This window comes from Impatiens glandulifera, chromosome 6 (assembly GCF_907164915.1).
Source record: "Impatiens glandulifera chromosome 6, dImpGla2.1, whole genome shotgun sequence".
NCBI lineage: Eukaryota > Viridiplantae > Streptophyta > Magnoliopsida > Ericales > Balsaminaceae > Impatiens > Impatiens glandulifera.
This window is the reverse complement of record NC_061867.1, coordinates 55,932,634-55,996,268: the sequence shown is the minus strand read 5'-3', so window position 1 is coordinate 55,996,268 and position 63,635 is coordinate 55,932,634. Positions and strand designations below refer to the sequence as shown.

The following is a 63,635-nucleotide window of genomic DNA, read 5'->3' as shown; positions in this document are numbered from 1 at the left end:
AGAAACTAACAAACTTTCAGAAGATTTTTTGTGGGTTTCGTATTTGCTGGAGGACTTGATCCAAGGTAATGTTTGCATGCAAATGCTTAATTATTCATAAAAAATAGGAATTGCACACCATCTTGAAAAATGTTTTGCTGTTTCCATGCAGTGAAATGTTATTTATTGCGGAACACCTAGTCTACACGTGACGCGCGGGGGACATGCTCACAATGGCTAATGAAACCTGGGTAGACAGTATGATTATTGATGTTTGGTCATACATTTGCACAACCTTGTAGGAAAAATGTCAAATCTCGTTACAAGAAGATTTTCTACACAACCGTGCTCACCGTAAGTTGTACTAGCACTGTTATTTATCAATTATGTTATTCTTGTGAGACTAAAGACTGCTGTAAACAGATTTTTCGTGAAGGTGGGATAACTACGCGAGAAAAATTCAATGACAGGTTCTGTCTAGAAGGTCGTGCTTTCCAAATTTCAAAAATGGACCTCTGGGAAGTGGACCTCGTAAGTACATCTTTGGCTGTCATACCTTATAATATCATTTACCACTCAGTTCAAATCTAATCTTTTCTAATTCTATCCACAGTTGTTTTTCCCAATCATTGATGACAGACATTTCTACCTTGTTTGCTATAACTTCATACAAAGGCAATTTCAAGTAATTGATAACCGCGAGTCACCTATGCAATCGCCCTTTGAAAGAAGATATAAGAATGCACAAATCTTGGTATGACACTACAATTAAAATTTAAAACAGTTCAATTTTGGAATTCTAGTAGCACTAAAATACATTACATAATGTTGTTTGTAATGATGTATCAGGATGACTACATTCAACAATATATGAACGACGTAGACCCCGTTCTTGGTAAAAAGTATGGCGGTTTGGAAAAGACATGTCTGAAATTGCCATGGCAGGATTCAAAGAATTACACTGACTGCGGCATTTATTGCATGAGACACATGGAGACGTATGAAGGTGAGGTGAAGGGGTGGAAAACTGGCTTTGGAGTTAAAAGAAATGTAAGGAACCAAATAAGGACATTGAGGATGGAATACTGTTGGCGTGTCATTGGCTCGGAGCTCAACAAGGCAAGGAGCGAGGTCTACAATTCCTGCCGTAAATGGATAAGTCAATGATTTAGGAACTGTATACATATTGTGTAATTAAATTTTACAAAGTATTTTAGTTCACATGAGTACAATAATGTACTCATAGACAGATGGGGTAATTAAACTATTCCTATAATTGTAATGATTTATTGTTACAATAAAGAATATGTTGTGTAATTTCAATTCTAAAAAATTGTTACTTCACATCCTCACACTTAGGAACGTGTTTACATGAAGTGTTTTTTTTATGAAATTTGATTTTCAAATACTTGTTCAATTATGTGTTAAAACTTAAATGAATAAATTAAGTGAAATAAACATGAGCCGCATAAATATTCGCTTCAAACACCTTCTCTTCATAAAATATGTATGTGAAGCCTCTAATTTCATGAAAGAAATATGAAGAGAATAAATATTCGCCTCTAATACATATTTTCGATGAAGCGAATACATATTCGCCTCACGTTACTGATAATGTAAAGCCACCATCTCATCCATGAGAAGCGGGATGACTTGTCATGTCACTGCACTTACCACGACATGTAAATACCAGTTTCAACATAAAGATAAATTTCATCAGACAAAGATGGTTAGGTTCAAGCGAAAACATCTTCGCCTCAGTATTATGTTTCATTTTCTCAATTTGCAACTAAAAGGATACTTAATATTAGTTGACTTGGGGCGAATAAATATTCGATTCATATAGGTGTTTGTAATTTTTTAGAAATGAATTAGTGTGGTCATTCATTTGGTATTTCATAAAACTTCGCATGCATACATTCGACCTTATTCTTTGTTTCAAATCCAACGTACATACAATACTATATACATATCAGATTTCACATGAAACTGGAATTCGATAGTTGAGATGACAAAAGAACAGTGAACGGAGTATTGGCGTCCATGCTGAAACTTTCGTCCCATTGTTGAGGAGTTGAGAACTGAGGAGTTGTCGTTGGCATTGCACTTGATGGCTGGAAAGGAAGATCAAATTTATTTAAAAGTATGTTATTATATGAATATTAATAACACAATTATTAGTAAAGAAGGGTAAGTCAGCAATTTCATACCGGAATATGTGATTCACTAGTTATTCTTGTTGATTTTCGTTTTCTTGAGTTCTTCTCCAGTCCACCTTTCCTTCTCTTACCCGACTTTGTTGGCTTCTTAGTTTTCATTCCTTTTGCTTGCACAGGGGCACCCTCGGCCGAACGTGATAAACCGGTTGGTGGAGTTTGCATATTTATACTCTCCTGCAATTTTTTATCCACAAACGTGCACTGGCTCAGCATGATTTCTTTGACATGATTGTAAGTGTCATCTCTTTCGGCTGCCTTGTTAAATAAATGCATGGACAACCCACACAAATCTCTGTATCTTATGTTATGAAGCTCACTCGGATCAACATTAGTACTGTCCACGGTTGGATCAGTTCCAAATATTCCATCTTTGGCTGTTCTTGTCCACCTCTTCAATATCAACGCCGGAGGAATCTTCAACACGTCAATCGTTGTGAAAATCTTTAGGATGTGAGCACACAAAATCCCTCCAAATTCAAATTTACAGCAGCTACACTCGATATTCTTATCGTCATTCTTATGAACTGTAACTGTATGAGAGCATCTCCTAGTGTGGGGTGTTACCTTGTATTTTCTGTGTGTGTCAACATCCTCTAACATTTCAACACCACAATCATGCGACATAAACCATTGTTGTTCAAAGCACTTAAAGACCTCTGGGGTGTAAACTTTGCAGGCATCCTTTAAGATCAAAACTGGATAGTTAAGACTTGGTTGGCTGGTAATTGATTTGAAATCAGCCTTCAACACATCATATCTTCTTTCATCAAGTAGTCTTTCAAAGTGTTTGAAAAATTCTAAAAACTTGTGTTTGTATGAGCAGTACCTTTTCAACATACTGTTCATACTCTCACTTCTCTGTGTTGTCGTCATATCAGCACAAAACATTTGTCGTCCATACACTAATGCCCACTTTCGCCTGATGCTAAACATGCGTTTCAACCAATCGTTGTTTTCAAGCCCGTAGTTTGTCAACATTTGATTCCAAGCTTCAACAAACTCTATCTCTTCTTCAAAATCATATATACACGAAGAAAAATCCTTAGAAAAATCTCTGAAATTATGGAACACCGAGCTAAGATGTATGGCTGCATTTTGAAATATGTGCCAAATACAGAGACGATGATTTGTTTCGGGCCATTGAGACGCCAAGGCCTTAGCCATGGCCGCGTCTTGATCTGTAAGAATGGTTTTTTGGTTTTTTCCCATGCATAGCTTTGGTGAAAGTCTCAAACAACCAATCAAAAGTCATCGCAGTTTCATCGTATAATAGAGCTGCTCCAAAAAGAATTGATTGTTTGTGATGATTGACACCTACAAAAAGCGCAACTGGACGACCTTCATTATTCTTCTTGTATGTGGTGTCAAAACTGACCACGTCTCCGAAGTATGAATAATCGGACCGCATGTTGGAATCACACCAAAATATATTCGTTATCAAATCGTCCGCATCAAGTTGAAAAGCATTATAAAAACCAGGATCATTGGATTGTTTGTTCTGCAAATACTCTAATACACCCCCTGTTTCCCCAAAATTACACTCTCTGGTTCTTTTCGTGCGCAGGTAATTTTTGTAATCCTCAGGAAGAAAACCTAGATTCTCCCTTCCACCGATTTGTTTAGACATTAGAGCATGTGATGACTTAGGAGGAATTCCCACGTTAGTGGCCATCTCGATATGTAAGCCTGCAACTGCAGAAATATTCCTATGGCATCTATACAGGTGAGTTTTCTTTGGACTTGCAAGAGGATGACTATGATCACTAATAAAATTTACCACTTGGAACTTTCCATTGTCTGCACGCTTTATCCTCAATTTCGCTTCACAACAGAACCGAGTCACAGAACGTCTACGTTTCACATAGACATCACGTTTGTCCTTTCCCCGTTCACCCTGTGCACTACAACAAAAAACTCTATCCAGTATTTTACCCTCCTTGTCTACATGTTTTGAACTGCGCCTTATACCAAATCCTATTAGTTTAGCGTATGCTAAGTAGAATACGTAGCCTTCTTCTTCACTCTCAAATTCTCTACCTAAAAGTGGAATTAAGTTGGATTCGATGTCCTCCAAAGGTTGGCCGTTTCCATCGAAATTCAATTGACGACGACAAGTAGCAGATTCGCTGTTCAGTTTGAACAAGTGGAAAATAGAGGTTTGTAGATTATTGGAAAATGAAAACAATATAAGCGAAGAAAGCTTCACTTCAACAGTATGAAGATTGTAATATTAGGCGAATATAGTTTCGCTTCATAAGATTTGATCTCATAATATAGTAGTGAAGAGATCTTCGCTTACATGTGCACTACAAAAATTGGAGAAGTTAAACAATGTTACCTTAAATCAATAATATCATTCTCGTCCATATCATTCTCGCTGATACGTATTCCTTCCTGATAATCAAAAAGAACAGAACATTTCATGTCGAGTATTCAAAAAACATAGAAAAGGTTGGGAAGAAAAGTAAAGGAGGTATAGATGACATTCAAAAACATACCATTTTATAATTTAGGAAGACGGATTGATATTATAATGAAGTCTCCGGCGAAGGAGAGGTCGATGGTAGACAATGTAGTATAACTCCGGCGAAGAAATGGTCGTACAGTAGAGAGAGAGAAGAGTACGAAGTTGTCTAGCTTAGCAGCATGGCTTGCTGCATGCAGCATTTAATGAAAAGGTGGCAGGTGTTAGGTGGCGGTGAGGTGACTTGTTAAAAAAATTATTTCATTTTAATAATTAAATGACAAAAATTATTATGAAATTAAATTAATAAATCAATCAATCAATCAGTAAGCGAAGATTTCTTCACATTATTGTTTTGACAATTGTTTTACAAATATTATTTTGACAGTAGTTTTAAAAAATATTAATTATTTATCAAATTTATACTTCAAGTTATACAGTATTTGTTAATGTTTCAAGATTTAGTTAAATATAAGGCTGATGTTTAAAAAAAAACAATTCGAAGAACAAAAAACATAATTCTGAAATCAAATATATATGACATTGAATTTTCAAGAATGCAAAATATTCAAATATTAAGTAACAAATTAAACCAACACATGTCTATTACAAAAACAAAGGCTGCAAATCACAAGCAGCAATGGATTCTAGCAAGCTTGTGTGAGGAACACCAAACACATCCAAATATGTCTTCAGAGGATTCTCTGCCTCAAATACCCAAACAAGTTCATTAACATCGTGCCTAGACTTGTCGTATACAACTATAGTTTTGTCGTCCTCGGGCTCGACAAATGGATTCTCCATTTCTTTAGTTGTACCTCCTCCAGCAATTACAAACCCCATAAGATCAAGTTTGTAAGCCGGGATGAATTCCCCTGCAAATATGAAGGTGTAACTGTCGAAGAGTTTGGGCAGCTGAAAGAAAATACAATACATTATTAGTAATGATGGACAATTGAATATCATATGGAGGAGGGAATAAGACAAAACTTACATTGTTCAAATAACGCATTCTGCCAGCTCTTGGACCGCCCACAGTCCCATGATTATCTCGCTGCACCTCGTATGGTTCCTCGTCCACGTAACAGTTAAATCTGATTGATGATTTTATCCCTGTATAAAAGCAATAGGTGTTTTTAGTTTCATATATGTGAAAATGAATATTGAGTTAACAGTAAAGGGTTAAGAATAACAGAGTCTCACAATCAATGGTAAGGACCCAACTCCCGTTCAATATGCCCTTCAATACTTTGATAGTGCGACCGCATCCACCATTAGAATCGGTGGATGCTATGACGTGGGTAACATCGTCTCGCCACCTCATTGACACCGTGGCACCACATGTGTTAGCATATTGTTGCATCAAGTGCTGTTTAAGAACAATCATAAATATTTCAGTTAAACAGGATGAAAACTTAAACAATATGGAAAAAAAAGGGAGAAATGTAACGAAGAGTACTATCTCTTCACTTGTTAATTGATTTGGGCATAAAATCCAATCTTTGCCAAAGTTTTGGACGGATGCTGAGGCAGCCTGCACGTGCATGAAAAAAAAAAACGGTCTTTGTGAGTATGTACTAGGGTTTCAGGGAAATAATATCACAAAACACAACACTAGGTAAGTTTTCCTAAATAACATGGATTTACAGTCAAGGTAACATTTTGAGAGTAGGGTTTCCAAAAGATTAAAGAGACAACAACATCACATAACAGAATCTAGTGTAGTAGTTCCATAATCCTAAATATTAAAAGCTACTAGTCAGGAATACGTACCATTGTGGAGTCGTGAAGATGTGGATTCAGGTTCGGTCGACGGGGAGCCGGTTACGAATCGCCGTGAAAAGGAGGCAGGAAGAGAGAGAGATGAATCGGGCGGAAATGATAATAAAATAATCATATTAGGGGGTATATATATTCATGTAACCGGGGCGAACATGTCTTCTTTCGAAAAGCGACTATTCATTCCATGTAACATGACACAGGGACCAGGGGCGAATAAGTGTTCTCTCGAGAAGCGACTATTCAATCCATTTTACATGGAACATGGTCTAGGCGAACAAATGTTCTTTTCCAGCGAAAAAATTTAAATAAATAAAAAAAAGTAATGAATTAATTGAAGCAAATATACCTTCGCTCATGAAGGTCTCCAGCCAAAAAAAATTAAATAAAAAAAAATAGGAAAAAAAAACTAGCCGGTAATTGAGGCGAAGATTTGTTCGGTTGCTGCATGTCATCTTCAATTAATTGAATTAATATTTAATAAACGGAAATATAAAATCCATGTCATTTTGGTCTTCACATAAACGGGTAAGTGTCTTTACATGGTAGTCAAGCGGTCTTCTCATGGGTGGGTAGGGGGGTTTTACATGGGGTTTTTATTAAAATTAATTGAAGCAAATATATCTTCGCTCCAGAGAGTCTCCAGGCCAAAAAAAAGAAATAAAAAAAAATAGGAAAAAAAAACTAGCCGGTAATTGAGGCGAAGATTTGTTCGGTTGCTGCATGTCATCTTCAATTAATTGAATTAATATTTAATAAACGGAAATATAAAATCCATGTCATTTTGGTCTTTACATAAACGGGTAAGTGTCTTTACATGGTAGTCAAGCGGTCTTTACATGGGTGGGTAGGGGGGTTTTACATGAGGTTTTTATTAAAATTAATTGAAGCAAATATATCTTCGCTCCAGAGAGTCTCCAGGCAAAAAAAAAAAAATAAAAAAAAAATATGAAAAAAAACCTAGCCGGTAATTGAGGCGAAGATTTGTTCGGTTGCTGCATGTCATCTTCAATTAATTGAATTAATATTTAATAAACGGAAATATAAAATCCATGTAATTTTGGTCTTCACATAGACGGGTAAGTGTCTTTACATGGTAGTCAAGCGGTCTTCTCATGGGTGGGTAGGGGGGTTTTACATGAGGTTTTTATTAGAATGAATTGAAGCAAATATATCTTCGCTCCAGAGAGTCTCGAGGCAAAAAAAATTAAATAAAAAAAATAAAAAAAAAATCCAAGAAAATAAAAGATTGAATTACTTGAAGCGAATATTATATCGCTGCCTGTGTTATTTAATAAATTAAATTAATATTTAAAAAACGTAAATATAATATGACTGTCAATTCGGTCTTTACATGGACGTGTAAGTGTATTTTCATGAACGGCAGGCGTTCTTCTCATGGGTGGGTATGCGGGGTTTACATGAGGGTCATGGCAACGGGCGTGTAGATCAGAGCGAAGATATCTTATCTGGGTATCATATGAATATTATATTATTTCCTGCCGTTAACGGGCGCTTCCGTTAACGGCGTCTTGTGTGAACCCGGGCCTAAACCCGGATTCCGGATTCTCCCTCCCTCCGTCTCCTGCCCAGATTTATTTATTATTAAATTAATAATGCTGCAATCTGATTGGTGCGCCACAGGGGAACACGGCAATCGGTAGCAGAAGATCTGAACTGTTTGGAACGTAGGGACAACGTGGCAAGCCACGTTAAATTCGTGGACTTACTTTCACTGAAATTTTCGTTGAGTTTATCATTCTTTTAAATAAATGATATTTTAACCAATAATTAAAAAACATATTAAATTAACTTGTATATTATATTTCAAAATCTCACTAATTATTTAACTTGTAATAATATAAAATTTCTTTAATAAAAATAATATTATCAAATGATAACATTGAGGCTATTATATTAATTGTATAAGATGCCCTTTAATTCTTAAATCAGTTGTATATATTTATAATTGATTAGGAAGAATATACGATGTTGATCTACAGTCAATTTATGAACTAATGTTATATATAAAAAAGATTTATCTCGGAATTTTGTGAAAAAATAAATAAAACAAAAATAATGGTTACATTATTTTCCAATTTAACAACTAATTAAAATAAATAAATAAAGTATTTATATTAATGTATAGTCTAATTAGGATATATATATATATATATATATATATATATATATATATATATATATATATATATTTGTTTTTTAAATATATATAGTAAAAAGATTAATTCATGAATTTAAAAACATTTTTTTTAGGCAACATCATTAATATTTATTTTTAATATAATTTGTATTTTTTTTTACCATTAATGTATAATAAAACTATGAAATATAAGTAATTATTTTATAATCTATAGTAAAAAACTTAATTTATGGATTACAAAAATAAAAATTATAATCAGCTAAAATTTTATATTGTATTACTTATTATATTTTGTTTATTTAAATCAATAAATAGACTTTTCTAATTTAAATAAACATAAACTTTACGAGAACAAACAGAACAAATAAAGGGTCAAAGAATTATCACGGTCAAAATGAAGAATGAGAGCAATCTTAAAGTAACATTCTCCCAACAAATAAGTAAATTTTTCAAAAGATTGAATGAACTTGTGACACTTTGTAGAGCTGATGTTACTTATAGTATTTTCTCCAGCGAATAAAGTGTTCTCCTACAGTCATCATAATATAGATGAAATAGTTGGCCGATTATTGGGTTCATTGGAGACAAGCTTTCTCGTGAAACTCAATAAATGACGAAGACTTAGCTATAATCAAACATTAGGGAATTGAGTGACAAAGTTATGCAGACTTTAGAGTTGATAGATATTGACGTGAAAATTGAAAATGTGGTAAATCAAATCAAGCAAGTTTAGGCGGGATAAAAAATGGTGAGAGAGATCAAATGTGGAGAAGAATTATACAGTTGAATTATTTCAAAATGTTATCGTGAAATTTAATTGTAATTTATGTTATGAATTTTATCATTTTGTTTTTATAGTATTTGTTTGTAACTTTGTTTTAGTATTTATATATTGTTTTTGTTTTAAACTATTATCAATTAAGTTTAACGTGATTTAACGAAAAAAACAAATATTGACAAAATTAAAGGGCAGAAAAATTAATTGGGGGACCATGGTCGGCGGAAGTTGCTCAAATTCCAGCCGCCCATCTGACTCGCATTACTGTTTTTTTTTTTTACTTTTTAGAAAGTCCAATTCTGCTTTTTTATTTTAAGCAAATACTAAAGATGTTAATATATAAGTGTGTTTTTCTAATTTTCTTTTAACTTTTAATATATATATATATATATATATATATATATATTAAGTTACAAATATTTATTGTAAACAAATTATTCATTAACTCAAATGTCAATAATTTTACATTGAGATTAAAATTTTTGAATTCCAAATATTTTAAACTTTAGTATGATAGGAATGTGAGTCTTGTTATTTCTTAAATTAAAAAAAAGTGCTAAATAACTATTATACCTAAAATTGTTTGAAAAAATCAATATTGAATATATATTTATATATTGTACATATACTTATAAGATTTTTTCTTTAAATTTAATTTTAATCAGTAAACCAGATTGATAATTTAATTATCACTCAACCATAAAACGAAACGGTGAATTCAGTTTCTCAATTTTACATAACACAATTTGAGAAAGTTCAAATTTGGTGGATATGGGCGGTGAAAATTTATTTTAAAACAATAATTTGTTTTTTCATGTTTTGTAGTTGTAATTTTTTTTTTTTTTTTATGTTTTGTAGTTGTAAATATTTTATTAGTTAACTTTTGATCATATTCTTATGTTGGCGCTATCATATTTTCCTTTGTGTTTCTCTATAATATGTTTCTAGATATTTTTTATTATCTCTTGCCAAATTTTTTAAACAGTTACTAGAATATCAATTAAGATTTTTTTTTATGAAATTGGAATAATTAATTTTACACTTAAAATATTTTACCTTTCTATCTTTTTTTACTCTTTGTAAACGGTATTTTAAATGTTATATATGAATAATTTATACATTTGAGCCTATGTGGAAGGCTGCCTTTTTTTTTTTTTTTATTAGGTAAGTTTTTCGGTGAGTGCTCTGCATTTCGTATGTAAGAAGAATAGGGCAGTCTCCGAAAGGGAATCGTGAGAGAATTCGGTTCTCTAAATCCATTTGCCGTCCTGGAGAAAGGGCGCGGTGTTGAAATTGTTGAACACCTCCTAGTAAAGAGAATGATGTTTTCCCTTTATTTATTTTTCCACGCTTGAATTTCATGATTCCAAAAGAAGAAACAAATGAATGATGATGGATACAAACAGATTGAACATAAATGCTCAATGTTGGTTTCCATAAACTTATGGTTTTCAAAATCTCATTAATTCTTTAGATTATAATAATATAATTTTTCTATAATAGAATAATATTAATATAAATAAATAAATAATAATAATTAGGATGTTATATAACTTTGTAAACAAATAATATTACTGTTAATTAAGAAAAATGTGAAATAGTTCTCTATAATAAATTTATAAACTAAGGTTATAAGAAAACTATATATTTAACTTAACCAAATTTTGTTGTCGTGTGCGAATTGTCGCATGCGATAATAGATCGAATAAAGAGAACTATTACATTTATCACTTTATCAAATTTCAAACTTAGAGAATAAGTAAACGTAAACGGATAGATGCTCGAACCATCTAGTTGTATCTTTCATGCAAATAATTTGTGTAACTAAGTTCATTATTATAAATTTTAAAATAGTGGTGAAAAATATATGATAAAAGTAAGAAATAAAAATATTTTTTTATAAAATAGTGACAAATGGTGAAGGCTAACTGGTTGAAGATTAGGGAATTGAATACTCAAGTTATGGGTTGAGGAGTTGTTGGATGTTGAGAAGCAACTTGGAAATGTGGTAAATGAGATCAAATGAGGAGATGAATTATTAACCGCTTAACATCTCAAGATGTTCCTGACGAATTTGAATGCTATCATGACTCAAAAGATGCCGTAGTTTTCTGACCCGTAAACTCAAAACTTGTTTACAGAAAAAATATTACCGTGCTTAGTTATTGATGCATTTATCTTGTTATTTTGTTTTATATATTTTCTATTGTTATTATTTTGATTGTAATTTATGTTATGAATTTTGTTTTATTGTATGTGTTTTTGTAACTTTGTTTTTGTATTTAATTTTTTTTTATATAAATTTGATGTGATTTGATGAGAAAAAATAAAGGCAAAATTACTTAGGGGACGTGGTCGGCGAAACTTGCCAAATTTCCAGCCGCCCATTTGACTCATGTTGTTTTCCTTTCCTTTCTAAAAAAATTAAATTCTGCTTTTTTCTTTTCAATTTTCAAGCAAGCACTAAATATGTTAATATATAACTGTTCCTTTTCTTTTTAACTTTTAATATATTAACACAAATATTTATTTTAAACAAATTATTCGATATCTCAAATGTCAACAATTTTACATCGAGATCAATTTTTTTTTTAATTCAATCCAATAATATTTTATGATATGAATGTGAGTCTTTTATTTCCTAAATTAATTTAAAAAAAAAGTTTGCTAAATAGCTATTATACATAATTTTTTTTTTTTAAAGTAAAAACAAATTATATATATTTACTTAGGTCTTGATTGAGGAAAGGGTTTTTTTGGATTTTGTTTGAGTTTTATCAAAAAAATCCTTGTTGGATAAAAAGTAGGAAAAAACTGGTTTTTAAAATTTAAAAACTAATTTGCCTTTTGACTTTAGAAGATATGGTGTAGATGAGAGAATGATAATTTAGAGAGAAGATAAAATTAGAGGATAGTTTTGGTATTTAAATAATAAAATTATTTGATTTGATGGTTGATAAGATGTTTGAGTTTTGGGATAAAAACTGGGTTTTATCCCAAAAACCCTTAATCAAACGAGGCCTTATAAATTGAAGATATAATTTTTAAGATTTTTTCTGTAAATTTAGTTTTTTTTATCAATAAATAGGTTTTGGCAATTTAACTAGTCACTAAATCGAAACAGTAAGTTTTGTTTTTAATTTTACAAAATATTGTCAAATTTAAAAACGGATTAAATTCGGAATTGACTTTAACAAAGAAAAGTAAGTATTTTAATTTTAGTTAAAAATCATTTTGCTTAAATATTTTATTGGGAATTTTGATAAAAAAAAAACTATTCTTAAATATATTTGAATTATGTATATATAATTAAAATGTTAATATAAACATGTGATTAATTTATTAATTTTTGATTGAATTGGATTTAAAGGAATTTTAGATAGACAAATTAATGTTATATTTTGTACTTATTTTTAAAACTGTCATTCTCTCTCTCTCTTCTTTACAGCGTCAAATCCAACTCAGCACCACCGTTAAAGTAGCCCACGCTACATGTACTTATAGCCCTCTCTTCTTCATCAGTCAGTCTCTGCTTTATCTTCATCCATCCATCGCCAGCCAGCTAAACCACTCTCTGCCGGCCGACTTTCCGATCATCCTCCATCTCCGGTCTGTCAAACAGGTAGTAACACTTCATCTGTTGTTTATGCTTTTCGATTTGTCGAAATGGAGAATCATGTATAGTCTTCTTTGCTTTAGATCTGTTTTTTTTTGTTTCTCTAACTTAATTTAGCGATTTTGATTGATCTACTTGCTGCTTCACTCTTCTTATGAGAAGTTTTCTTTGCCAGAACAACGAGGTTGTCATATTCAGTTCACGAGAAACAAAAATCCTCTTATTTGAACGCTTTCAGGTGTATTAACTTGATACTCTAGTGACCTGTAGTTGAAGTAGCATGACTTGTTGCTCATCATAACGTCTTGGTTTAGAATTCACATTCTTATATGCATCAAATTTAAACGGCTAATCTAGAGTTTGGATTTACTTGTACAGATCTGAAAGCTTTTTACCAATTGTTGAACAATTTTGGTTACTGAAATGATAAGTATTAATTATTAGGTTGTTGCTGAGAGTAGATGTGTTGTTTTTGGAGTCTAGACAGGAATTCTTAAATTAAATCTCAAAATGAGCTAGGTCAATCTCAGATGCTTATAATTTTTCATTGCTGGCATGATACTCTAATATATGGCTTTGTGTTTTCTTTGATGAATAAAATTTAGTTTCTTCTGATTGTACTTCATATTCTTATGTTGGCTGTATCATATTTCTGTTTGTGTAAGTAGGCTCTTGTTTCTCTATAATCTTTTTCTTAGCATTTTTTATTAATCTGTGCGGTCAAATTGATTTTCTAGAGTGTCAATTAAGAAATTTCGGCACTAAAAGAAGGCAGTTTGAACACTTTTTATGAGATTGCTAGATTGGGATGATTAATTTTCCACTAAAACCATCTTTCCTTGCAACAGCTTATAGAAAATGGCTGATGGTGAGGATATTCAACCTCTCGTCTGTGACAATGGAACTGGAATGGTCAAGGTTGGTTTTCATATACTTATGGTGTTTTAACGAAACAGAAGGCTGTTATAATAAATTCCATTGCTACTTATTTATTTCCTTCGCAAAAGAATAATGTCAACTGGTTGTCCACAGGCTGGTTTTGCTGGTGATGACGCTCCACGGGCTGTATTTCCAAGCATAGTAGGCAGACCTCGACATACAGGTGTCATGGTTGGCATGGGTCAAAAGGATGCGTATGTTGGTGATGAAGCTCAGTCAAAAAGAGGTATCCTTACCCTAAAATACCCAATTGAGCACGGAATTGTCAGCAATTGGGATGATATGGAAAAAATTTGGCATCACACATTCTACAACGAACTTCGTGTTTCTCCTGAAGAACACCCAGTTCTACTTACAGAAGCACCGCTCAACCCAAAAGCTAACAGGGAGAAGATGACACAAATTATGTTCGAGACTTTCAATGCCCCTGCAATGTATGTTGCTATTCAGGCCGTTCTATCACTGTATGCTAGTGGTCGTACGACAGGTTTGTACTGGCATCTCTTTTCTCCATAGTATGCATTTTTAAGATGTTATAATGATAATGTTTCCTTTCTCAAAAAAAAAAGAAGATTATGTTATTAATGACATAACAAAACATATTTTTTAGACAAGACAAACATGAAGTGTTGGAAATTGATATAGATAATTATATATAATGTTTCAATAGCTAAAATCTATCTATCCATATATCATTTTTCTACATGTAGATTTTTTTTTGAAAGGATATGATCAGCGAAATTCCACTAAATGTTATTTTGTGTTATGATTCTAGTCTAATTTTTTGAATACAAATATATATGGCTGCATATTGTTCTAGGATTAAATGAGAAAATAATACATTTCATAGATTTGAATTTGGATGAGAAGAGAAGACCCTAACTGCCAGGGTTTGAAGTACAATCTTGAAATGACTTGAGAGTTCTATTACTAACGCCCTATCCATAATGGTCTTAACTTGTAACCGCTAGGTGCCCCAACTCCAACACTCTAACCTTTAAATTCTAATATTTACCTTGGTAACAGAGATTTGGTCTTAGTGGATCTAAACAATCTTGTTGTTTTAAACTTTATGTGTCACATGTTTGTCAAATTGAAGTATAATGTATGCTTTTGATTATCAAATTGACATGTTTAAAGGGAATTTTGTTGGTACAGATAATTTTGTATATACATGAGTATGTGTAAATAAGTTGATAATTATCATTCGGGTGACTTTAAATGTGGACAAAAGTGAACTCCTATTTTTGACAGGTATTGTCCTGGATTCTGGAGATGGTGTGAGCCACACAGTACCTATTTACGAGGGGTATGCTCTCCCACATGCAATCCTCCGGCTAGACCTGGCTGGTCGCGATTTAACAGATTCGTTAATGAAGATCCTAACGGAAAGAGGGTACATGTTCACGACAACTGCAGAGCGAGAAATAGTGCGCGACATAAAAGAAAAACTTGCATACGTGGCCCTGGATTATGAGCAAGAGCTGGAGTCAGCCAAAGGCAGCTCTTCAGTGGAGAAAAGCTACGAGCTACCCGACGGACAGGTGATCACAATAGGAGCAGAGAGGTTCAGATGCCCGGAAGTCCTGTTCCAGCCGTCCTTCATCGGGATGGAATCACCTGGAATACACGAAACAACATATAATTCGATCATGAAGTGCGACGTGGATATCAGGAAGGATCTGTATGGAAATATCGTACTCAGTGGAGGTTCCACTATGTTTCCCGGAATTGCAGATAGGATGAGTAAGGAAATAACTGCTCTTGCTCCGAGTAGTATGAAGATAAAAGTGGTGGCTCCTCCGGAAAGGAAGTACAGTGTTTGGATCGGTGGATCAATCCTGGCGTCTCTCAGTACATTCCAACAGGTAACTTTTTTTTTATTTGTTTTACTTAAGGTTTAAAAAACACCAGTAGTAAGAAAAATGAATTATTTGTGCTTTATCGTTGTTTCAGATGTGGATCAGTAAGGGCGAGTATGATGAATCTGGTCCGGCTATTGTTCATAGAAAATGCTTCTAAGTTGATTGAAGTGAAGATAGAAAATCCCTCCCTGTTTGTTTGTTTGTTTTTATATATGAAGAATTGAGAGATTGCATAATTTGTGTAGTAAGGAGTCAAATTAAACTATTTCCCTGTTTTTCCAGCTTCCCATCAACCACTTATTAAGTTATTATTAACAATGGTGAGTTGGGACTGGGGAAGGGTGGGAGTTTTATCTGTCTTATTCAATATTTTATTTGAAATTTGAACTAATCTGTTTGTGTTGAATATTGACAAGTATTATTCAGATAAAAAATGACTTTGTCTAAAATTCAATTGTAGTAAAGGCACCCAACAATTTCATTTTAAGTAGTAGAATTGCAAAAAATTTAATTAAAAATACAAATTTGTTAGCCTTAATACATTAAAACAAACCAACTTGTGAAATAAAAAAAAAGTTCTTAATAAAAGTCAACTAAAGGAAGAAGAAATAATTTAAGAGTAAACATGTTTAATAAAACTCAACAAGTGAATACATACACAATTTATCTATATTCAAATCTTTAACGAGATTATACCGTTTTTTAGTAACTTAAACTAAATTCGACAAATTAAAAGGATTAAATCTGTCTATAAATATATTTCATTTTAAAATGTGACAAATTAGTTAAAGAAACAAAAATAGTACGTTAAAATAAGATTATTAACGTTTTGAAAATGACTAAAATTTTGATAGTTCGAACTTTAAACTCAAAATTGGATGACAAATAACAGATGAGTCATTAAAACATACAAGATATTAGTCTTAAAACATCAAAAACAAACCAACATGGTCAAAATCTAAACAACTAATTTGTGAAATACATCAAAATTTGTTAATAAAAGTCAACTAAAGGAAGAAGAAGAGAAGTTATAAAACAGAAGAAGGGAGGGGAATACTTACACAATTTGGCGTCTGCAGATTTACATTTCTTCCATAAGGTACAAGAAGAAGAAGATCCGGAATTCATCTTTGTATGGATTTTTCTTCTTTATGATTTTTTCTTAATTGTTGAAAGATTATTTCTGTAATAAAAGAAGAAGGCAGTTTTCTTATGATTATATTAATTTTCCAGAAAAAAAACATATCTTTCCTTGCAACAACAGGTCTTATAGAAGATGTCTGATGCTAAGGAAATTCAACCTCTCGTCTTTGACAATGGAACTGGAATTATCAAGGTTGGTTTTCCTATACACATTTTATAAATTATTTCTGTTTATTTGAAAAGGGTTGCAAGCTTTGCCACAGGCTGGTTTTGGTGGAGAAGATGCTCCACGGGCTGTATTTCCAAGCATAGTAGGCAGACCTCGAGATACAGGTGTCATGGTTGGTATGGGTCAAAAAGACGCATATGTTGGTGATGAAGCTCATTCAAAAAGAGGTCTCCTAACCCTTAAACATCCAATGGAGCACGGAGCTGTCATCGATTGGGATGATATGGAAAAGCTTTGGCATCACACATTCTACAACAAACTTCGTGTTTCTCCTGAAGAACACAAAGTTCTACTTACAGAAGCACCGCTCAACCCAAACACCAACAGGGAGAAGATGACACAAATTATGTTCGAGACTTTCCATGTACCCGCAATGTCTGTTGCAATTCAGTCAGTTCTCTCGCTTTATGCATACGGCCGCACAACAGGTTTGTTTGTTGGTTTGTTGTTCCATTGCATGTAGAATCTCAGACTATTTACATGACATGTATTTTTTTTGACAAAGGTATTGCCTTGGATTCGGGCGATGGCGTGAGCCACGCATTACCCATTTACGAAGGCTATCTTCTCCAAGATGCAATCTTCAGGATGAACCTGGCCGGTGATGATTTAACAGGTTCAATGATGAACATGCTTTCGGAAAGATTAGTGTACCCATTCGCCACAAATAATAATAATGCAGAACGAGACATAGCGCGCGACATGAAAGAAAAGCTTGCATACGTGGCCCTGGATTACGAGCAAGAGATGGAGAAGACAGCCGATGTCAGCAGCAGCTCTTACGAGCTTCCCGACGGGCAGGTGATCAAAATAGGAACAGAGAGGTTTGAATGCCCGGAAATTCTCTTCCGTCCGTCCTTGATTGGGATAGAATCACCTGGAATTCATGAAGCAATTTACAATTCAATTATGAAGTGTGATTCGGACATTAGAAAGGATTTGTATGAAAATATCGTTCTTTGTGGCGGCTCGACCATGTTTCCTGGATTTGTGGAAAGGCTGAGTAAGGAATTAACTCTTCTTGTTCCCGGTTGTATAAAGATTAAAGTGGTCGCTTCACCGGAGAGAAAATATAGCGTTTGGCTTGGTGGATCAATCTTGGCCTCTCTCAGTTCATTTCAACAGGTCTTTTTCTTTCAATAAATTAACTGCTAAGAAAATCAGTTATTTACTTTTACTTTGTTGCAGATGTGGATTACTAAGCAGCAGTACGATGAATTCGGTTCTTCTATTGTTCATAGAAGATGCTTTTAAGCTCATTCAAGATTTCAAGTTATGATGGCATCTCCTCTGTCTGTTTGTTTGTATTCTGTACTTGCATTCTTGTGTTATTTTTATACTTCAAGCTTGCTTATTATAAATAATGAGAATTTGAGAGATAACAGTTATTCGGAAATTGATTCATTAGGAGTTTGGTGTTTTGTTAAATATACTTGTGGTACTAAAAAATAGAGATATTTTTGTGTTCGTTGATGTATTTAAATCACCATTTGATGCTCATTCAGACTCTGGTCTTAATTGCTATGTGTAAAAGCATAAATGTACTAATTTACCAAATATATCGTGGTCGTAAAAACGACTCATAGTGATTAAGATATTAAAATCACCTTTTATTAAAACATAGTGAATTCGTAAAATATAATGAGATAATAGTGATGGTTCATCCAGATAGAAAGTACTATAAGCTGGTAGTTTTTCTTACCACTTAAATAGTACTATAAGATAAAAGTGATGGCTCTTCAAGAAACATAGTGGAACCTCCATTGAGTACGATAATTCTATATAGATCCACTATGTGTACTATGTTTTGATCGATGGATGGATCAATCCTAGTCTCTCTCAGTGCATTCCGATAGGTAACTTTATTTTTTTGTTTTACTTTAGCCTTAAAAATCTCCCAAGTGGTAAGTTTGTGCCTTGACTCGTTGTTGCATATGTGGATCTGTAAGGGCAATACGATGAATCTGGAACGGCTATGGTTCATAGAAAATGCTTATAAGCTGATGGAAGTGAAGATAAAAAGGGGTATGCATATTAAATTTTTTTATTTGTTTGTACATTTTATTAGAACGCTAGTTTACTTTTACTCTTTCGGAGTGTGATTAATCTCCGCAAGTTAAAAATATAGTTTGTAAATCCAATAAACCAATGCGTAACGTGCTGCCTAACATGGTAAACCCGCAAACCCATAAACTTCCTATGGAGGCTGTTTGAAAGGCTTCATTTTATACATGAAGAATGGAGAGATTGCATAATTTTGTGTGGTAAGAGTCAAATTAAATTATTTCCATGTTTTTCCAGCTTGCCATAAATAACTAATTTTTTATTATTATTATTATTAGTTGGGACTGGAGAAGGTTTTATTCAAAGTTTTTTATATAAAAATAATTAATATGTTTGTGTTGAATATTAATGATTTTGACGATATTATTGTTCAGATAAAAAATGAATTTGTCTAAAATCCCATTAGAGTAGAGGGCAACAACTTCATTTGAAGTAATAGAATTATTAATAATTTAATTGAAAAATGCAAAAATATTAGCATTAAAACATTAAAACAAACAAAGTTAAAAAAACTACTTATCCTTCAATGCAAGCAAAAGGACTTTCCACTTTCTTACCGGTTCTATTTCTCCAACCAAACCTGTTAAATAAATAAATAAAATGTTAAAAAAAATCAACAAAATAAAAAAGGAGAGAATTTAAGGCTTTGTTCTTCTCAGATTTTTTATTTAAATTTTACAAAAATTAATTTTCCACTCAATCACTTATCATTAATCACATCATTCATTTTATTAACCAAAATGTTAAAAATGTCTTTTATTTTAAATTATTATTTTATATTTTATTTATATATATCAATACCTTTTAGATTTGTTTTTTTTAAAAAAATCATCACCTCATCAAAATTATCAACCATCCTAACTAAGAGTAATCATGCCCTCAAGAATGTCAAATATTCTCAAATCTTTCATTTATGAGATTACACCATTTTAAATTTCAAAAATGTCTTTAAATATTATTTCATTTTAAAATGTGATAAATTAATTAGAAAAATGAAAATAATATATTATAATAAGATTATTGACGTTTTGTCCATTAAAGAAAAGTCTCAAATTACTAAAATTTTGATAGTTTGAAATTTACCATTCAAAATCCGAGCTTCATTTTATAAGGGGGAATTTGAGTAGATGAACTTAAAAATAGGGTGAAATGCAGAAAGTGAGAGTGGATAATTTAAATAGCGTTGGTGACATTTTTTTACTGTTTTTGGACGAAAATGTCCCAGTTGCGTCACGCAACGCAATTTTTTTTTTTTTTTTTTTTTTCAAAAAATTTTAATTATGAATTTTTTTGGACGAAAATGCCCCAATCGCGTCACACAACCCTAGTTGCGTTACGCAATCGCGTCACGCAACCCCAGTCGCGTCACGCAACTCCAGTCGCGTCACGCAACTCCAGTCGCGTCACGCAATCGCGAGACGAAAAAAAAAAATTCCGGTTGCGTCACGCAACTGGAGTTGCGTTACGCAAGGGTACAATTGTCATTAAAAAAAAGGATCACCAGCACTATTTAAATTATCTACACTCACTTTCTGCATTTCACCTATTTTTAGAGTCATTTACTCAAATTTCCCTTGTAAACAAGAGTAACTCAAATTCAAATAACATTGAGTCATTAAAAAATAAAAAATATTAGTCTTAAAACATCACAACAAACTAACATGATGATAAACTAAACAACTAACTTAGGACTAACTTGTGAAATAAATAAAAAAATGTTAATAAAAGTCAACTAAAAAAATTATAACTCAAAAAGGGAGGGAATACATACACCATTTTGGGTCTGCAGATTTTCTTCCATAAAGTACCAGAAGGAGAAGATCCTGAATTCATCTTTGTATGAATTTTTCTTCTTTATGATTTTTTCTCTCAAGTTTTAATTTCTTCCCGTTGACTTAGCTTAAGAAAATTATATGCAGATCCATGTATAAGTTGGGTTATTTGTATGATCTTGTTTTTGTGTTTATGGCCTAATTTTTGAAAGATTATTGATGTAGTAAAAGATGATTATTAATTTTCCTCAAAAACCATCTTTCCTTTCAACAGCTCTTATAGAAGATGGTTGATGCTGAGGAAATTCTACCTCTCGTCTTTGACAATGGAACTGGAATGATCAAGGTTTGCTTTTCCTATACTACATATTGTATAAATTTATTTCAGTCTTTTTTGTAAAGGGTTAGTTCTTTCACCCAACCCAATATTTATAAACTGCATTTCCATTCCATCCACAGGCTGGTTTTGCTGGTGATGACGCTCCACGAGCTGTATTTCCAAGCATAGTAGGCAGACCTCGAGATACAGGTGTCATGGTTGGCGTGGATCAAAAGGACGCATATGTTGGTGACGAAGCTCAGTCAAAAAGAGGTATCCTTACCACAAATTACCCAATGGAGCACGGAGCTGTCATCGATTGGCATGATATGGAAAAGATTTGGCATCACACATTCTACAAAGAACTTCGTGTTTCTCCTAAAGAACAACCAGTTCTACTTACAGAAGCACCGCTCAACCCAACCACCAACAGGGAGAAGATGACACAAATTATGTTCGAGACTTTCCATGTACCCGCAATGTATGTTGCTATTCAGTCACTTCTCGCGCTTTACACAAACGGTCTTACAACAGGTTTGTTTGTACAATGCTGTTCCATTACACTCATACTATTTATATGACATGTATTTTTGTTTTTTTGACAAAGGTATTGTCTTGGATTCGGGCCATGGCGTGACCCACGCAGTACCCATTTACGATAGCAATGTTCTCCAAGATGCAACCTTCAAGATGAACCTGGCCGGTGATGATTTAACAGGTTCATTGATGAACATGCTTTCGGAAAGATTAGTGTACCCATTCACCACAAATAATGCAGGACGTGACATAGTGCGCGACATCAAAGAAAAGCTTGCATACGCGGCCCTGGATTACGAGCAAGAGCTGGAGAAGACAGACGATGTCAGCAGCAGCTCTTACAAGTTGCCCGACGGGCAGGTGATCACAATAGGAACAGAGAGGTTTGAATGCCCGGAAATTCTCTTCAGGCCTGCCTTGATTGGGATAGAATCACCTGGAATTCATGAAGCAGTTTACAATTCAATTATGAAGTGTGATGTGGATGTTAGAAATGATTTGTGTAAAAATATCATTCTTTGTGGCGGCTCGACCATGTTTCCTGGATTTGTGGAAAGGCTGACTAAGGAATTAATTACTCTTCTTGCTCCCGGTTCTATGAAGATTGAAGTGGACGCTACACCGTATAGAGATTATAGCGTTTGGATCGGTGGATCAATCTTGGCCTCTCTCAGTTCATTTCAAGAGGTTTGTTTATTAATTTTCAATATAAGTAAAAAAATCACTTATTTGATTTTACCTTTGTTGTTGCAGACGTGGATTACTAAGCAACAGTACGATGAATCTGGTCCATCTATTGTTCATAGAAACTGCTTTTAACCTCATTCAAGATTTCTAACTTATGATTGCTTTGTCCCTTTGCTTTTAACCTGTATTCTGTACTTGCATTTTTGTGTTATTTTTGCTTGCTTATTATATAGTAAATGAGGACAATTTGAGATATTTCTTCAAATAATTATACTTAAATCAAATTATATGAACATAAACTCTATGGAATCTTTTCAGGAGTCTAACCCTCATCCAGTAGATTACATTGAGAATCGTTAATGAGTGTTGTGATTAGGAAAAAGATGCAGCCCATGGCAAAAATTTGTAAGAAATTTCAACAATAAATCAAATTTATTGTTAGTCTTTTAGGATACTTCAATTGAGGAGTGGTAGAATAGTAACGCATAGATACTCATGATATATATATATATATATATATATATATATATATATATATATATATATATATATATATATATATATATATATATATATATATGAAAGAGTTTATGCTCACTCACTCACAATATAAAAATAAAAATAAATTCATAAGCAATGCATAGTCTGTTTATATAAACTTGTTGTAAAATAACTAACGAGTTAAATCTAAGAATAATAAAAGTAGTATGAGACTGTATGACTAATCTATGAAATAATTAAATGTACTTAAAAAATAAACTACTAAAAGTCTAAATCATCTATAACTGAATTCTTAAATTTCAGCTAGAGACAATTCGTTAATTTCTCAATAGGTTTCTTCGAATAATTACTTTCATTAATTATATCAATCAAATTATAACATAGAGGAGACCAATATCGGTTGAGATGTGTGGTCTGAGAGGCGACAAAATAGACTCATATTAATAATCATTAGTCTTTCATTTCAGTTATCTTAAGGTGAGAAATCATACCATATATGTCAAGATACAAATTATTTACAATGTTATTGTTATAACGATCTCCATTGTCTCGTCGGTTTAAAAAAGTTGTTCAGTCGGTTTGGAGAGCACATCTCATATTTAGAGGATCTACTTGGTATTCTAAAGTTTTTGTTCATTTTTAGTTTTTGTTTTTTTTAACTTTTTGTATTGTTAATTTATTTTTACTAGGAAGATCCCCGTGCGATGCACACGGATAAAAATATATTGTTACAACGTCCCGCGTTAAGGAAATTTGGTGTTGAATTTAAAATATAAAGTGTTATTAGCCTAGTTATTAAAGAGTTGTATTTGTTTTGTTATGTTGCGAGTTCGAAACATACATATATAATTTTTAATTTTTTTTTAACCGTTTTAAATTTATGGGCGAGTCAACCCAGAATCCGACTCAAATATCCATTTACACTCACATATATATATCCAAATTAATCACAGCTCTCGACTCGGCAATTCGGAAACTTTCAAAATTAAACATCATTATATATATGTAGATTAGTTAGTTAAAAATGTCTTGCGTTCATCAAATTTGGTGTTGAATTTAAAATAAAAAGTGTTATTAATTTAGTTGGTTAAAGAGTTGTACTTGTTTTTGTTAGGTTGCGAGTTCGAAACATACACATAGCATTTTTTATTTTTTTTAATCGTTTTAAATTTATGGGTGGGTCAACCCAGAATCTAGCTCAAGTATTCATTTAGTCACACATATATATATCCAAATTAACCATAGCTCTCGACCCGATAATCCGGACAATTTCAAAATTAAGCATCATTATATATAAATATAGATTAGTTAGTTAAAAATGTCCTGCATTCATGAAATTTGGTGTTGAATTTAAAATATAAAGTGTTATTAGTTTAGTTGGTTAAAGAGTTGTACTTATTTTGTTAGGTTGCGAGTTCGAAACATACATATAACATTTTTAATTTCATTTTTAACCATTTTAAATTTATGAGCGGGTCAACCCAGAATCCAACCCAAATATCCATTTATTCTCACATATATATCCAAATTAACCACAGTGCTCGACCCGACAATCCAGACACTTTCAAAATTAAGCATCATTATATATCGTGATAATAACGGATCAACTAACGGGACGTGCTAACCCTGTTAGCTAAGGACGCTGACCGCGAACGGAATGCCTAACGACGCCACAAAACGAAGTCGTTTGGGGGTCGTCTTTTTCACCAAGTCGAATGCTCGCCGAAATCGTGACTAATCGACGTGTTTCTTTTAAAAGCTCTAGCTTCTTCGATAGTCAACCTTATGCCCTAATTTTTCCACCATTATCTTCGTCATATCCTCACCTTCAATATCCCTATACCTAGGTTGGACACCACGCCCTAGAACTAAGCTACCACGATTTGGATAAAAATTCGAGATAAACTTCATGATCAGCAAATTCGACTTGAATTGATCCTCCCCAACCGACCTTAGGCTAGTATAAATAGTCCCCAAGGGTTTCTCCGGCAATTCTATTACACTATTACACTACAAATCGAAAAGTCAAGAATCCGGACAAGAACAGTTATTTCTCCGGCGATCCTAGCTTCAATCTAGGCTTCTGGAAAACTTCCAACACCTCTAACGAGTGTTCTTCAGCTGTTGGTATGAATCCATAACCTCTATAATTAAATTTGTGATTGAAGATTTGAAATTTTTAAAATAACTCAAACAAAATTAATTTTTCAATCAATCACTTCTCAATAGTCACATCACTCATTTCATTAACTAAAATACTTTATATTTTAAATTATTATTTTTTATTTTATTTATATATATATCAATACTCTTTTAGTCTTTTTAACAAGAATAATTATCGCATCCTCAAAATTATCAACTATCATTATTTTTTTCACCTTCTAAGTTTAAAAAAAAAAATCCAATCCGAACCAAACCTAAAAAACCCTAAATAAACTAATTTTTATCCACAAAGCTTTACATAGTAATCTAAAACAAAGTGTTAATTTTTCTAAATAAACTAATTTTGATCTCTTCTCGAACACATAATTTTCACAGTTTTCCAGTCATGGTCAGTCATTATGTAATCGGGTCTCGAAACCGATGGAAACTAGACCTGATTCTACTCCAAAAAACGGTGGAACGGTAGAAGTGTGACCGAATTTGATCAGTTCTAATCTAATGGGTACTCAATCCGGTTATTTATAAGCCCCTACTTTTTTTAGATTTTTTAAATCTGTTTCAACCTTTTTTTTATTTTTTAATAATAATTTAATATCAATTTTCACCTTTTAAAATATTATTTCTAATTTCTTTAAACTCATTTAATGTAAATTTTTTATATTTAAAATAAATAAAAATTTAAATTATATAACGTAAAATCACAGTTAAATCAAATAATCAATTTTAAATATGTATCTTGATAAAGTAGATCTAACAATTACTTTTCATTAAATCAATTAAAAATTAGGCATACTAAAAAGAGAGTATAATATACAAATGGTCTAAATCATATATTTTCAAATTTTGCATTTATATTTAAATAAATTAACCATTGACCACGACTAAATAGTTTTATATAGTTAAATCTATTATAATTGTCTTATTCAATTTTAACCCAAACAAAATATTAATCTTATTTTAAAAAAAATCAAGACTGAAATTCATTAAGTAAATAATTACATAAATACAAAATATCCCAAATATATAAATTCTGTAAAATAATTATATAAATTGAAAATACATTTTTTCTAAAATATATCAAATTCTTAAAATATTTATTCTTCAATCATCTTTTCAAATCTCAATGTCACGTACATTTGTAAAAATTTAAAAATAATTATTATTATAAAAAGACTAGTCCAAAAGTTAAGAGGCCAATACAAATTTAAATTTAGTGATCCTACAAAATTAAAATAAATAAAATATTTATACATTTTATAAAAAACATATTAAATATATAACAATATTAACTACTATAAAAACAAAATATATATTTAAAATATTAATATAATAAGTGTAAATTAAAAAAATGAGAAATAAAAATACGACTAAAATATAAACAATTATATACCTAATATTAAAAATAAAAAAAAATCTATAAAAAAATAATACAACGTTTATAAATGGACAGAGAAAGAAAATATTAATATATTATAAAAAAAAAAAAATATAATTTTATACAAAATATTTTATAATATATAATTAATAAATTAAAACTTTGAACCCTAAAAAAAAGTGGGGTGTATACAATTGCTAGTTTGGATTTACATTTGTTCCATAAGATACAAGAAGATTAAGATCCCGAATTCATCTTCGTATGGATTTTTCTTATTTATGAATTTTCTCCCAAGAGAGAATTTCTTCACAAGTTATTTGCAGATCCGTGTAGAAGCTGTCTGGGTTATTTGTATGATTTTGTTTTTCTGTTTGTGTTCTAACCTAATTGTTGAAAGATTATTTCTGTAGTAAAAGAAGAAGGCAGTTTTCTTATGATTACATATTTATCTTTGCAACAACGGAACAGGTCTTATAGAAGATGTCTGATGCTAAGTATAATCGACGTCTCGTCTTTGACAATGGAACTGGTATTATTAAGGTTGGTTTTCCTATACTACATTTTGTATAAATTTATTTCAGTCTTTTTTGAAAAGGGTTACATACAACAAGCCTTGTTCTTTCACCCAACCCAATATATATAAACTGCATTCCCATCCAATCCACAGGCTGGTTTTGCTGGATATGACGCTCCACATGCTATATTTCCAAGCATAATAGGCAGACCTACACATACAGGTGTCATGGTTGGCGTGGATCAAAAGGACGCATATGTTGGTGATGAAGCTCTGTTAAAAAGAGGTATCCTTAACATAAATTACCCAATGGAGCACGGAATTGTCATCGATTGGGATGATATGGAAAAGATTTGGCATCACACATTCTACAATGAACTTGGTGTTTCTCCCGAAGAACACAAAGTTCTGCTTACAGAGGCACCGCTCAACCCAAAGTCCAACAGGGAGAAGATGGCACAAATTATGTTTGAGACTTTCCATGTACCCGCAATGCATGTTGCTAATCAGTCAGTTCTCGCGCTTTACTCAACTGGTTGTGTAACAGGTTTGTTTTTTTTTGGTTTGTTGTTCCATTGCAAGCAGAGTCTCAGACTATTTACATGACATGTATCTTTTTGGTTTTTGACAAAGGTCTTACATTGTATTCGGGCCATGGCGTGACCCACGTAGTACCCATTTACGAAGGCTATCTTCTCCAAGATGGAATCTTCAAGATGAACCTGACAGGTGATGATTTAACAGGTTCAATGATGAACATGCTTTCCGAAAGATTAGTGTACCCATTCGCCACAAATAATGCAGAACGAGACATAGCGCGCGACATCAAAGAAAAGCTTGCATACGTAGCCCTGGATTACGACCAAGAGATGGAGAAGACGGCCGATGTCAGCAGCTCTTACGAGTTGCCCGACGGGCAGGTGATCAAAATAGGAACAGAGAGGTTTGAATGCCCGGAAATTCTCTTCAGGCCTGCCTTGATTGGGATAGAATCACCTGGAATTCATGAAGCAGTTTACAATTCAATTATGAAGTGTGATGTGGATGTTAGAAATGATTTGTGTAAAAATATCTTTCTTTTTGGCGGCTCTACCATGTTTCCTGGATTTGCGGAAAGGATGAATAAGGAATTAACTATTCTTGCTCCCGGTGATATGAAGATTGAAGTGGTCGCTCTACCGTATAGAAAGTATAGCGTTTGGATTGGTGGATCAATCTTGGCCTCTCTCAGTGTTTTTCAAAAGGTTTGTTTATTAATTTTCAATCATTTAATGATAAGTAAGAAAATCAGTTATTTATTTTTACGTTGCAGATGTGGATTACTAAGCAGCAGTATGATGAATTTGGTCCAGCTATTGTTCATAGAAATTGTTTTTAAGCTCATTCAAGATTTCAAGTTATGATGGCATCTCCCGGTTTGTTTTCATTTTTGTCTTATTTTTATACTTCAAGTTATAGATGAGAATTTGAGAGACTTCAACAATTCTTGTTTTCATTCAGATATAAAAGGTTTCTTCAAATAATTATACTTAAATCAAATTATATGAATGTAAATATGGAATCTTTTCAGGAGTCTAACCTTTATCCAGTGAATTATATTGAGAATTGTTAATAAGTAATGTCACTAATCATCTATAACTGAATCCTTAAATTTCAATTAGAGACTTGTTCAATTTTCATGTGTTAATTTCTCAAAGGGGTTTCTTGACTTTCTTCAAATAATTACACTTTCATTAATTATATCAATCAAATTGTAACATAAACTCTATGGAATCTTCTTTGGGTCTAAGGTCTAACAGTTATCCAGTGAATCATATAAAGATCCATTATTATTAGGTAAACTAGGCAATTCCCTATGGCTAAAAGTTGTAAGGAATATGAACACTAAATATCTTGATTTATTGTTTAGTCCTTTAGGGTCCCTTAATGGAGGAGACCAATTCGGGTTGGGATGTGTGGACTAAGAGGCGACGAGATAGACTCGTATTAATCATTAATCTTTCATTCCAGTTATCTTTCCTTCCAGTTATCTTAAGATGTATTATTTTGTTTGAGAGAAATTGTACCATATATGAAGATATAAATTATTCACAATGTTATTGTTGTAACGATCTCCATGTTCTGTTATGAAAAAGTTGTTTAGTCGGTTTGAAGAACACATTTCATGTTTAGATGATCTCATCGGTATTCTAGAGTTTTGTTCATTTTTATTTATATTTTTTTATTTTTGCATTGTTGATTTATTTTCATTTGGTTTTTATGTGAAATATTTTTAATTTCTTTTTTAAATAAAATATATTTTTTATTATATATAATTTCTTAACCTATTAATCCAACTTTTTTTTTTATGTAAAGTTAATTTTCATATAGATAAAAATTCATATTTTATTTATTTATTTTCTAATTAAACTAATTTTTATCTACCTAGTCATAAAGTTAATCTTCATATAAAGTCTTGATTTTTCTAAAGAAACTAATTTTTATCCACATAACTATGTTGCTAGTCATTTAAAAAAATGTCTTCATTTTTCTAAATAAATTAATTTTTATCTCATAGCTATATATAGCTAGTCATCTAAAAAAAGTAATAATTTTTCTAAATAAACTAATTTTGATCTCTTGTCAAACTAACATGTTGTAAGAAAAATTAAAAAAATGCATATTTTTCACAGTTTTGTAATTACTATTCTTTCAGTCATGGTTGGCAGGGGTCAAAAAGACACATAATATGCTGGTGATGAAGTTCAATGGATGGCAAAAAGAGAGGCCGCTTTACCCTTAAACACCCAATGGAGCACGGAATTGTCATCAATTGGGATGATATGGAAAAGATTTGGCATCACACCTTCTACAACGAACTTCGTGTTTCTCCTTAAGAATACGAAGTTCTACTTACAGAAGCACGACCGCTCAACCCAAACACCAACAGGGAGAAGATGACACAAATTATGTTCGAGACTTTCCAAGTCCCCGCAATGTATATATGTTGCTATTCAGTCAGTTCTATGCATACGGTCGCAGAACAGGTTAGTTTGTACAATGTTGTTCCATTACAATTTACACTCAGACTATTTATATGACATGTATTTTTGTTTTCTTGACAAAGGTGTTGTCTTGAATTCGGGTTATGGCGTGAGCCATGCAGTTCCCATTTACGAAAACTATGCTCTCCCACATGCAATCTTTCGGATGAACCTGGCTGGTGATGATTTAACAGGTTCATTGATGAAAATGCTTTTTGAAAGAGTATACCCATTCACCACAAATGCAGAACGAGATATTTTGCGTGACATCAAAGAAAATCTTGCATACATGGCCCTGGATTAGGATCAAGAGCTGGAGAAGACAGATATTGGCAGATGCGGGTGATCACAATAGGAACAGAGAGATTTGAATGTCTGGAAATCCTGTTCAGACCGTCATTCTTTGGGATAGAATCACCTTGAATTTAAGGAGCAATTTACAATTCAATTATGAAGTGTGATATGGACAAAAGAAAGGATCTGTATGGAAATATCCTTCTTTGTGGCGATTCGTCAATGTCTCCTGGATTTGCGGATAGGATGAGTAATGAAATCATTGTTCTTGCTCTGAGTAGTTTGAAGATTATAGTGGTCGTTTCACTAGAGAGAATGGAGAGAATGTATAGCTTTTGGATAGGTGAATTTAGGCAATACAACCACCAATGCAATTGTGCCATCATTTCTTAGGGGCACAAATTGTTTATTTTTAGCATATAATATTATAAATTATCTATTTTTAGTATAATATCATATTTTTTAAAATTTATTTCCTTATAATATTTTAACTTTTTTTTATATTATATATATAAAAAAAATTCTCTTTCTATATTATATAATAATATATCACTTATTTCTCCCTCAATATATAATATATAATATAATAATATATTAATTCTTTTTTATCTCCATATTATATCTAATATAATAATATATTAATTTATTTATTTTTAATCGAATATTTTTTTATCCTTAATATTAGGCTTATTTTTTATTTATCTCTATTGTAACTCTTTTATATCATTAACCTTAATTATATTCCATCTCTAATATTTTAATTTTTTTATCATAAATTCAACTCTAAAAATCATTTTTGAGGTTACATTTTAATACTCTTAAAATTATTTTTTTATTTGTTCTTATTATTATGTTTATTTTCATAATCTTTTCTTATTTTAAAATATCTCTTATATTTTTTTCATTATAGAAAACATTATACCCAATATATCATAAATATTATTAAATAATGCTTCAAAATGACCAAAAATATATCATTTTTTCTTTTTCGAAATCAATGATCTAATTATATATTTATTTTGTATATTTAATATGTTTTTATAAAATATAAAACTATTATATTTATTTTAATTTTGGGGGCCACAAAATTTGAATTTGCATTGGGCCTCCCAATTCTCGGAGCCGGCCCTGGATGAATTGACAGGGTCGGCTACTAGGGTGAGCAAGATGGGCCACCGCCCAGGCCCCAAAATTAAGAAGGCCCAAAAAAAAAGTTTTATGCAGTACTATAAAAAATATTATGTTTTATGTTTATTTCTACTCGATTTCTCTCTCTCTCAAAAAATTTTATGCAGTACTATAAAAAAAATTATGTTTTATGTTTCTTTATACTTGGTTTTCCTCTAAAATTTAGGCCCCAAATCTTAGATCGCACGTTGCTCCAAAAATGACCTGAGATTCACCTCAATGAGTACATTTCAGCATGTGTTTTTTAATTTTTAATCAATTAAGTGGTAAGACAATCAATTATTTGGTTTTACATTGTTGCTGATGTGTATTACTAAACGCGAGCATGAAGAATTTGGTCCAGGTATTGTTCATAGAAAATACTTTTAAGATTGTAATTGGTGTCTTGTGTTATTGCACTTTGTATTTGCATTCTTGTGTTATTGCACTTTGTATTTGCATTCTTGTGTTATTTTTATACTCAAAAGATTTGATTATTATGTGACTGATAAATTTTTTAGAGATTTCAACCACCCATACTTGTTTTCATTAAAATATACCAGGGTTTCTTCAAACAAATTATACTTTAATCAAATTATCAACCTAAACTCTATGGAATCTTCGGAAGTGAATTGTCTAATAATATAATTAAAAATGACACAATTTGGGTTCAAAATTGGGTATTTTTATAAGATAAAATTAGAATTTTATTTTGAATTGTGCCATATAAAACACAAATGAATATCTTGTATTTAATTATTTAACCATTAGACCTTAAATCACTAAATATTAAATTTAATATATAATTTTATATATGTGTATATTTAATAATTTTAATGAATAAAAAATAAATAAATTATATAAATAATAGATATACATAAAGAATATATAAAAATTATTATTTTTTAATAATTTATTTGAAAATTTAAATAGAGAGTAAATTGAAAATATGTTTTTAATTTAATATATAATTATATATTATAAAATAAATAATACAAATAAAATAAGTAATTTATATAAAAAAAATATTCAAATTTTAAATTAAAAAATAGAAAATATTAATCATTATATTAACCAACAAACTATTAATACTAATAAATAAAAGAGAATAATATATATATAGATATATAAATTAATGAAGAAAAAAAATTAATTTAGCATCTACTAATAATTATATATATATAAACTAATGGAGATAAAAATTTATTTAATATTTTTTTATTTTTTTAGCTAGTGAAAATATGGTAAAAATATTATATATATAAATATGTAGAGAAATGATATATACAACACCTACTACTGATTTGGCAATAAAAAAAAATATATGTTAAAAAAAAATATAAGAGAGAAAAATATTTTTTCTATCTTACTAAATTAATATTGTATAAAGGTGTTTTCTATATTATTTCTCAAATATGTAATATTATATAATTAAATATTAAAAAATAAATTAGGAGAGATATATTTTTAATTAAAATAATAGATATAATTAATTTTATTATGAGAAGTGACAGGGGAAAGAAAATTGGGAGATGAAATAGGGTAGGAAATGATTTGTCATCAGCTGGAAAAATAATAAGAAGTGTGAGAATTTTTTTTTTGATTTTTGGCCAATCAAATTGTGTCACGTCATTCTCTCAAATTCTTTCCTTAATCATTTCTCTTTTATTATATATATAAAAGGTTATATATATAAATATAAAAATGAGTAAAAACAATATTTTTGATAAAATAAAAATGGTAATGAAGAATATAATTAGAAAACCAAATTAGAAAAATATAAAAGAATATATAATCAGAAAAATAAATTAAGAAAAGAGAAACTAGTTATAATTATAGAAGTGAAAATTTTAATTATTATGGATTTATAAGGATAAATTATTTAGGAGAGTCTTGTGTAGTAAGTAAACTTTCAAATAATTATTTATGCCTTCTATATATATATATATATATATATATATATATATATTAGAATTTAATTGATAATTATTATTTTTTATTTATTATATATATTTTTTATCTATCTATTTATAATTATATTATTTTTTAAAATTAATATATAACTATATAATTATTTTTTAAACTATTATATAAAATAGTTATAAATAAATTAAAAATATTATATAACTTATGTTTAAAATTATTTTTTTAGTATAAATATAAAAAATATATATAGATATAGATAATATAATAAAATATAATTATTGAAGAAAGGAAATATATATTTATATTACAATTAGAGAAATTATAAAAAAAGTTAGAAAGAGATCGTTTTTACCTTATCCTAGTTTTATATGGAAAACGCATAATTATTAGAGTGATTGGTAAAAAAAAATTATTATATATATATAAGAGTAAACATGCGGAATACAAACACAATTTGGGGTCTGCATATTTACATTTCTTGCATAATTAAGGTACAAGAAGAAATATCCTGAATTGATTTTTCTTCCAAGTTTGAATTTCTTCAAAAGTTATTTACAGATCCGTGTAGAAGTTGTCTGAGATTTATTTGTATGATTTTGTTTTTGTGTTTGTGGCCTAACCTAGTTGCTTAAAGATCATTTCTATATTAAAAGAAGAAGGCAGTTTTTTTATGATTACTAATTTTCCAGAAAAATACATATTTTTCTTTGCAACAACAGGTCTAATTATAGAAGATGGCTGATGTTATGTATGATCAACATCTGGTCTTAGACAATGGAACTGGAGTTATCAAGGTTGTTTAAATTTATTTTCGTCTTTTTTAAAAAGGGTTACAACAAACCTTGTTCTTTCACCCAACCCATTATATATAAACTGCATTTCCATTCACAGGCTGGTTTTGCTGGTGATGAAGCTCCACGGGTTGTATTTCCAAGCATAGTAGGCAGACCTCGACATGAATGTCACAGGGTTGGTATGGTTAAAAAAAAAGGCACATATGTTGGTGATGAAACTCTGTCAAAAAGAAGTATCCTTAACATAAATTACCCAATGGAGCACGGAATTGTCATCAATTATGATGATATGGAAAAGATTTGGCATCACACGTTCTACAACGAACTTCGTGTTTCTCCTGACGAACACAAAGTTCTACTTACAGAGGCACCTCTCAACCCAAAGTCCAACAGGAAGAAGATGGCACAGATTATGTTTGAGACTTTCCATGTACCCGCAATGTCTGTCGCTAATCAGTCAGTTCTCGCGCTTTACTCAATTGGTCGTGCAACAGGTTTGTTTGTTGGTTTGTTGTTCCATTGCAAGCAGAGTTTCAGACTATTTACATGACATGTATCTTTTTGTTTTTTTGACAAAGGTCTTACTTTGTGTTCGGGCCATGGCGTGACCCACGTAGTACCCATTTACGAAGGCTATCTTCTCCAAGATGGAATCTTCAAGATGAACCTGGCCGGTGATGATTTAACAGGTTCAATGTTGAACATGCTTTCGGAAAGATTAGTGTACCCATTCGCCACAAATAATACAGAACGTGACATAGCGCGCGACATCAAAGAAAAGCTTGCATACGTGGCCCTGGATTACGACCAAGAGATGGAGAAGACGGCCGCCGATGTTAGCAGCTCTTACGAGCTGCCCGACGGGCAGGTGATCAAAATAGGAACAGAGAGGTTTGAATGCCCGGAAATTCTCTTCAGGCCTTCCTTGATTGGGATAGAATCACCTGGAATTCATGAAGCAGTTTACAATTCAATTATGAAGTGTGATATGGATGTTAGAAATGTTTTGTATAAAAATATCTTTCTTTTTGGGGGCTCTACCATGTTTCCTGGAATTGTGGAAAGGATGAATAAGGAGTTAAATATTCTTGTTCCTGGTGATAGGAAGATTAAAGTGGTTGCTCCACCGGAGAGAAAGTATAGTGTTTGGATTGGTGGATCAATCTTGGCCTCTCTCAGGTTATTTCAAGAGGTTTGTTTATTAATTTTCAATCATTTAATGATAAGTAAGAAAATCAGTTATTTATTTTTACCATTGTTGTTGCAGAGGTGGATTACTAAGCAGCAGTACGATGAATCTGGTCCATCTATTGTTCATAGAAACTGCTTTTAAGCTCATTCAAGATTTCAAGTTACGATTGTTTTGAATTTTATTCCATCATCTCCTTTGTTTGAACTTGCATTCTTGAATTATTATAATAAATGATGACAACTTGAGATATTTCAACCATTCTTGTTTTCATTCAGATATAATGGTTTCTTTTTCAAATAATTATATCAATCAAATTATAACATAAACTTAATGAAATAATATCTAGTCTTTCTAACAGTTATCATTATTATTATTATTATTATTATTATTATTATTATTATTATTATTATTATTATTATTAGACGAATTAGACACTTAGGGCCAGGGGCGGAGCCACCCATGGGCTAGGGTGGGCTCCAGCCCCACCTAAATTAAAATCCTAGAATTTGATATCTCTACTCAAGAACTTAACAAATCTCCTAGAATTGATGTTGATGTAAGTTTTCTTAAACTTGATCCAACATTACGTATTCCGATATAGAAATATCATTTTAATCAAAGAGATATAATTAGACGAGCTTATATCAAGATGAAGTCATATCAACCTATTAAGAATGAGTACCCGCCGACCAAATTTGGAAATCAAAATCGACGGTTCCAAAGTCATTGGTTTAAGAAATTTAATTGATTAGAATACTCTCCTTTGAAAGATGTTGCTTTTTGTTTCCCATGTTTCTTATTTTAATATAAGCAACCCTAAAAACCTATATTTACAATAGATGGATTCAAATATTGAAAGCGAGTTAATGATGAGGATAAATGCTCTTTTGTTATGCATATAGGATATAATATTTCACCACATAATAGAGCAGTTGAATATCTTGATAATCTAATGAATATCCTTGTCATGTGGATAAAGTACTAAATGCACAGTCTTTAGATGAAAAATAAAATAACATATTACGGCTTACAGCAACTATTGAAAACACTCGGTGGCTCACTTTATAAGCGTGTGCATTGAGAGGGCATGATGAGTTTCCATCTTCTAATAACCGTGGAAATTTTATTGAAAAAAAAGCGGAACATAGAAAGTTAAATCTGAGATGCAAGTTTGAGTCAGCCCCAGGTAATTTTTCATCCTGGCTCCGCCCCTGCTTAGGGCAAAAAATTGTAAAGAATATCAACACTAAATATATTGATTTATTGTTAGTCTTTTAGTGTACCTCAACAAAAAGACCAATACATGTTGAGATGTGTGGTTCAAGAGGCAACAAGATAGATACATATTAATTATTGGACTTTCACTTCAGTTATCTTATGGTGCATTATTTTGTTTGCAATATTATTGTTAGGACTATATCCGTTCCGAAAAAGTTGTTTAGTCGGTTTGCAGGTACTTTAGAATTTTTGTTTATTTTTATTTGTTGATTTTTCGTTTGGTTTTTATTTATTTTAAATAAATTTTATTATTATTATATATATTTTCTTAACCTTTTAACCCAATTTTTTTCCATGTAAAGTTAATCTTCATATATTGAAAAATTCATTTGTTTTTATTTATTTTCTAAATAAACTAATTTTTAAAAACAGTCTTTAATTTTTCTAAATAAATTAAGTTTTTGTGAATAATCTAGATTTATTGTGAGAGTTGATTTTTCGATTAGTTTTTGAGATGACATTTGGTGTAGTGTCAAAAATTTAGTTACGACGTATCATTAGTTTGCTTCAATTGATATATATATATAAATGTCACAATTAAGGACATGTTTGATCATCGGTTTAGTGGTTTCGCTAGTCGAATTAGATATAGAATGAGATTAAACATTATGGAGACTTCGTCCCATAATAGAATTCATTTTTTGTAAGACGCAAGTAAGTGTTCCCGTCTAAACAAGACGTAATGCGTTAGCAAGATACTGATAATTTTCATGTGAGGAATTACTACAAGTTGTTCGCTAATATAATTTTATATATGAGAGTCAGAAATTTCATCAAATATCTCGTTATTTAGATGAAGCGTTATATACAGTGGAATTCTTATTAATGATATGTGAATGAAAATTGTTATCTTAGTCGTTGTCGTATGTTTCACAAAGAGGTTGAATAGACAATTCACTCACTTTTGCATTGTCGAAAGTGACTATTGTTTGAATTTTTTGTGAAATTTACTGGGATTCATTGATACTCGAGTCTTTGGATAGTTATTGAGAGTTTAGATTGATGCGATTGAGATGATTGACGTATATATTTGAGTTATAATTATCATCTCAATTATTTTTTGGTGGATTATCTGGTTGGAGAGAAATCGTCGAACTTTCAGTTATCGTAGTTGTATGTTGCATATCATTCATAATACTGTTATTATGATATTTTCTAAAATTTGTTACGAAAAGTCAATAGAGTATATCGGAAGTTAATCGTTCTTTTATAGAACTTACGAGATTTATAACCTATTGAAATAAAGTTTTTTATTTTTTTTATCATGATTTTGTCATGATTAAATTTTTTGTTTTTGTTTTAATATACATGTACCTTTTAAAAAAATATAAATAAATTAACCAATAATAAGAAAATATATATATATATACAAATTAATGAAGAAAAAATTTATTTAACATTTACTAATAAAAAAAGAATATTATATATATAATAAGAAAAAATATATTTTTATATATATTTTTCTTATTATATGTAAAAATATAAATTAATGATGATAAAAGTTTATTTAATTTTTTTTTTATCTTTTTAGTAAGTAAAAAATTAAATATATGGTAAAAATATCATATATATATATATATATATTTATATAAATATTTATTTATAAGTATAAAAAGATGTAATATTATGTAATTATTATATATTGAGTGAAAATATTATGAGAGAAATTTTTTTAATTAGGATAATAGATATATAATTAATTTTATTATATATGAAAGGTTATATATAAATATAAATGCTAGTAAAAAAATATTTTTGATAAAGATAAAATTTATTTATATAAAATTAATGATAAAAGAGAATATAATTAAAAAATAAATTAAGAAAATATAAATTAGTTATAATTATAAGAGAGAGGAATTTGAGATTTAGGATTTATAAATTATTTAGGAGGGAAAAATAAGATATAATTGTGGAAAGCTTGTGTAAAATTCTTACCTAAAACTTTAATTTGATAAATTAGGATTGAGAAATTATTTAAGAAAGAGAATTATATTGATGGTGGATAGCATGTTAGTATATTTTCAAAATCTTACTTAATCAAGTCGATGGTTAATGAGAAATTAATTAAGAAAGAGAAATACATATTGATTGTGGATAGCATTTTAGTATATCTCCATCTCCAAAATTTTACTTAACTGATAAGTTGATGATTTAGGAAAGGAAAATATATTTAGGAGCATATATATATATATATATATATATATTATATCTTCTTATTTAATTGTTATTATATATATTTTATATAAATTTAATTGATAATTATTATAAATTATTATTTTTATATACTTTTTTTTATCTATTTATTTATAATTATATTGTTTTTTTAAAATTATATATATTTTAAATTATTAGATAAAATAAATAAATTGAAAATATTATATAATTTAGGTTTAAAATTATCTTTTAATATAAATATAAAAAAATAATGATAAAAAAATTATATATATATATATATATATTAGAGATAATATAATAAAATATTAATCTATAATAATATATATTTATATTAAAAAAGAGAAAATATATAAAGAAATTATAAATTAATTAGAAGAAATCATTACCTTATCCTAGTTTGTTTTATATGGAAAATGCATGGTAAAAAAGTTATTATATATATAAGAGTAAACACGACGTAATAAGACTCAACAACAAGAGGAGTGAAATACATACACAATTTGGCGTCTGAATTCATCATTTTTCTTCTTTATGATATTTACACCCAAGTTTGAATTTCTTCAAAAGTTATTTGCATATATATCCGTCCGTGTAGAAGCTGTCTGGGTTATTTGTATGATCTTGTTTTTGTGTTTGTGGCCTAACCTAGCTAGTTGCTTAAAGATTATTTATGTTCTAAAAGAAGAAGGCAGTTTTTTTTATGATTACTAATTTTTCTTTGCAACAACAAAACAGGTCTAATTATAGAAGATGGCTGATATGTTATGCATAATAAATCTCTCGTCTTTGACAATGGAACTGGAATGATCAAGGTTGGTATAAATTTATTTCACTCTTTTTTGAAAAGGGTAACATTAACAAGCCTTGTTCTTTCGCCCAACCCAGTACTATATATATATGAACTGCATGCATTTCCATCCACAGGCTGGTTTTGTTGGTGATGACGCTCCACAGGCTGTATTTCCAAGCATAGTAGGCAGACCTCGACATACAAGTGTCATGGTTGGCGTGGTTCAAAAGGACGCATATGTTGGTGATGAAGCTCAGTCAAAAAGAGGTATCCTTACCAAAACTTACCCAATGGAGCACGTAGCTGTCACCGATTGGGATGATATGGAAAAGCTTTGGCATCACACATTCTACAACAAACTTCGTGTTGCTCCTGAAAAACACAAAGTTCTGCATTTATAAAATAGGAACAGAGAAATTTGAATGCCCGGAATTTCTCTTCCGTCCGGCCTTGATTGGAATAGAATCACCTGGAATTCATGGAGTAATTTATAATTCAATTATGAAGTGTGATTTGGACATTAGAAAGGATTTGTATGAAAATATCCTTATTTGTGGCGGCTCGACCTTGTTTCCTGGATTTGTGGAAAGGCTGACTAAGGAATTAACTACTCTTCTTGCTCCCGGTTCTATGAAGATTAAAATGGACGCTCCACTTTGGAGACAGTATAGTGTTTGGATGGGTGGATCAATCTTGGCCTCTCTCAGTTCATTTCAAGAGGTTTGTTTATTAATTTTCAATATAAATAAGAAAATCACTTATTTATTTTTATGTTGTTGTTGTTGCAGATGTGGATTACTAAGCAGCAGTATGATGAATCTGGTCCAGCTATTGTTCATAGAAACTGCTTTTAGGCTCATTTAAGATTTCAACTTATGATTGCTTTGTCTCCTGTTCGTTTTTGTGTTATTTTTGCTTGCTTATTATAATAAATAAATTATGACAATTTGAGAGATTTCAACTATTCTTGTTTTCATTCATATAAATTGGCTTCTTTTTTAAATAATTATATTAATCAAATTATAACATAAACTCTATGGAATCATATATATATATATATATATATGTGGTCTGTTTAACTATTATTCAGTGAATTATATCAATAACCATTATTATTATTATTATTATTATTATTATTATTATTATTATTATTATTATTATTAGCTTAGAGCAAAAAATTGTAAGGAATATCAACTCTAATTATCTTGATTGATGTAGGGTACCTCAACAAACAAATGAGACCGTGTGGTCTAAGAAGCGACAAGATATATAGACTCTGGACTCATATTAATTAAACATTACCTAGTCATCTAAAAATAGTCTTTAATTTTTCTAAATAAACTAATTTTTATCCACATATCTATTGACTGACTAATCATCTTAAAAAAAAAAGTCATATTTTTTTTCTAAATAAACTAATTTTGATCTTTTCTAGAATTAACAAGTTGTCAAAAATATGAAAAGAATGCATACTTTTCATAGTTTGGTATTTGGTAAGTCATTATGTAAAAGTAAATGGCGTGCCTATCCCTCCATTATTATTAACACTTCCATTCCATCTTTCTAAACAAATATTTTTATTATTAAATATAATTATTAGAAAGATTTACTAAAATAAATTTATTAACTATTTTCAAACAAATATATATCTTGTACAATCATAAGCGATTTCTTAACCTATTAGCTTCATTTAGATATATTCATTATTATTTCTTTTAAATGTATTTTTAATATTTTTTTTTCTTAGTCACGTCAAATTATACATATATTAATAAAAATAATAAATAAATTAGAAAAAAGAAGAAGGAGAAAGTGGTCAATTTATTTATATTTTATTTTCTCTCTCCCGCGTGGTTCGTTGAACCAAATTTAATATTTCTTTGGCGTCCGCATGTGTGTGTGTGTGAGAGAGAGAAGAGAAAGAGAGAGGTGGAGAAGATGATACATGTCTGACCAGAGTCCAGAAGACTCTTGTGATCTTCTTCATTTGGACTTGACTCGCATTTAGTACAAAGAAGAAGAAGAAGAAGGATTGGAGGATTTCTTTCGAATTGGATACGTACATACACAATTTTGCGTCTGCAGATTTTCTTCCATAAGGTAGTACAGATCTACGGATCTTCATTGTCCTTTCATCTTTTGTATGTATGAATCTCGACCTAGATTTTCTTCATTGGATGATTTACCGACTGAATCTCCCTGAGCAGGATTTTTCATTATAGTGCTTGCTTACAGAAATTGTCAACTCCTTTCGTTTTTCTGAGTAAATTATATGCAGATCCATGTAGAAGCTAGCGGTTTCTATTATACTTTTTTTTCTCTCATTAGCTAGATGAATGATGATGAATCAGTCGATATTTTGAAAGTGCTTAATGGATAAAATCAATCACATAGATAGCTAGGATGATTGAGATCAAATCGTGTGAATAATTGAGTAAGGTTTAGATATGGATGGAATCTTCTCTTTTTATCCGTTTCTAGTGCTCAGATTTAATTGGCATGGCTATCTTTTCTCTCCTTTAGTATAAAGCCAAAAATTTCTAGGGTTTATCTCTTCCTTAAAGAGTATTTTGCTCATAATCATGTGTTGTTAAGATTATCTCATTTGATTAGAGCATATTATCTCAAAGATTATTATGCTTTCGGTTGCTTTTATTTTCCATGTGAGTCATGTCTTCTTTTTCTTCATATCTTTTTTCACTTTGCTTTTCTTTTGCTTTTTCATACCTTTACCAATCTAAGTCTTCCTTTTATTTGATTCTTGTCTACCTACTGTACTGCCTAGTGACTACTACTTTCCTCATTATTATAAAACTGATTGCAGTCATTTTTCTTCTTATGGTTTATTGAGATTGGAAGAGCAACGGAAAAAGATCAATGTCTTTCCGAGGCATAGTTCGTGAATTGAGAGATAGCCTTGGAAGTTTGTCCAGGCGAAGTTTCGATGTTCGTGTATCCACTAATGACAGCAAGGGGAAATCTCAGGACGATCAGCCTCTGGTGATTCAAAGTAGTCGATGGGCAAACCTTCCTCAAGAACTATTGTTCGACATAGTTAAGAGGTTGGAAGAAAGCGAGAGCAATTGGCCAGCTAGAAAACATGTCGTTGCTTGTGCTTCTGTTTGTAGTTCGTGGAGGTTTATGTGCAAAGAAATTGTTAAAGGTCCAGAACTCTGTGGGAGGCTTACATTTCCAGTCTCTTTGAAGCAGGTATGAAATGAGCTATATAAATATATGATCGTTGTTGTTCTGTTGATCATCGATGTGATGTGTTTGTTTGGTTCATATTTCCAGCCAGGGCCTCGTGATGGGACTATTCAGTGCTTCATCAAACGAGACAAGTCCAATTTGTCCTACCATCTTTTCTTATGTCTTAGCCCTTGTAAGCATTTGTTATCTTTCATTGTTGTTTTGATTAGCCTCGTGGCTTAACGACTAAACACTTTTGTTTCTGTATCTGGAAGAAACATAACAAAAATGTTTCCAAAATTGGGATTAGTGATTTTGATTTGATTTCATAATATTTGCAGCATTACTTGTTGAAAATGGGAAATTCCTTCTATCGGCTAAAAGAACACGCAGAACTACTTATACAGAGTACATAATTTCCATGGACGCAGATCATATCTCGAGATCAAGCAACACATACATCGGAAAATTGAGGTAACAAAATTGAGAAAGACAACACAGAGAAATACATGAAAACACAATGAAAAGCAAAGTCTTAGTCTTTGTTTGATCTCGGGTTATTCAAATAACCGAGTTATTTGGGGGTTCTTTTTCCAAATTGCCTTGTAAATATAGTTTACAAGAAAAATAATAAAGGTATAGAGGGTATTTTGGGCCTTGTTTGAGGAAGAGTTATTTGGTTCGAATCAAATAACCCATTATTCTATCATGAATCACTTGATTAATCAAAGACTAAAATACCCTTATATTTTATTTTGGAAAGAAGTTCATTTTGTTTCCTTAACTGCATTTAAATCTCCTTTGGCTACAACTTTTAAAAATGACTCAAATCACCTCTCAGCGGTCATGTTTTGGTTTATTCTATAAATGTATCTAAGAAATGAGAATAAGGAGTAAACACAAATTATGTATAAAAGTTGAGCAAAATGAACTTCTTTCCTGTAATATTTTATAATAATACATGGGATATTTTAGTTATTTGACCTAAATAATTCCAAATAAATCTACTTTTCATTCAACAATGTGTTTTCTCTTTTTTCTGAAATCAGATTATTTAAGGCATTATATTTACTAATACTAATGATTTGGCTGTTACCAGGTCGAATTTTCTCGGAACCAAATTCGTTATATACGACACTCAACCTCCATCGGCTTGCACGAATATCCCCCCTCCCGGGCGATCAAGCCGTAGATTCTACTCAAAGAAAGTCTCTCCCAAACTCCCTTCGGGTAACTACAACATAGCCCAAATCGCATACGAGCTCAACGTTCTCGGGACTCGGGGCCCACGTAGGATGAACTGCATGATGCATTCAATTCCCATTTCGTCCCTAGAAGCCAAAGGCTCCGTCCCTGGAAAGCCCGAGCTTCTCCAGCGCCCTCTCGAGGACTCTTTCCGAAGCATCTCGTTCGCGAAATCATTCGACAATTCTGCCGATTTCGCAAGCTCCAGATTCTCCGAAATCGACAGTCGGATAGGAATCGAAACAGAGGAGGAAGGGAAGATCCCACCGTTGGTTTTGAAGAACAAAGCACCTAGGTGGCACGAGCAGTTGCAGTGTTGGTGCTTGAATTTTAGGGGGCGCGTGACTGTTGCGTCGGTTAAGAACTTTCAGTTGATAGCTTCGATTCCGGGTAGCAGCAGCAGCATTAGCCAATTGGCTTCTTCTGGACAGGGGCAGGGGCATGGGCATGGTCAGGATCAAGATAAAATAATCCTACAGTTTGGGAAGGTTGGTAAAGATATGTTTACAATGGATTATAGGTATCCACTTTCTGCATTTCAGGCCTTTGCTATTTGTTTGAGCAGCTTTGACACCAAATTGGCTTGTGAATAACTTAGTTCTCTTTATTCAATAACTTGTTTTTATTGTTGTTGTTCAACATATTTTATCATCATGTATTTTTAGCTAACTAGTATCTCGTCACCAACTTAATTATGTATAATTATAATTTCTGCTCTAATTCCCCCTTCATATCGATTGTTCTTCATGTTTCTTACGCCTTTTAACAGTAGGTAGGTTCGAAGCGAAGCGATTGAACTCTTTTATACCATATAGGATGCAACTATTTCTATTTTAGTTGTGTATTATTTTGAGATGTGTTGCTTGTTTAAAACTTTTGTTTGGTATTTTATGGGTTTTAATGTTGAATTGTATAATATGATTAATTTGGGTTTAGGATTATTTAGAAAAAAACAAAATTAACTATGCCAAAAAAATCTAATTAATATTGTGTACTAGTTTAAGACTTTATGAGTAGCAAGCACAAATTGTAATATCAACCAAGTTTCTTCTTGAGGATTTCAAATGTCGCTAACCTTATCATTTGGGCTTTAATAAAATTATACAAAAACAAAGTTTTGTCTAAAGGGTTTTAAAATTCCAATGAATTAAAAGATTTAACTACCCATTTCAAATCAATTAATTTTGAATATAATAAATTAAGTGTGACGGATTGAGCTTATTTGTATTTATTTATTGGTTTATATTATATATTATTTTTTCAAAAAGAGTTAATAAATTGTTATAATTATAAAATATCTAGTTTTAAATGTAGTTAACTTGTGAGCATTATAAATCAATAAAATATAATAATAATAATAATAATAATAATAAGTTTTAAGAGAATTTACAGAAAACTCCGGTACAAAAGAAATTGATATAAAAGAATGAATGAGAGGACAGTTGCAACTAATTTTCTCTCTTTCAGTTTCATCATCATCAACAGATCAAAAGCCCGCCAAACTCTCATCAGTGGAGCTCCCTTCCAATGGCGTCCAATCGAATTCCGATCTTCATTTCTCTACTAATATTCTTCTTCACATCTGTTACTTCTATACCAGAAGATGAAGTTCAATCCATGCTCACAGTCCTCAGATCCAGAAGCTACAGTCTCTTCTGCAATGCCCTAGTTACCACCGATATCTACTACGACGTCCTCAACGGTAATTCATTCACCTTCTTCGTCCCTACCGATATCTCTCTCTATTCACTCGACATGGCTGTTCCAGCGCCACAATACATCGCAGCTCTCCGTCGCCATGTAATCCCTCGACGGTTATCGGTATTTGAACTTCCTTCAGTTTCGTTAGGTCATTCTTTGCATACGATGGATCCGAACGTAGAAGTTCACGTAGGGATTCATCCACTTTCAGGAACGTTTACTGTAGAAGGAATTGAAATTGTTTTGCCTGGTCTTTTCTATGGACCTAATATTGCTGTTCATGGTTTGGGAGGGATTCTCAATTTTGATTCTAGAAATTCGACTCCAACGTTACAACAGAATGAGAATCTATTGAATAATGGAAGTTCTACTTCGCCGATTACCGGAAAAACTAATCGATCGTCGTCATCGTCATCGTCTGTTGTTGCTCATCCGCTGGCGAAATCGCCGGTTTACGACGTTTTGCCTCCAACGTATGAGAGTTTCTCACGTCATCATAAATATGGCGATGGAGATGCACTGTCTAGATCTAGAGGAATCGACGACTCTGTTGTTCCAGTCGCTTCTCCTCCGGTGAATGATATGTCTCATACATTCTCGCCGCCGCCGCCATCGAACTCTCGGATCGACTTAGTTCCAGTCGCTTCTCCGACGACTGATATATCTCAAATCAACTCCGCTCCGGCGACTGCTACTTCTGATACATTAGCGCCATTCAACTCTGAGATTCACTCTAATCCAGTCGCTTCTCCGGTGATTGACATGTCTAATCCATTCTCGCCATTGAACCCCGAGTCTGCTCAGACTGCTCCAGGAATTTCGCCAGCATATGGATTGTTGGAGCCAGAAGGTAAACATACTCGGAGAAGAGAACCTCAAGCGCCGTCATCTTCTAACATGTATAATCCTTCAACCTATTTTCCTGCTGATTCTGACGGAATTGTTCATTCAAACGATGATGATTACTTTCGCCTTCCGCCGTTGATCAAACTGCTAGATAAAACAAAGCTACTTCCAATGACACAACATGAACAAGAGAATGGAGACCCAAAATCAACTGTTCAATCTCCTCCGGCAACGACCTCAGAGATGCCACCACAATCGCCAGAATCAGAAAGCATTGACGGCCAAATTTATTCAGAAGTTCAGAGGTAAAATCGTTCCATTCTTGTATAAACAATTTCTCAGGTATTCAGATGATTGATTAATAAAACTTCTGAAAAATATTTCTCACGATTCGTTTGTCAAACATAAGCATTTGCATTCTCTTCACCTCTCAATTCTCATACAAATCATTTTCATATCTCAAAAACACCAAAAACAAACACCCTCAAGTTGCATTCTCAAACTGAACTAAAATAGAATTGAGGGTTTAATTGAACATATAACATAGGTTTAAGCCCAAAATGGGATTTCGGTGGGTCAAATGAGGGCGGAATGAACCAACAACAAATCTACACTCTTTCAGAGTCGGTCTAACGAACGAACCCAACCCTAGCTAGCAGCAATTTTGCCTTTCTCTTTCTCTCTCTCTTTGGTCTGAGTCCTGATGAGTCCCTGACCTAGTGTTGTTCGCCATTGCCGATAAACTTTGGAAATGATATGAGCTTCCATGAGAGCTCCAGAGGTTTAGGTCGAAAACGACCACTAGAGTTCGGAAATAATGCGATTGTTGATCTCCAATCATTGGAGAGGAAACCTTTTCCGAAATCTTGATTCTGTTGTCCAGATATCGCCGAGGAAGCTTAAGGTTCTATCTGGCATTTCCTTCTTCCACGTCCACGCTGACATTTCTTTCTCCAATACTTCCTATAGCTCTTCTGACGTTTGGTTCGTCAAGGTGGTCTGCACAATCTGTTCTCGTCCTCTTACAAAATCCCTAGATAGTTTTCGTTGCGATTATCTAAGCAGAAACTTGAACTCTTCGGTCGCATTTGAGGTTGTCGATGGTTTGATCAATTATCATCGGAGCCCCCAGTTAGCTTTTGAGTTCTTTGACTTCACCAAGAGGAAGTTGAATCTTGTTCATTCATTGATGACTTATCATTTGCTTATTAAGTCTCTTTGTCAAATGTCTCTTCTTGATTCTGTTCAATTAATTATTCATTACATGAGACTAGATGGTTATTCACCTGATAGTTTGACATTAGGGTTATTAATATCATCATTTCTGAATGCTGGTATGTTGCACACTGCTAAAGACTTGCTTATCAAAGCAGCCCAATTTGGCGATGCAGAGATTAGACCTGTAGTATATAATAATCTGCTGAGTGCAATGGTGAAGAAAAACCTTGTTGATGAGTCTGTTCAGTTCTTTGTAGAGCACATCTTAAACTCAGAATCCTTTTATCCAGATTCTTGTTCTTTCAATATAGTGATTCAAGGTCTATGTAAAACAGGAGAAGTTGAAAAAGCTTTTCAATTCTTCAATGACATGAAGAGATTTGGTTGTTCCCCAGATGATAGAACGTTCAACATTCTCATAAATGGATTTTGTGTGTTGAATCTTGTGGATAAAGCTCATACATTGTTGACAGAAATGCAATCGGGAACTTTGTCGGTTTCTCCTGATGCAGTTAGTTATTCTTCATTGATAGCAGGTTATTGCAGGTTACGCAAAATGGATGTTGCCTCCAATATCTTTGAAGAAATGATATGTTCTGGAGTTAAACCGAGCTTAATAACTTTCAACATTCTCATAAGTGGGTTCAGCAAGAAAGGGGAAATGTCAAATGCCTTGCGGATTTACGAAAGGATGCTTTTCCTGGGCTGCTTCCCCGATGTTGTGACCTTCACATCTTTAATAGACGGTCACTGTCGATCTGGGAAGATAGATTTGGGAAAGAAGGTTTGGGATGAAATGAAAGCAAGAAGGTTGTATCCAAATGCATATACTTTTTCGATAATTATAAATGCTTTGTGTAGGGGGAATAGACTAAACGAGGCTCGTGATATACTAAAAGAATTAAGGGATAGAAAGGATATTGTTGCAAAGCCTTTCATTTATAATCCTGTTATTGATGGTTTTTGTAAGGCTGGGAATGTAGATGAGGCGAATGTGATTGTGGCCGAAATGGAAGAGAATAGATGTAAACCTGATAAACTAACATTCACTATTCTTATTATTGGGCATTGTGTTAAAGGAAGAATGTTTGAAGCAATTGAGATTTACAACAGAATGCTGGCAATTGGCTGCACGCCTGATAAAGTTACTGTAAATAGTTTGACATCTTTGCTTTTCAAGGCTGGAAAGCCTAACGAAGCATTCAAAATAATGCAAGATCGGAACCTGGGAGGAACATCTTCTTCTATGAACAGAGTCGGTTTGCTGAATACAAACACAAATATTCCCGTTGCTGTTTAATCAAATGACGATTTCTTGAATTTGTCAAGTTCTCCCTTCAAGATCAGGCAATCCCGAGGATTCTTGCTTTACCATATGAGAAGTGCTCTGCTCTGATTGATATGTTCCATCAGCTTCTGGCAGAAAAAAGGTAAATATACAGACTGTATGCTGTGTTGTTCATTACTATATTGCAAGAATTTACCTTAGGTGTTTGTTTGATATAGGTTTTATTTGAAAATGGTAATATAGTTTAGTGTTTGAAAGAAAGGGTGAAGCACAAAATTCTTATGAAAATTAGGTGACAGGGGAAGACCATCTATGATTTTCTTACTTGGTTCTTTTTAGGCTACCATCACTTTTTGCTTGCCATAGTTCGAATTGGTAAAATACTTGAGTATTCCATTATAGATTGTTTGATCTGGTATAAATAAACTAGGGTTTTAGTATTTAATGTTTTAGAACTTTAGAAAGAATTGATGCAGGATAAGCATCAAACAAGCCCTTGAATTGAAGTTAGTTTTTGTGATGCAGGATATCAAGCATATTTGGGATGTTTTTGAGGAAGATGGAAGCAAATCATCAGACAGTGGTATGGTATTTACCTTAAAATCTGATTGAGTAAGAGAAGTAAATGTTACGACCGGTCATGTTGCGATTCTCTAGGATAACATTAGGACAAGATTAAGTTGGTACGAAAGTAGAGAAAGAGGCAGTTCTTTGAGACCAAATTGTTTTTGGTCTGGAACATGGTTTTTGAGAATTGTAATGAGAAATTTGTCATGAAATACACATAACAGTTTGGGGGTTTACAAATTAGGTTAGGTTTTTTGTAGCATTGAGCCCATTTCACCACCCTCTCTCTTTTGGGAGGAGAAAGAAATTAAAGGCAGAGTGAATACAATAGATGCAAGTTCTTTAAGGAATAATATATATATTTATGCAATTGGTTTTGTGTTTTGGGGTTGATTCTGTAATTTGTTTTTCCTGTGAATGGGGAACTAACTATGAATGGAGCCTTCTTCTAGATCCTTGAATTGTTCGCCTCGGCTCGTTTGATAAGAAGAAGAGGTTGTTGGGTTGTACTTGTACCATTTTTTCTTTTTATACGAGGAAAAAACAAACATCAACATCTTTAAGGCAATTTGAAACCGCTCTCCAAAATTTGAACCGAATTGTCTCGTTAGGGACGTTTTTTCCCGAACGGGAATGGAGTGGAGATGATATTTGTGTCTCCCGTCTTGATTTCATCTCGATTTCCGAAAATTATAAACATAATTAAATATATTAAATCACCAATATATTTATTTATTTATTATATTTTATAAGAGTAATAAGTTTATTTTTTTATAATAATATAAAATTTCATTTTATTATATTAAAAAATTTGTTTATATAATTTTTTATTTTTTATAAAAATTAACGCAGGGATGGTAATTCAATGGCGGAGCCAAGGCTAGGGTGCGCGGTAGCCCAGGGTAATTAATTAAAAATAATTATAAAAAAATTTATAAATATACAAATAACATTTTTAATAGGGTTATTTTCAAATTTAGCAGAATAAATTTTGTAAATATAATTTTTTCTCATTGACAAAAACATTTTATCCTTAATTAAAAATTACTTCTTTCTCTTTTCCATTCTCTTCTTTCCTCTTTTACGCCACTAAATCACCCATCTCTTCCTTCATTCTCTGAATTCCTATATTGTGCTTACTTGAATGTAAATGAAAATCACGGTAAATTATTGAATCTATCATAATTACGAAGTCTTAAAGGCGAAAAAATGCATTTTTTAGAACAATATCAAAGCAGACGTTGAAGTAACAATATAAACTTATCCATCGACGGGATGCTACAATCGAGGCAGAAGAAGGGATGCTACCTCTCATTATTGAATCCTATCATAATTACGAAGTCTTAAAAGGCAAAAAATGCATTTTTTAGAACAATATCAAAGCAGACGTTGAAGTATTATAGCTATAATAATATAAACTTATCCATCGACGGATGCTACAATCGAGGCAGAAGAAGGGATGCTACCTCTCGACGGCGTTTGCTTGGACGTCTCGGTGTCGGGGTCTCGAAGTTCGGAGAATGAAGGAAGAGATGTGTGATTTAGTGGCTATAGAGAAGAGAGGAATGAAGGGGGAAGTAAGAGAAAGAGGAAAGAGGAAAGAGGAAAGAAGAGAATGGAAGAGAGAAAGAAAGAGGATGGAAGAGGGAAAAAAGTAATTTTTAATTAAGGGCAAAAAAGACTTTTTCCATGGACAAAAAGTTACATTTACAAAAATTATGTTTTAGGCTAAATTTGGAAATAATCCTAGGGTTATTTAGTCAAATTTCCCTGTGTAGTGGGTAGGGGTGTTCATCGGTTCGGTTTCGGATTATTCGAGTTTCTCAATTCGGTTTCTTCGAATTTTTTGTTCTTTTTCGTCAATTCGAAAACTGAACCGAATTCGAATAAATTATAATTAAACCGAACCGAATTCGAATTTTATATTCGGTTTGAACTTCGAATAATTCGAATTCAAACCGAATTCAATTTTCTTTTATTTTAAACTCAAAATAAAATGTACCAACCAAGAATTGAACCCGGGATCTATACCATGGTAGGTGTCACAAAGGCAATTATGCAGCGGAATTTTTACTAAGTTTTTCGCCCTTGTGCGGCCTGTTTTGCGCACCAAAACAGTCAGCCAACTCCGAGGTTCACTTCTCACAAAGAAATAAACAAATAACTCAATCAACAATTCTGCCCAGACCCACAATAATAAATCAAACATTCAGCAAAGATAAACACACACCAGATTACGGGCTAATGCCCAACTTTGTATTATATTCACTCACAAATATCAATTACAAAGAGGCTATAAATTATCAAGGCTGCACACAAAATGACTCTCACTTGTGGGGGATATTTTTCTATCCGAAAATCTACTCTAGATCCTAACACCCAACAAAACCCTAGCCGGATCCCAACAAAACGTCTTGTGCAGCTCATGACCTATTTATAGCCCTAAGAATACAACAATGGGAAACCTAGAGACTCAGGCAGCCGCCTTGGCCAAGTCGTTGCTGAAAAAGTCATCCAAGACTTGGCCTTCCAAAATAATAGGATCTTGACCGGGCCCTCCCGAAATACTCGGTCGTGGCTGAGACTTCTTCCTTCTTTGACCTGGCGCGGCTCTTCTCTTCGGTCGCCCAGTGGGTCGGATCGGGTACCGGTCCAAAACCAGCCAAAGGCCCGATCCATGATCGAGGCCTAACCCATGCACAATGATCCGGCCCATGTCTGAAATACTCGGTCCTCAGTCCTCGGTCCTCGGTCTGATGCTTACACTTGGTCAGCTTTCCCCCTCGGTCGGATGCATCCGCAAGGCTGACCTTCTCTCGGTCTGATGCTACCTTCTCCACACTTTTCCCACCTGCTGCGCGCACACTCCATGCGCTGGCTGTTGTTATTCTTTCGGCCCTAGGTCGCACGCACGCGACCCCACTTCGGCCTCCACTCGGTCCTGGCCTTCCGCAATCCGGCCACGACAAACGCATGCTAACATCAATCTCTCGGTCCTGGTACTCAACCCTTCGGTCCGACAGCAACATTGATTACATAGCATTCTGGCGCCAGTGCCGCACGCCCGCGACACTCTTCTCGGCACCCCTCGGTCCTGGCCAACACAAGGCCAAGACAGCTCGGCTGAAACCCTGCACCTAAGTCGCCCGCACACGACTTCGTCTCGGCGCGCGTCTTCTCGGTCCTGGCGCTTCACACAAGTGCCAGAACATCCGCTTTAGTTTCATCGCCTTCTCATCTCCGGTACCCTGCCGCACCCCCGCGACTCTTTTTGGGTACCTCTCGGTCCTGGCCATCCGCAATCAAGCCCGGACTGAGGCCAGCATGTTACGGTTGTAACACACCACCCCCACTAGAAGAACACAACGTCCTCGTTGTGGGTTGCCCCAAACACGCTTCACCCAAACACATAGAATATAATTTCTCGGTCCCCCTAGCCAAACTCACCTTTAGCATCCGCATCAGGACCGTGTGCTCAACAAATCTATCCGCACCCTGGATAGAGGTCTTCCTGATCGCCTTCAGGAATATTTCCGCATCCAAGTACATGAAACACCCTTCAATAGTCTTCTCGGCCGGGCATCCCTTCAGCCATTCCAATAAGACCGTATACTTGTATGATCGGCCCACTCCTGGGACCGAGGTCTTCCTGCTCGCCTTCAGAAATTTCGCCGCACCCAAGTATCTAGGAAAACACTCCTCGGTCCCCTCTGCTGGAAACACCTTTAGCACCCCCATTGAGACCGTATACTTGGCTGATCTACCCACACACGGAGTAGAGATCTTCCCACTTGCCCTTGGGAATTCGAGAACGAAGCCCTTTGAGAGACATCTGCCCATTCTCCCCGGAATATGTGATGGTCGCTGCAGCAGACCCACTTCCATCTTCTTCTCGGTCTTGCCCAGTTTACATACCGAACAAGCCATCAACTTCCCCCGCTGTTGATGTGTGAAGTCCCCCTTGGTTACCTTTTTAGCATTCTTCAAGAGTCTGGACTTCTTAAGCGCCGGGCCTTTAACATCGGCCGACACTTGGCCCTCGCTGGCCCTCATCTCCATCAAAGCTGACGCATCCGCCTCTTCTCCCCACATTCGGCCTACATCCGGCTGAATGTTTGTGAGACATCTCGACTTCTTTCTCCTTGGAGCATCGCAAGTTTCTGCCATAAAGGAGGGAGAATTCGACTCTCCACTTGGCAACACTTCAACATAAGTCTGCACTTCCACCTTTGCTTGGACCAGAAACATATTTCCTAGAATGATATCACCAACATCTAGGAGGACAGAAACACACCTGACATTCGGTTCAGACCAAATATTGAACACCCCTAGTAGTGGGCATATGAAATTGAAAATGTCACCCTATAAATTTGAAAATGTCAACTTAGAAATAGGTGGTGTATATCAATTTTGAAAAGTGATAGAGAGCGCGACTTGAGACAACACTGGGAGAGCGATGCCTACGTGGGTTGATAAGTAGAATATTCTCTTTCCTATTATTAATTATTTTCTCTCTTTTATTATTAATTATTTTCTCTCTCTTTTTATTAAATAATTTTTATCCTATAAAATAATAAAAAAGAAAAGAAAAAAGAGGGCATAAAAAATAAATAAATAATATTTGATAAATAAATGAATTAAAAAGTCATAAAAATAAAATAAAAATAAAAGAGATAAATTCATAATTCAACTAATCAGTGATATTAATTAGGGTTTAGGGTTTAGAATTTAGTATTTAGGATTTAAGGTTTAGAGTTTAGGGTTTAAGATTTAGAGTTAAGGTTTAGAGTTTAGGGTTTGGGGTTTAGAATTTATTTAAACATATTATTAAAATATTTAACGTGAGAGTTTGTTGTAAATTATTAAGTTATTTTAACCGTTAAATCATAAATATCAAATAAATGAGTAAAATAATAATCGTGAGAATATGGATAAATGAGATAAATTAATTTGTAGAGATAGAAAGAGAAAATATTTAATAAGAGGAGAGATAATATTCTATAAACGTGTTTTAATTATTATTATATTTTATTTATTTATTAATTCCACATGTCGGGCCACGTAGACCATCGTTCTCCCAGTCGCTGTCTCACAGTGGCGCTCTCTATCGTTCCTCATCAATTTTTCTCTTTGTTTAATTTTATACACGTCCCTTCAATTATTCAATAATTGAGTGTAATTTTCTTTCTTTCAACTTTTTATTATTTAATAATTTTTTATCTCTTTAATTTTTTATTATAAAACTATTATAAATATTCACTTAATTTAAAATTAGATGATTATTGAAATTGAAACAAAATAAATTCTTAATTATTAAGAGTTTAAGATTATTTAATTCAAATTACAAACTATTCTACTAATATTTAAAATATAATATAACCTATATAAAAGAAACATTGTAATATATAAGAGAAATTATAATATTATGTGCTAGATTAATTAAAATTTTAACACTCTTATGAGAAAATAAAATAGAAAAAAAAGAGATTGATAAGGAAAAATAAGATTCAAACAATTTAAAAGGAGAAAATTTTAATTTATGTATATTTAATTTAATATAAACACATAAATAATTTAATAAACTTTTACCCACAAAATAAAGTAATTAATTAGATTAAAAAACAATTAATAATTTTCATATTTAACTTCTTATTTATTAAATATAATATATATATTTATTAATTTATTATATTTTTATATTTATTAATTTATTATATTTTTAGTGATGAAGCAGTATAATTAGTTCTACTCTAGACCCTAAAGATAATTTTAAAACATTTAAAGCTGTACATATTTACAAATTGGCTGAAAAGTATTATCCAGGAGACTTAGTGAATAAGAAAGGAGACTTAGTGAATAAGAAATGCATTATTTGATATCTCAACTCTAACATTATAAAACTGATGTTTCTCATGATGATGAGAATTTTTAAAAAATGTCTTCCATCATTGAATTGTGTCGCAGATTAGTTGAAACAAACAAGTAATCAAATTATAATTTGATTGATAAATTTATTCGACTTGTTTTGACTTTACCAGTTTCTACTGCCACTATAGAAATGTCATTTTCAGCAATGAAATATTTGAAAACTATTCAATGGAATAAGATGGAATAAGAGTTTTTAGAAAATACTATGATAATTTATATTGAACGAGAACTTGTTGAAGATATTGATTCAGATTCTATAATAGATGAATTTTATTCTATAAAGAATAGAAGGTTACAACTTAAATAATATGTAAACACGTTTGTTAAATTTTATAGATTTTTTTTGTCTTATTTTCTAGATTTTCAATAATACGAGATACAATTATATATATAAATTTTTTATTTTAATCAGGTATTCACATCAATTTTTAGATTTTGTATATTTATTTTATTTTAGTAGTTCGATTAATATGTTTAATATTCTCACTTATTACCTGTAATAGTGAAACGTATAATCTTGATAGCCCAGTGAAAAAAAAAACTTTGATACGCCCTTGGATGGTATTAAAAGAATTTTCAAAATAAAAACGGTTAGGAGTTACCCATTTCGAATGGGCACATTATCCTCTATCCCTAATCTTTAAGCTAACCAACATTTCTATGACATACATAGAAGACCAATTATTATTATTTTCACATCTTGACTGGTGGTGCTTATCAAACATTTTTTGGGTCATTTAGGTTTTTAGGTGAATCAATTCTAATTTTGTTAAAAAATATTTTACAATTTTAATTAATATTATTATTATTAAATCATATTTCTCTAAAGAGATATATGTCCCATAAAGTTGTTAAGGTGTATACTAATTGGGTAGTTTTTTCACTCAACTTTTATTATATCAATTGAGCATCATATTTTGTTGATACATAATCTGCCTATTTCTAAAATATAAATGGATGGTTTCCTAATAAACAAAAACCTGCTTCACTTTGACTTAGTAAAAAGGGGCTTAAAACAGAATATTTGAATTATTTGGGGTTGGAAGTTTACATGCGTACGAAGAAAGAAGACTATGACTTGACTTGTGATTGCATATTTCCATGTTACTTTCTCTATATTGAATTAAATTAATTAATGCTACTTTATCGCTAATTAAATATCTTATTGCTGAATCAAACAACCTGAATTTTCTTTTTAATTAGACTAACCCTTATTTTACAAAGTTGCACTAAATATTTTCTAAGGATATCATGGGTTTTAGGAAATATACACATTTTACCCTCAGTGTTTAATAAAATATCTAAAATTGTCCGTGTGAGGAAATCATGCCAAATTTTCGGTGACCGACGTGACGAGGCAACATGGAGTCTGATATACTGATTCATTCTCCACCGTCGAAAAAGAGTTTAGGAGATTGAAAAAGAATGTAGTTGTAAATGAAGGTAAAAAAAAGTTGTCAAGAGCGCTAAGCGGCGCAAATATCACCTCATTCGGTGACAAAAAAATCAAATTGTCAAGGAGAATAGTGATATAAGCATAAGTTCTTCAACGGATATGAAAAAGAAAAATGAGATGATGTCGTGACATCTAACTCCATGTGTTCATATGTTATTTTTAAGATTTAAAAAAGAAATCAATTTATTATAAATCTGCTGACAAAAAACTACTTGTAAGAAGAAGAAGCTAGATTCAGAATATGTCAAAGCAAAGGCGAATTCATAATTTTTTTTTGTCATTGGCTATAAAGGTTTTATGTATTACACTATTACGGGTGATAAGTGAGCATATTAATCGAATCGATCCACGAATACCCTTACTAAAATAAAATAAATATACGAAATCAAAAAAAATGATGATAATACCGATTTAAATAGCAAATGTATATATTTAAAATTTTATCTCGTATTATTACAAATATAAAAATAAGACAATATTTTTTTTATGAAATTTAACAAACTTGTACATATTATTTAAGTTGTAACTTCTATTTTTTTAAATAAAATTAAATTATTATAAAATTTAACAAGTTCTCGTTCAATATAAATTATCCTAGAATTATTTAAAAATTCTTCCTCTATCTTATTTAATTAACCGTTTTCACATATTTTATAGCTGAAAATATTCTTTCAGTAGTGACAGAAAAAACTAGTAATGTCGAAACAAATTGAATCAATTTATTAATCAAATTATAATTTTGTGACTTGTTTGTTTCAACTAATCTGTGACATAATTCTTTGATGGAAGACATATTTTGAAAATTATCATTACGAAAATATCAATGTTATAATTTGCAGTTGGGATCTCAAATAATGCATTTCTTATTCATTTAAGTTTTCTGAATAATAATTTTCAACAAATTTACAAATATCTTGAACTTTAAATGATTTAAAATTATCTTTATAATCTAATTCAAAACTAAGTATATGCTTCATCACTAAAATTCAACTTCTGTTACTGAATGAATTGAAGATATTAAAATAATAGTGTTAATGATTTGTCAACAAATCTTTTTGTTGGCATGTCTTATTACCTTTTCGTATGAAGTATTAAATCTGGAATTTCAATTTCATGTTGTGGGCAAACTATTTGCACATATTTTCGAAGAATCAAATCCTGCATCAATTGAAAAATAATGTTGAGTAGTTCAGACGAGATTCATGACATGTACAATATCAAAATATTTATGTTGCTAATCGAGAGATTAGAAAGAGGTTAATGGTAGTTAAAAAAAATTAGGTTAAGAAAATGTAAAAAATTAAAATTAATTAAGTTTTAAATAAATAAAAATTAACTATATAAATAAAAAAATATAAAAGTCTAATTTAAAAATAAACCTATTTAAAATAAGGATTAAATTTAAAAAAATATATATTTTAATATATATATTAAAAAAATATTTTATAAATATATATATATATATTAAAAAAAATTATAAATATATATATAATTTATATGTATTAACATTAATATATATAATAAAAAAAAAAACTTACCTCTACATCCCAACTCGTGGGTGTCTCCGCCCCTGAGCAGGATCTTATGTGACCATAATATGTGTTTGCTTATTGTGCCTCTCACAAAGTCTCACAAAGGTTGTAATAATTAAAAAAAAAATACAACTTTTAACATTACAATAATTATAATTTCTAAATGAAATATAATATATATATATATATATAAATAAAAGAGAAAATTAGAATCACCAAGATCATCGCTAATGAGAACATTAAGAAAATGGTGGGAGTATTCATATCAATCTGAAACACTGTAATAACCATTTTGAATTGAAAAATATTTGATCAGCTGAATATTCAGTTTTGATATATTAAAAACAAACTTATTATAGTTGAATTTATTATCTGTTCAAATACATTAAAACTAATCTTATATGCACTTATAAATAAGGTTATGATTTACAAAATTTTGACAGATATATCAATTTAATCTTTTCAACATTATGCAATAAGCAATTTTGTTTGAAATTAATATTATTATTGTCGTGTCTTATAATTAATTTTAATTTACTGATAATAAAATTGATTAAAATTAATTTAAATGTATATGTTTCGGATATTAAAAAAAATCAAACTAATTCAATCTAGAATAATGTAATATGGTTCAAATTTAAATTTATCCTTAAAATCGATCCGATCCGATCCAATCCAATATGAACTCTAAAGTTTAATTTATAAAAGAAAAAATAATATAACATGCTCAAATAAATATTTAAGATAACAATGGTTACATATCAAAATGTTAAATTTGTGAAATTTCACATATATTATATGAATCAAGATAAGATTATATGTATATATACTCAGTCTCCACCAAAATGATTTTTATGTTAAATCTAGATCTGAGAAAAAAAATTCTTTTAAATAAGTAAATGTATCAATATATATATCCCATTTTAACATATTTTTTAATCTAATGTTTAAATTTCTAAAAAAAAAATTATAAATTTTTACATTATCTATATATATTTAATAGATCATTCTTTTTTGTGTGTTAAAATTCAATTCTAGCTTCCAAACTTAATTTAAATAAAAATAATAATAATTTTTTTTAATATAAAAGATATACATATATTCATTCAGTTACAATCGAATCGAATCCAAGAATGTTTTCAAACTAATATCATTACATTCTAACATTAGATAGCTTAAAATAAGGGAAGAGTCTTATTTTAAAAAAATAAAATAAAATCTTTACACCTTGATTTTTTCATTCTATCTCCTTGTGCCTACGACACGTGTCTTAAGTCGGTCTACCATTGGCTATTACTTTAATATTTATTTAACTTTCTTATTTTCTTTTGAATAGTTTCCTAAAAACCATTTAAGATTTCATTACATTCCTATATTACCCTTTTATATTTAAGCTTCGCATGACCTTTTCCGTCATTTACCTCTCCATCGACTTCACCAAGAAACTATCTCTCTCTATATATGATAAGAGTTATATAGAGAGAATAGAGTCGTTAAATTCATCTCTCTAGAATCATCGATCGATATGATGAACTCGAATACAACGGCATGTGAAGAAGAGAAATGCATGCGATGTAGCTTGACGAAGCAAGAGATGGACGCCGCGATTCTGTTGATTCAACTCAGCGTCGATTCCTCCGTCAACTCATCCACTTCGTCATCCTCCGTCTCCTACCATTGTCGTCATCCTGTAGAAACCGCTGCAAGATCGGAACTAGAAGAGAAGAAGAAGGAGATTATTGATGATGATCGGGTGATGGAGAAGAATCCAAAATCAAATAAAGTCAAAAAGTTCAGGAGTATTATCGATTTGTATCAATCGACTTCTCCTTTGACGATGGATAGCAATTTGTACGGTAAATAATCAATCGATTCATCCGATTCATTGTTTTTCTTTGGCTAGGGTTTGGTTTAGATTACCGTGGGAGTGACACGTTTGTTTTAGACAGGTGAAAGAGTAACAGCTGGTAAGAGAGCGACAGTTGATGAGAGTACTAGAACAGACAAGGGTATTGAAAAAAAAGAAGAAAGAATAAGTGATGCAGGTTCTGTGATCATGGAGATGCGAGACAAAAATAAGATGGAGACGACTAATGAGGAGGAGGAGGAGAAGAGAGAAGTTTACAAGTCACCTGTGTTGGCAATGGTGTTAAAGAAAAAACTCATAATATCCCTAATGTGAGAAAAAGGAAGTTTCTAGATTTCTTACCAACTTAATCTCCTTTTCAAATAATGAACCCTTTTATTGCCAATATAATAATGTTAATTTTTGTTTGATTGCACTTGTTCTAATTCTCTTCTAAAATGTGACTAATTCTGAAATGCGATTAATTCCCAAGACTCGACCTCAAGGAGGCTCCGACAAAAGCCCAAAACTTGATCCTCGGAATGCGACTAATCCCCAATACTCAAACCTAGGAGGTTGGGATTAATTTTCAAGACTTAACCTGAACTTTCAGAATGCGACTAATCCCCGAGACTCGAACCTAAGACCTCAAAGGAGACTCTCCCAGAGACGTAATGCGACTAATCCCCGAGACTCGAACCCAAGACCTCAAAGGAGGCTCTCCCAGATACTTAACCTGGACATTCGCAATACAACTAATCCCCGAGACTCGAACCCAGGACCTCAAAAGAGGCTCTCCCAGAACTTAATCTAGACATTCGCAATGCGACTAATCCCCGAGACTCAAACCCAAGACCTTAAAGGAGGCTCTCCCAAAGACTTAACCTGGACATTCGCAATGCGATTAATCCCCGAGGGACTTCAAGGAAGCTGTGACTAATTCCCAAGACTTAACCCAGACCAACTAATTCCCAAAACTCCAACCCAATAACTCAAGGAGGCTGAGACTAATACCCGAGACTTAACCTGAACCTTCAAAATGCGACTAATTCTCGAGGCTCGAACTCAATACCTCAAGGAGGCTGGAAATATCTAAGTCAGGTAATATTAATATTAACATGATACTGACTATAATATAATTTAATTTAATTTAATAAAGGTATATGGATAAGTGATTATTGTTAGTTTGAATTTCAGATACCAACATTACAAATTCATTAGAAAACAAATTACTGAAAGAAAAAGGGTTAAGAACATATTATATAATGAGAAGAAGAAAAACATTGAAACCCTAATCAGGATCAATCATCACTCAAAACAAACCAGTATGGGGGTTCATACTTAAGCAGCAACAACGAATGTAGTAATAGGAGGAAGAAAGAAACCGTCATAGTTACTTACTAAAAAGGATTTCAAATATTCTTTCTTCAATGCAATGAGATCCGAGAATTAATGCTCAAGATGAAAAACATATTCGGTTAATCGCTGCAACTTGCTCGAATCAAGTTTTTGCTCCGTTGCGATGGCTTTCTTCTTTACTGTAAGCATTCCCGTAACTCTGTCTACATCCCAAGAACCTCGTTCCACCACATCTATTTACATTTATTACAACAATGAATCAACCAACCTCTTAAGTTTAACACTTGGGTGGATTACCATTCACATATAACAACAAGAGTAGAAGATTGGACTGTGGTGTTAATTCTCGAAAAACTTGTGAAGGAGATGACTAATCAAGGAAATTTGTCAATATCGAGAACCTTTGATGTGGACAACTGAACAATCGGTTGATCGCTATAGAGGATATTGGAACATTTGTAAAATCACAATGTTGCCTCTTAGTTCATGATTCTTTAACACGTGACAATTCATGTCGTTTTGACTTGTACTGAACATTTTACGTTTAATGGACTTTGTTTTTCGAAAAAACTAAAATAAATTATCTTCAATGCAGCAGAATGAGCTATAGCATAACTGAGATTGAAGGGTTTTAGTAAGAACTTACAGTTTGTAGCATCATCTTCACTCATTCCAAGGAACATAGAGGTGTCTTGGATGCTGATAGTTGAATAAGCAGACTGCAACAACTCGAACATCTTTTTCGTGTACAAATCTGTAAAGTATTCACCAAATTTCAAACAATAAACGCATAATCTAAAAGTTCCAAGTAATCAAGTTTGATCAAACCTCTTACACTGCTAAGAAAGAACTCAATCCAAAAATTTCCAATACATAGATAGATCCATTTTGTTAAGTCCAATTTCTATATAGAAGAAGGTGTAATAACCTACCTATGAGAGAAGACACGAATTCACGAGCCTCAGGACTCCAATCGAATCCGCGAATAGCTTCGTGAACTCCCGCATAATCTCGCGTCCACAAACGCTGTCCGATTTTCCAAGCGGCGGCCAATTCAGGACGGTTCTCCTTCACCGAAGACGGTATAGATTTCCACAGGAAACGAGCACTATTACTGCAAATACATCAAAACAAATTTCATATTTCTCATCTTAGCTACCGATACTGCAAACATGGATAGAAGATCATATATACGAAGAAGTTCAAGTAAGAAACTAACGTATCACTGATGTAAAGATGACCTAACAGATGAATCGCATACGGCCATTCATCTTGGTAAGCAATTCCCTCCGTTGCAACCTATATTATGAACCAAAAGAAACTCCCATTTATATATGAAAATCATCTCAGAAATGACCGGAAAAAGTGAGATTAGCATGCCTGAAGTAGAAGATTGTCGCAGATATCGCCGATCTTCTCGTATTGCTTCGATGCCATAGCATCGTTTAGCGCAGAGAAATCCATTGCAGCTCTTCTCTCTCTACAGTTCGTTTCCTAAACCAGAAGTTTAAAAGTTTTCTTTTTATGTAAATTATCAATTTCTTCGGCCCGGCCCAAACAATGTCCAATATTGGGCCCTAAATTAGTTACTTAATTGGATTTTAAATAGTTATTTTAAATAAAATTATATAATAATTAGAAATTTGTGTGATACTTTTGTATAAGAATTTGAAATTGTTAAGGGTAAAATAAAATTTATCTTAAATAAAACTGA

The 63,635-nt window shown here is 31.9% G+C and overlaps 8 protein-coding genes and 2 pseudogenes across 11 annotated transcripts; 9 read left to right on the top strand and 1 right to left on the bottom strand.

The window, feature by feature from the left end:
* Nucleotides 1-12,850: 12,850 nt before the first annotated feature.
* Nucleotides 12,851-16,114, top strand: LOC124941481 (actin-7-like). The gene is made up of 5 exons (XM_047481817.1): nucleotides 12,851-13,002; nucleotides 13,845-13,914; nucleotides 14,029-14,422; nucleotides 15,190-15,803; nucleotides 15,892-16,114. The coding sequence occupies exons 2-5, from the start codon at nucleotides 13,855-13,857 to the stop codon at nucleotides 15,955-15,957; spliced, it is 1,134 nt and encodes a 377-aa protein (XP_047337773.1). The 5' UTR covers nucleotides 12,851-13,002; nucleotides 13,845-13,854; the 3' UTR covers nucleotides 15,958-16,114.
* Nucleotides 16,115-17,076: 962 nt separating this feature from the next.
* On the top strand, nucleotides 17,077-18,547 carry LOC124941482 (actin-7-like). Of its 3 annotated transcripts, none has more exons than XM_047481820.1 (4): nucleotides 17,077-17,136; nucleotides 17,207-17,500; nucleotides 17,680-18,297; nucleotides 18,361-18,547. In XM_047481820.1, the coding sequence occupies exons 1-4, from the start codon at nucleotides 17,077-17,079 to the stop codon at nucleotides 18,424-18,426; spliced, it is 1,038 nt and encodes a 345-aa protein (XP_047337776.1). In that variant the 3' UTR covers nucleotides 18,427-18,547. The 3 variants fall into 3 exon arrangements, with proteins under 3 accessions (XP_047337776.1, XP_047337775.1, XP_047337774.1); XM_047481819.1 differs by having other exon boundaries at nucleotides 17,207-17,566; nucleotides 17,644-18,297; XM_047481818.1 differs by having other exon boundaries at nucleotides 17,207-17,600; nucleotides 17,678-18,297.
* Nucleotides 18,548-21,107: 2,560 nt separating this feature from the next.
* LOC124941483 (actin-7-like) lies at nucleotides 21,108-22,683 on the top strand. The gene is made up of 4 exons (XM_047481821.1): nucleotides 21,108-21,354; nucleotides 21,468-21,861; nucleotides 21,935-22,551; nucleotides 22,618-22,683. Exons 1-4 carry the CDS (start codon nucleotides 21,295-21,297, stop codon nucleotides 22,681-22,683), a joined length of 1,137 nt encoding a protein of 378 aa, XP_047337777.1. The 5' UTR covers nucleotides 21,108-21,294.
* A 4,577-nt stretch (nucleotides 22,684-27,260) lies between these two features.
* On the top strand, nucleotides 27,261-29,121 carry LOC124941313 (actin, alpha skeletal muscle-like). 2 transcript variants are annotated; one of them, XM_047481615.1, is made up of 3 exons: nucleotides 27,261-27,651; nucleotides 27,738-28,348; nucleotides 28,417-28,632. In XM_047481615.1, exons 1-3 carry the CDS (start codon nucleotides 27,333-27,335, stop codon nucleotides 28,480-28,482), a joined length of 996 nt encoding a protein of 331 aa, XP_047337571.1. In that variant the 5' UTR covers nucleotides 27,261-27,332; the 3' UTR covers nucleotides 28,483-28,632. The 2 variants fall into 2 exon arrangements, with proteins under 2 accessions (XP_047337571.1, XP_047337570.1); XM_047481614.1 differs by lacking the exon at nucleotides 27,261-27,651 and adding an exon at nucleotides 29,014-29,121 and having other exon boundaries at nucleotides 27,655-28,348; nucleotides 28,417-28,500.
* Nucleotides 29,122-29,801: 680 nt separating this feature from the next.
* Nucleotides 29,802-31,978, top strand: LOC124942255 (annotated as a pseudogene).
* Nucleotides 31,979-34,248: 2,270 nt separating this feature from the next.
* LOC124942757 (actin-100-like) lies at nucleotides 34,249-35,651 on the top strand. Its single transcript, XM_047483313.1, has 4 exons — nucleotides 34,249-34,308; nucleotides 34,406-34,802; nucleotides 34,887-35,500; nucleotides 35,576-35,651. Exons 1-4 carry the CDS (start codon nucleotides 34,249-34,251, stop codon nucleotides 35,639-35,641), a joined length of 1,137 nt encoding a protein of 378 aa, XP_047339269.1. The 3' UTR covers nucleotides 35,642-35,651.
* A 4,069-nt stretch (nucleotides 35,652-39,720) lies between these two features.
* LOC124942758 lies at nucleotides 39,721-40,600 on the top strand (annotated as a pseudogene).
* Nucleotides 40,601-41,604: 1,004 nt separating this feature from the next.
* LOC124941711 (tubby-like F-box protein 10) lies at nucleotides 41,605-44,911 on the top strand. The gene is made up of 5 exons (XM_047482060.1): nucleotides 41,605-41,846; nucleotides 42,598-42,956; nucleotides 43,041-43,128; nucleotides 43,277-43,409; nucleotides 44,035-44,911. The coding sequence occupies exons 2-5, from the start codon at nucleotides 42,624-42,626 to the stop codon at nucleotides 44,771-44,773; spliced, it is 1,293 nt and encodes a 430-aa protein (XP_047338016.1). The 5' UTR covers nucleotides 41,605-41,846; nucleotides 42,598-42,623; the 3' UTR covers nucleotides 44,774-44,911.
* A 2,375-nt stretch (nucleotides 44,912-47,286) lies between these two features.
* Nucleotides 47,287-50,185, top strand: LOC124941554 (pentatricopeptide repeat-containing protein At2g06000-like). The gene is made up of 2 exons (XM_047481894.1): nucleotides 47,287-49,375; nucleotides 49,759-50,185. The coding sequence occupies exon 1, from the start codon at nucleotides 47,545-47,547 to the stop codon at nucleotides 49,243-49,245; it is 1,701 nt and encodes a 566-aa protein (XP_047337850.1). The 5' UTR covers nucleotides 47,287-47,544; the 3' UTR covers nucleotides 49,246-49,375; nucleotides 49,759-50,185.
* An 11,624-nt stretch (nucleotides 50,186-61,809) lies between these two features.
* LOC124942305 (COP9 signalosome complex subunit 8) lies at nucleotides 61,810-63,433 on the bottom strand. The gene is made up of 5 exons (XM_047482782.1): nucleotides 63,302-63,433; nucleotides 63,141-63,220; nucleotides 62,854-63,035; nucleotides 62,568-62,675; nucleotides 61,810-62,154 (listed from the first exon to the last, which is right to left on the bottom strand). Exons 1-5 carry the CDS (start codon nucleotides 63,383-63,385, stop codon nucleotides 62,012-62,014), a joined length of 597 nt encoding a protein of 198 aa, XP_047338738.1. The 5' UTR covers nucleotides 63,386-63,433; the 3' UTR covers nucleotides 61,810-62,011.
* Nucleotides 63,434-63,635: the final 202 nt, after the last annotated feature.

Excerpts from the sequence above, each read along its gene's own strand:
- LOC124941481 (XM_047481817.1), top strand. The coding sequence starts at position 13,855 with ATGGCTGATGGTGAGGATATTCAACCTCTCGTCTGTGACAATGGAACT. Across the intron at positions 13,915-14,028 it reads ATGGAACTGGAATGGTCAAG|GCTGGTTTTGCTGGTGATGA; the intron begins GTTGGTTTTCAT and ends GGTTGTCCACAG. Across the intron at positions 14,423-15,189 it reads TGCTAGTGGTCGTACGACAG|GTATTGTCCTGGATTCTGGA; the intron begins GTTTGTACTGGC and ends TATTTTTGACAG.
- LOC124941482 (XM_047481819.1), top strand. The coding sequence starts at position 17,077 with ATGTCTGATGCTAAGGAAATTCAACCTCTCGTCTTTGACAATGGAACT. Across the intron at positions 17,137-17,206 it reads ATGGAACTGGAATTATCAAG|GCTGGTTTTGGTGGAGAAGA; the intron begins GTTGGTTTTCCT and ends GCTTTGCCACAG. Across the intron at positions 18,298-18,360 it reads CTCTCAGTTCATTTCAACAG|ATGTGGATTACTAAGCAGCA; the intron begins GTCTTTTTCTTT and ends ACTTTGTTGCAG.
- LOC124941483 (XM_047481821.1), top strand. The coding sequence starts at position 21,295 with ATGGTTGATGCTGAGGAAATTCTACCTCTCGTCTTTGACAATGGAACT. Across the intron at positions 21,862-21,934 it reads CACAAACGGTCTTACAACAG|GTATTGTCTTGGATTCGGGC; the intron begins GTTTGTTTGTAC and ends TTTTTGACAAAG. Across the intron at positions 22,552-22,617 it reads CTCTCAGTTCATTTCAAGAG|ACGTGGATTACTAAGCAACA; the intron begins GTTTGTTTATTA and ends TTGTTGTTGCAG.
- LOC124941313 (XM_047481615.1), top strand. The coding sequence starts at position 27,333 with ATGGTTGGCGTGGATCAAAAGGACGCATATGTTGGTGATGAAGCTCTG. Across the intron at positions 27,652-27,737 it reads CTCAACTGGTTGTGTAACAG|GTCTTACATTGTATTCGGGC; the intron begins GTTTGTTTTTTT and ends TTTTTGACAAAG. Across the intron at positions 28,349-28,416 it reads CTCTCAGTGTTTTTCAAAAG|ATGTGGATTACTAAGCAGCA; the intron begins GTTTGTTTATTA and ends TTTACGTTGCAG.
- LOC124942757 (XM_047483313.1), top strand. The coding sequence starts at position 34,249 with ATGGCTGATGTTATGTATGATCAACATCTGGTCTTAGACAATGGAACT. Across the intron at positions 34,803-34,886 it reads CTCAATTGGTCGTGCAACAG|GTCTTACTTTGTGTTCGGGC; the intron begins GTTTGTTTGTTG and ends TTTTTGACAAAG. Across the intron at positions 35,501-35,575 it reads CTCTCAGGTTATTTCAAGAG|AGGTGGATTACTAAGCAGCA; the intron begins GTTTGTTTATTA and ends TTGTTGTTGCAG.
- LOC124941711 (XM_047482060.1), top strand. The coding sequence starts at position 42,624 with ATGTCTTTCCGAGGCATAGTTCGTGAATTGAGAGATAGCCTTGGAAGT. Across the intron at positions 43,129-43,276 it reads TTTCTTATGTCTTAGCCCTT|CATTACTTGTTGAAAATGGG; the intron begins GTAAGCATTTGT and ends TAATATTTGCAG. Across the intron at positions 43,410-44,034 it reads ACATACATCGGAAAATTGAG|GTCGAATTTTCTCGGAACCA; the intron begins GTAACAAAATTG and ends GGCTGTTACCAG.
- LOC124941554 (XM_047481894.1), top strand. The coding sequence starts at position 47,545 with ATGCGATTGTTGATCTCCAATCATTGGAGAGGAAACCTTTTCCGAAAT.
- LOC124942305 (XM_047482782.1), bottom strand. The coding sequence starts at position 63,385 with ATGGATTTCTCTGCGCTAAACGATGCTATGGCATCGAAGCAATACGAG. Across the intron at positions 63,221-63,301 it reads GCGACAATCTTCTACTTCAG|GTTGCAACGGAGGGAATTGC; the intron begins GCATGCTAATCT and ends TTCATAATATAG. Across the intron at positions 62,155-62,567 it reads TGAAGATGATGCTACAAACT|ATGTGGTGGAACGAGGTTCT; the intron begins GTAAGTTCTTAC and ends AAATGTAAATAG.